Source organism: Solanum dulcamara, chromosome 1 (assembly GCF_947179165.1).
Source record: "Solanum dulcamara chromosome 1, daSolDulc1.2, whole genome shotgun sequence".
NCBI classification, from domain to species: Eukaryota; Viridiplantae; Streptophyta; class Magnoliopsida; order Solanales; family Solanaceae; genus Solanum; species Solanum dulcamara.
In genome coordinates, this window is record NC_077237.1 from 9,472,934 (window position 1) to 9,545,022 (window position 72,089).

The window sequence follows — 72,089 nt, forward strand, 5'->3', positions numbered from 1 at the left end:
ATACCAATAGGACACCATCAATATCTTACTCTAAGTCATTAATTTTATTAGATCACATAGCAACTGCTCTCTGCTTGTTTACCACAGCCTCACACCTACGATACAGATACATATAACAACTATAACATAATCTGAACATGCATATATATAGAAGCACATTGCCAATTTACTATTTTAAGAGCAATATATAGTTTCACTGTGTAAAACTTAATTACAGCTATTAACATGGCAATACTTGGACCTTCGGTCCTTTCATATTAATTATTACACAGAATGGGTATGCTCAATTATGATCAAGTCAGTTTCTCTATCATCACACATGTAGCCAAGATCAATTTACAAATGATAGCCACACAATGGTTCTCTCATGGAACCTATACCCAAACTATTAGTGTGTCGGCGTGATATCCGATCTAATATTTAGTATGTGTCAGAACACAAAACCCGATCTAATATCACAATCACAATGCATAATCATAGTCTACAATAAATAATTCACATACTTGCACAATCAAGTAATCGGGCTCATTGCATGTAATTGTTCACAAATAGTCATTTTATTAGTTTTATTTCATTTTATTGCATGAACGCACATTACTCAAACATTTCACATGGAATTGTCACTATGAACACACACATATAAATATATATTTATATGCATGAATAGTTCCATACTGGACCCCCCCTTCGATTATCACAAGTCTCAGGATCTCACTCTAACCCAACAATTTTCTTACACATTAACTTTACAAGGACCATCAACCATATCAACAAGAAGTATTAAGGTTAACAATAAAAAACTAGACTATCATCACTAGTCAAAGCATAATCATAACACACATAGCACTTTCCTACCATAAACAACAATAGCAACACATTCAGCCATCCAGACTCCATGCCCAAAGGCCTAAACATGAAATCTCCCGTCAATCTACGATACATTATGCAATGGGAATAGATTTATAACTACTCAATTGAGAAACCTAGCCTACCTTTGCGCCAAGCAATTACTGTAGAAGTCTGATCTCGAACCTTGACTCCTTTTAGTGAAACTTTAGCTAGTTCTTGGTCTAAAATAATAGTATAATACAAAATCAATCAAAAATGGCCTAAATATTTCTAGATTATATGCAAATCCCAAATCCCAGGCCAAACTCATGATTCCCCCCCCCCCCCCCAACTAGGGTTATTCTATCATTAACTCACCTAAACTACTAATTTCATGGTAACTAGAGAATTGCGATAAATAAATCTAGAACAACCATTCTTAAGAATAGCCGAGGGTCTTACACCCAAAAATCCACATGAATTCGGATTTTTCTCATCTTAGAATGAATTCAAACCATCCTTTAGGGCCATAATTATATTTTCTAAGGACTAAGGAATCCAACGAGTGTTAGATTGATGGAAGGACTTACCTTGAAGGACAAATCCATGGAAAATTAAAGAAATCTCCCCTTTCTTTCCCTAACCTGACCTTGGACGAGTTTTGGGAGTAAAATAATATTTTAGGTCTGAAAATAACATTTAACTACGCGTATCCCCCTCTGGCGGTCCTGCCACATCGGTCTAATTCCCTCCATAACGGCTTCAGCACAGACAGTGCTTAGTAAAAAAGGCATATCTTTTTACTTCAAACTCCAAATGAGGAAAATTTAGTGGTGTTGGAAAGAAAACTCATAGTCCTTTAATTTGATAGGTCATGAGCCACCTAATTCCTTATAGCTGAGAGATATGGTCATTTGAATTTGACCCTAGTTTGAACTCAAGTCCAAAACTAAATTCGAAAGACATTTTTAACTCAACTTTGAGATATGAGCATAGTACGACCTTAATTCACAAAGAATGCACTCGCATACCAAGGAATTGATCCAAGTCTTATGATGAAAGAGATTCTTATACCTTTACCGCAGATATTTTTAGTAACGGTAAGCTAGGTCGTTACAAACCTGCATCATTTTATGATGTAGAAACAGGTGTTAGGGATCATCAAATAGGCGCACCATTGAGGATCTATCTTCCATAGCTTTTGGTAAGACCTCTTTGAATTCAGAGGAGCTCCTTCATTATCAGCTTTATGATATTTCATTACTGTGTGCTTGTCTCGGCATCTTCCTAGTAGTTAGTAGAGACTTCATAGACTGAGTAGAGTGGAGTCATGTTGAGTTTTTTTCGGAGTTTGTTTTAAAACTACGAGTTTCATTTTTGAGCTATGATATTGACTTATATTTTAAATGAGTACTTCAAGTTATTCTAGAGCTTGATGAGAATGTTATGTGATTGCCCATCACTTGATGATACTCTTTTATTGAGTTTGAGCCTTTCGCTGAGTGATTTAGCCAGATCAAATGGTTCGCTTGGGACCAGCAATGATTTTAGAGTGTCGGTCACGTCTAGGATGTAGGCTCGGAAATTTCAATAACAAAATAGAGATTCTTAGCAGTCTAAGGAACAAAAGAGAGAGATGGGGGACAATGATCTGAAGGTAAAAATCATAATTATTGAAAGGATCTGTCACTCATTTTTTTTTAATCTTTGCCAAGATTATTATATAAGTATTGATAGATTCATGCATGATCCTTAAAAGGTCCAGTCTAGAAAGGTGTTTAGTGTTTGCTAATTAAGTAATAGTACTTAGCTAAGGCTCCATTAATCTAATTAAAACCCTATTATTTTATTTTATTTTTAAAAAGGAAGCATCCCTAAATAGTTTTTGCTTTAGAGACTTTTTATTATTGTTGGTCCCTCATGGTCCAACTGATAAGCAATTCATACATCACTATCAAAGAGTCATATAGTAGTTTGTGTTTTCCAAACTCTTCTTCCTTTCTTTTCCAATCACACCATTATATAAATCCCATCTCTTCCTCTCAATCTTTTGTAGTTTTTGAGTTGATTGAGAGTAGACAACGAAAGTTTACACCTTTTTCCCCTTCTCAACAAAGAAAAAACATCCCAAAAAAGAGAGAGAGAAAAATGGATGGAAAGAAGAAAACATATGTAGCAGTTGTAGTAATACAAGCCATATATACAGGGATGTTCTTGCTTTCAAAAGTTGCCTTTGATGTTGGTATGAACCCGTTTGTTTTTGTCTTCTATAGACAAGCTGCTGCTGCTGTCTTCTTAGCTCCTATAGCCATGTTTCTTGAAAGGTAAATTATTTTTAAAGTTTTGATTATATATATATATATATATATATATAAATATATGCTGCTCGAACGCTCTAAACATGTTGTCGTACTTGTGTGGATCCTCTGAAAGTTTGTTCCTTTTGGAGAATTGAACACACTAAACTGTATTTTTGAAGTATTCGAGCAACCCTATAATCCCACTAACCCATTATTGTTTTATCTTTCTATAAGTGTATATGAGTATTTGCTCAAGTGTGTGAAAGATTAAACGGTTATAGAGGGCAGAGCAGGCGGAGTTAGTTCCTAATGAAATTAGTCTCTATGTCATCCGTTATTGAAAAAATATACGCATTTGGCTCATAAAAAGAATTAGCGCAACATGTTAAAGAATATAATTAAGTAAATAAAAATATGTTTTCTCTAGGAAATTAGTTAATAATTTAATATTTTAGATGAGATGGTTATACAGTTCAATAATACTGATATATTGTTTTTGTGTTTGTAGGAAAACAGCTCCACCAATTTCATTCTTGATTTGCTTGAAGATTTTCATGCTCTCTCTATGTGGGTAAGTTATAAGTTAATTATTCAACAATACAATATGGAGAATTTACATTTTTGGGAATTTAATTAATTTCTATGTGTATAATGAAATTGGTTCTTTTATCAGGGTTACATTGAGTTTGAATATCTATGGAGTGGCACTTAAATACACTTCTGCTACTTTGGCTGCTGCAACTACTAACAGCCTTCCCGTTACTACTTTTATCCTTGCAATTTTACTTAGGTATGTGTCTTTTTAAAAAAAATTATTTGATATATCATTCACTCAGATTTTCAATGAAGGGGACATAAACCTGACTCCTAGGCTTTTACTTTCCATGATGATAAAAAATTTGGCAGACCCCTACCATTTATATTAGATATAAGTAAAAGTTCAATAGAGGAGTCATAAATCTGACCTCGAGACATTCACCTTTTGTGATGACCTAAATAAATGCAAAGGTACAATAAAGGGGGACATAAACATCTCCAAATTCAAGATTAGAATGGTAAACTAAGTTATAAATGTATAGTGCTCTTATTTAGTAGCTTACTATAGTTGGCTCTAATTTAAAATGGTAATTAAAATAATAAATATTCTTTTTCTTCTCATAGTTGTCCTCTTTGTGTGTAAGTAGATGTGTGGGATGTGCATTTATTAATTGAAAATTAGAAAAAAGAAGCCTTAAGTGTTAATGAAGCATCATATCCTTTTCATCAAAGTGAAAAGCTAGGCTTGTGTAATGTGGTTCGTAGTGCTTTCAAGAATATACTTTGCAGAAAGGGGGTGTTGGGATAGGTAAAAGGTGATATTTTATGCTAATCAATATGAAATTATACTTTATCTTTGTGCTTGTTTTACTAATTTATTTCATCTTCAGATGAGACAAAAAATAATTCAGGTGGGCTATGTCTAGTAAAATTAGATGGTGTTAACAAGAATATTCTGACTTAATTATTATAACTTGCCTTTAAGTAGGGGAAGAAAATAACATGGATATTCTTTATATTAAAAAAAATATAAGAATAACATGGTTAATTTTTTTATATAAAAAAAATATAAGAATAACATGGATATGAAGTCATCTTAAAACTGAAATAACAAAAGTAAAAAAGAAAATATATTAGATGAGTTTTTTCATGGTCGATTGCTTAAAATTTTTTGAAAAAATATTACTTTAAGAAAACAAGTTCTTTTAAAATGAGTTACACAGGTGACATTCCATATTGATTGTGTCCTCCCACTCATCTTCACCCATCCTTGTAGCCCTCCATCCCCACTACCTTTAACCTCCACCTCTTATTGTATTTGTCTAGATTGTAAATAAAAAATTTTAGGATAATTTTTTTTTGCTTACGTACTGAATACAAAAATAAGTATGAAACTCATTTATTTTACTGAAAAACATGTTTCTCACGATAACAAATGGCTAAAAATTTCTTTTTAATGACAATATTTAGCGGTAATTGAGTTAATGTCATTGCATGCTAAAGCTTTTAACGACATTTACATACAGTGCCGGTTATAAATACTCACATTTATTATTATTGCTAAATACAATATATATTTGTAGTATCTCTATACCAAACACACCCTAAGTTGGAGCCAACCATTTTCTACTTGACCATCTTTAAGCAGATAGATTTGGAATTTTGTACTAAAAGTTGCGCATAATAAGGTAAAGAGAAAACATTTAAATGTGGGGAATCTATGAACAGATTTTGTACCTTTTAGCTAACTAGCCAAGAGAAAGTAAACTCACTTGCCAAAATAGGAATGAGAGAAGAAGTGGAGGGGGTTCTGTATGGGAAATTTTGACTACTTTTGGCAAACAAAAAGAATCTAATAACAAGAGGTAGCATATAGGGCAAAAAGAGAAACTAGTTCATATTGTACAAGAATTCTGTATTTCATCCATGTTGGAATATATTCATGGTTAAATGATATAAATTTTTTCACTTGAATTTTATGATTGTGATGGTTAACTTGATTGATTTGATGAAAATTTCTTCTTTGTGGGGGTTTTTATACTGTATATTCGTACGCCAAATAATAATCAACAAATATTTTTTTTGTATAACATATATAAGATATACTCTCTCTATTTCAATTTGTTTGTCTTGTTTTGATTTGACACGAAATTTAAATTTTTTTTAAAAATCTTGTGGTATTAAATTAAAATTATGTCAAATGTACCAAAATATCCTTTAATCTTGTGGTGTTAAACATGCATGTCATGTGAAAAATTGAAATTAAAGAGTTGCCAAAAAAGAAGAGAGGAAAAAGACATTATATTCTTTTTAAAACAGACTAAGAACCTGTTCGAAGTGACTTATTTTAAATGTTGTAAGTCAAAATAACGTTTAAGCACTTGATTTTAAGCTAAAATGCTAAAAATAAGTCAAAAGCCTCAAGTTAGAAATTCTAATTTACGACTTTGACTTATAAGTCAAAAACTAAAAATCAATTTAAACATATTCTAAAAAGGAAAGTCAAACAAATAAATTGAGGATGAAATTCATAATAGGGATGTTTTTTATATATATATTTGACTAGAAATGTAGTCATTCAAATGTGTAACTTGCCCTTTCTTTTTGTTGCTTTAACTAGACACTAGCACCCCCTTGTTTTAGTGAAATATGTTATGTATTCCACTCATTTATGTTCCTTATCTAAGGAGTGGCCATCCATAAATATATACATATTACCCACAATTAATGTTTTATCAATTTTATTAATACAAACAGGATGGAGACAGCCAAAATGAGGACATGGGGAGGGATAGCAAAGGTTATGGGCATAGTGTTTTGTGCAGGAGGAGCTTTAACCATAGCATTCTTTAAGGGTCCAACAATGAAACTTTTGATGCATCATCATCTATTTACCTATCATGGCCAAGTACAAGACACTGCTTCTTCTGGCAATACATGGATCAAGGGTGTCTTCCTTATGTTGCTTGCTAATGCATTATGGGCTACTTGGCTTGTCATGCAGGTATATTATATTTTGTATGTCATGTGTACATTACTTTACATTTGCTATAATTTGTAAAGTATTATTATATTTTGTAATTAAATAAAATTATCATAAAGAATGGTAATAAAGTCTTAAAGTAGCTTACCATATAAAAATTTCTCCATAATAGTATTGAAACTTGAAATCTTAAATAGGTACATAGGTAGAATTTAACCTATGGATCCGGCAGAACCCAGTAATTTAAGTCTAAACCTTGCATATATATTAAGAAATCTACTAAATATGTACAAAACAAAAATTCGAATCCAAGTTAATAACACTTGAGGTTCATGTCCTAAAATTCAAAATCTATAACATTCAAATCTTATATCCATCCACTTGTGTTCTTAAATATATCGTAATATTACTTGGTGTCACTATATATAAAAGCTTGTCATTAAGGCTAGAATGAGAAGTTTTCATTAAATTATTTCAAGATTAGAAAAAGAGTCACTTTCATGATACTTATATAAAGTCGAGTGACTTTTCTGTTACAAAAACTAGTATATTAAATAAAAGGTTAGTGATCATCAATAAAATTATCCCTCTTATAGAGTTTTTCGACCTGAAATGTTGCATAATTAATTTAATTAATTGTCTTGTTATCTTTTGTAGAATCGAGTTCTCAAGAGTTACCCATCAAAGTTACTATGTACAACTCTACAATGCTTCATGAGCTGTATTCAATCATTTATTTTTGCTATAGCTTTAGCAAGAGATCCTTCTGAATGGAGACTTGGATGGAATGTTAGACTCCTCTCTGTTGCATATTGTGTAAGTTTATTTGTTGCCCAACTTTATCTTTTAATTCATGTTTTCCATACTTTAAATGACAATTAAAAGTTAGGAATGAAAAGATACAAAGCTAGTACAAATGTGTTTCCATGACTATGCAACCTTTTGAATGTTACTAGATAATCTTGTATTGCCACAAGAAAGAGGTTTCCTTAACTAAAAGTATATCCTTCCGTCTCAATTTGCGTGATATTTTCCATGAGAGTCAGCTTAACTAATTTTTGAAGTTAACTCAATTTTTTAAAAACTATATCATAAATACTATAAAATACAGTTCTTCTCATGTGAATATGATAAAAAAAATATATTTTTTTAAATATTGATCAAAATACATAGTTTAAATCTCGAAAAGCAAAAAGTGTTATGAGATGGAAGTACTATCTTAGGAATATTTTTAAAAAGAATGAATAACCTTAATTTGATAGAAATGCTTTGCTTTTTGGCAAAAAAAAAAGTCATTTTCTTGCAACACTTTCGATATACTTTGTGTCATTCATAACCTCTCTTTTTTCTGGTTGTCTTAATTAGTTAGAATACTTGTAGGTTAAGTTTATTATTTTTAAATTTGCTAATAATTAATTATTTTTTAAAAAAATAAATTGGCAGGGAATAGTGGTGACTGGAGTTACATTTTATTTACAAGCATGGGTTGTTGAGAAGAAAGGTCCAGTTTACATGGCCATGACTACACCTTTGGCCTTAATTTTTACAATTGCTTCTTCTGCTGTGCTTTTTGGAGAGATCATTAGTTTGGGAAGGTAATATGATTTGCTTTTATTTATATAGAGATCGTTAGTTTGACCATTTTTTGTAAGATGATGTTTAGGTAAGCTTATAAGCTAGTCAGATTGATTTAAAAAAAAACGTTTTCAATTATTTATGCGTTTGGTAAATATTCAAAAGTACTTACTTAAGTTGAGTGTTTATAAGGCAAAATTACTCTAAAGCCATAAGACAGTCGTCCTCAACTTATGATTTTTCAGTTTGACCAAAATAAATTTACTATTTTATTCTTAATTTTTTTTCCTAATTCTCAAACACCTCTTCCAAAACAAAATCTTTAACTTTTGTTCATTCTTTTCCTTACAAAGATACTTTTTGATTTTGTAAACAACCTAGTCATTTTACTTTAAAAAACAAACTTATCTCATTTTTTACCAAACACATCAATCATTTATTATCAGTTTTATTACTTTATTCAACACACATAATTATTTATTTATTAAATTTATTTTAACACTTAACATTTAATTATTAACTATTTACCATCAGCTAACTCAAAACTAGTTATTGATGCACTTGTTTTTTTTTTTTTGCATATTTCATTTCTTGCAGCATTGTAGGAGGAATTTTGCTGATTGGTGGTCTATATTGTGTACTATGGGGAAAATCTAAAGAACAAAATATAAAAGTTCCAAATATTGAAGATATTGAAAAAGCAGAGAATGGATCAAAGGAAGAATCAATCTTGGAGAAACAATTCTCAACACCAAATGCTAGAATCCAACATGCTTGTTCTCCAGCTTAATTAGAGGTTTCGGGGAACAAAAAATAATTAATGCATATTTACCAATTAAAATAACTTATTATTTGTTCGTATAAAATAAATTATTGTTCGTATCGCATGTGTAGAAAGAATCCTTTTGGCAAGGAGGGATTAAGGAGCTTCGATCTCATTGTGTACAATTAGCATAGTTTTTAGGATAATTCAGATTTACTAATTGAGTTTTTATGTTGTATGTGGGAACTATCTATTATTAATGTGAACATTACTTTTTTTAAGATCTAATTTTTCAAATTTAGTATTATTTATTTTCTTTCCTTCGATTATCGATTCTATTTGTTTTAACTACTTGATTATTTTATATGCTTTACTTGAGTTGGAGATCTATCGAAAACAATCTATCTAGCTTCATAAATTAGGAATAATAATACTACGTACATACATCCCACCTTCCTCGAATTTCATTTGTGAAATTACATTGAATATATTATTGTTATGATAATAAAGCTTACATTTTAGGCTCAGATGTCTGCACAACTTGATATCTCAATAAATAGTGTAAGGAATTTTTACATTGTAGATAATATAGAAGATAAATTATGTTTAATATATTAAAATAATTATCTTACATAATCAAGTATCAACTTGAAAGTATATATTTCTTGATTTTAAGCTCCAAAGTACACAAATATACCTATTTACATTTGTGTATAGAGCATATATACATAGATATACAAAAAGATATGAAAGAATATTTATGAAAATACTCACCTGTTTGAACGAATATACATGAATATAAATCATGTATATAATTGTATAATATTGCATGAGTAATACGATAAAGTTGTACCATACGAATACAGTAACAAGAGAGGGACTAGGAGCAGTGACCACACTTTTGTCAATAGATACCATTTATAATTTTCTATGCCAATAACATAGTCGTTACAATTTTATTTTACTGCGTAGCTTGAGATGGTCTCTTTGATTATCTCCTGCAATAAGATATGAGGTAAGAAGCAAGAAAATTGTTTATGAATAGCCTTTTCAGTATTCAAGAATATGTGAATTTGAAAGTTCTTCAAAGTAATCTCCCAGCATAAGCTTGATTTTTCAATTACTTCTAGAAAGTATGGCTAAATGGCTAATTAATTATCTAAGAAATTCAAATAAACACTTGGATTGCTCCTCCATCGTGTATGGTACAATAACAACAACAATCCAGTAAAATTCCACAACGTGGGAGGGGAAGGTAAAGTGTACGCAAATCCTTACTCCTACCAAGGTAGGACGGCTGTTTCCGAGAGACCTTCGGCTCAATAGAAGCATAAAAAGAGGTCAGATAAGGCTAAGAAGTTCAAAGCGATATGGGAAAGCAAATAACAAAAGCGACACAGATAAAATAGAGTAATCAAAGTACAAGAAGTAATAGATAATAACAGAAGTCAGGGCACAAGAAATTATAGTGCGCTAATGCGTCTACTAATACGGAAGAATAACGAGACTATAAACTAGCCTTCTACCCTAATAAGGGTCCTCCACACCCTCCTATCTAAGGTCATGTCCTCGATAAACTGTAATTGCACCATGTCCTGTCTAATCACCTCTCCCCAATATTTCTTCGGCCTACCCTTACCTCTTCTAAAACCATTCATGGCCAATCTCTCACACCTCCGCACTAGGGCATCTGAGTCTCTCCTCTTCACATTCCCAAACCATCTCAGTCGTATTTTTCGCATCTTGTCTGCCACCGAGGCCACTCCTACCTTGTCCCAAATAGCCTCATTTATAATCTTGTCGCTCCTAGTATGCCCACACATTTATCTCAACATTCTCATCTCGACAACTTTCATCTTTTGAATATGAGAGACCTTAACTGGCCAACACTCTGCCCCATATAACATAGCCGGTCTAACCACCACTTTGTAGAACGTGCCCTTAAGTTGTGGTGGAACCTTATTGTCACATAGCACACCGGAAGCGAGCCTCCATTTTATCTACTCTGCCCCAATACGATGTGTGACATCATCTTCAATCTCCCCACTGCCTTGCATGATAGACCCAAGGTACTTGAAACAACATTTCTTTTGGATGGCCTGGTCACCAAGCCTAACTTCCGCGCCAACCTCCTGAGGTGTCTCACTGAACTTGCACTCTAAGTACTCTATCTTGGTCCTACTCAGCTTAAACCCTTTAGACTCTAAGGTATGTCTCCAATCTTCTATCTTAGCGTTAACTCCGCTACGAGTCTCATCGATCAGTACTATGTCATCTCAAAAGGCATACACCATGGCACCTCACCTTGAATTTATCGTGTCAATCCATCCATCACCAAGACAAATAAAAATAGACTAAGATTTGATCCTTGATACAACCCCATCACAACTAAAAAGTGTTCTGAGCCCCCTCCTACTATCCTTACCCTGGTTTTGGCACCCTCATACATGTCCCTAATCACCCTAATGTATGCCACAAGTATACCTTTAGACTCCAAACATCTCTATAGTATCTCTTGTGGAACTTTATCGTAAGCCTTTTCTAGGTTGATGAATACCATATGCAAGTCCCTCTTTCTCTCCCTATACTGCTCCACCAGTCTCCTCATCAAATGGATGGCTTCTGTAGTTGAGCGTCTCGGCATAAATCTGAACTGGTTATCTAAAATAGACACGCATCTCCTCACCCTCATCTCCACCACTCTTTCCTACACTTTCATAGTATGGCTTAGAAGCTTGATACTTCTATAGTTGTTGCCGCTCTGGATATTCCTTTTTTTTTGTATAGAGGGATCATTACGTTCGACCTTTATTTTTTGGGCATCGTTGCCGTCTTAAAGATGACATTAAATAACCAAGTCAGTCACTCCAAACCTACCGAGCTCGCATTTTCCAAAATTCCTCAAGAATCTCGTCAGGTCCGTCGCTCTTCCCCAGTGCATCCTATGTACAACACCCTTAACCTCTTCGACCATAATACTCCTGCAACACCCAAAATCGTGACGCTTCCCTGTATGTTCCAAATCTCCCAACACAAACTCTCTGTCCCCTTCTTCATTCAAGAGTTTATGGAAGTATGTCTGTCATCTCTGTTTAATGAGGGTCTCCCCTATCAATACTTTTTCATGCTCGTCATTAATGCACTTCACTTAATCCACATCGCGTGCCCTTCTCTCCCGCGCCCTGATAACCTGAATAATTTACTATCCCTGTCTTTTTCTTCTAGTTCAGCATAAAAGTGTTTAAAAGTTGTCATATTTGCCATCGAAACTACTGACTTCACCTCATTTCTCGCTATCTTATAAAGTTCCCTATTCGTCCACTTCTTCACCTCATCCTTGCTTTCTATCAGCTTCCCATACGCCATCTTGTTTGCTTCCACCTTCTCTTGTACTTCTCTAATCCACCATCAGTTCCTTCGATGCCAACCACGGCTACCTGCCGAGACTCCAACACTTCCCTTGCTACAACCCTAATATAACTAGTCATCCTATCCCACATACTGTTCGCATCCCCACTAATATCCCAGGCCCCCATATCCTTCAATTTCTCTCTCATCTCTAGGGCACTAGCCATGGTCAAACTCCCTCATATGATCCTAGGTCGGTCATCCCCGACCCTCTTCTTCCTCATCATCTTTATCCCTAAATACATCACCAAGAGCTTATGTCGGGTCGTAAGGTTGTCGATCAGAATGACCTTGTAGTTTTTGCAAAGACCTTTATCATCCTTCCTAAGGAGTAAAAAATCTATCTGAGTCTTAGCCACCGAACTACAGAAGGTTACCAAGTGGTCCTCCTTCTTTGAGAAACTCGAATTGGCTATCACCAACCCAAAAGCTCTTGCGAAATCCAAAAGTAAAACTCCTCCTCCATTTCTGTCTCCGAAGCCAAAGCCTCTATGCACATCATGATACCCTTTTAAAATAGACCCGATGTGCCCATTAAAATCCCCTCCCACGAAAATCTTCTCGGTAGGCGGTATGCCTCTCACTAACTCGTCCAAATCCTCCCAAAAGAGCCTCTTATCCTCCTTGCCTAAGCCCGTTTGCGGCGCATAAGCACTAATAATGCTCAACGTGATCCCTTCAACGACCACCTTAATCGACATCATCCTATCAGTGTCTCTCCTAACCTCCACCACCTGATCTCTTAAATTACTTCTACTAAAATGCCTACCCCATTCCTATACTTCAATCCACCAGAGAACCAAAGTTTATACCCGTCTACCTCCTTAGCTTTCGAACCTACCCATTTGGTCTTTTGGACACAAGCTATATTAATCTTCCTCTTTTTTAGAATTTTAACTAGCTCTATGGATTTTCCCGTTAACGTCCCAATGTTCCAAGAACCTACTCTAAGTCTAGACATTCCTTTAACTCACTTACCCCTCCTTACCCTCATCCCCGTCCCCTTCTCAGAGCTAGAACATGACCCTAGTCTACCATTACTATCCAAAGCCACGAAAACGCACATGAACTAATAAATTATTCAAAGGTCTAAAGTCAGCAAAATGTAACTACAACCTGTATGAACAAAGAATAGATATGGAAAGATATGGAAACCGGAGGTACCAACTCCAAATTAAATGAACCTGATTGCCGGCGAAAACTTCAAAGACCTGCTTTTGTGGCTTCACAAAGTAGCTGAAAATTGCTCGCTGCTAGGAGTACTGCTCTGATTTGATACTGGTCGGACGTTGTTAATATAGAGGTCGCAAATCTGGGATGACAGCGTCGATGGTGGTCGGTGGTGTAGGAAGAGACGCACACGTAAAGAAAAATGCAAAGCTTAAAAATATGAAGCTTCCCTTCTGTAGCGGAAGTAACGGTGCTGGAGATTTTTTCGCCGGCGGTAGAGCAGATCTTAACAAAGTTGAAGCGAGGCAGTTGAAGAAGCTTCCAAATCTTGGTGTGCAGAATGTTGTAACCCCTATTTTGAATCCATCGTGTATGATACGAATGTAAATATTTTTAATTCAACTCAATCAAATACGTGTGATGACAACAATTTCTATTATATCGACTTAATATTTTTCAATACTAAGATTTTTACCTAAAATGTCCTTTCAAGCTAATTAGGGTTCAAAGTAATGCAATTAATAAAGACCAACTAAGAACTTTCATATTCATAGATTGATTCTATTAATTGAAGTTAGATTAGTCCCTTAATCCATCTAATACCTAATTGATAATTTCTTTTTACCTAAACTCGATTTCACTTTTCAAGTTAGAACTACGTTTAATAAGCATTAATCTACAATCATTAAATCGTATATAAAGCTGGGAGAAACTAGATAACATAATATTTAATCGAAAGAAAAATCTATAAAGTGCTCGATTGATATGTAAAATATATTTTTTCAAAAAGAATATTTGTTAAAAATGATAAATGGTAGCAAATCAAGTAGTGCTTTGACGGTATGATTAGGTACGAGTATTAAATACTGATAATAAGTTTAATATCGGTTGTGGTTGGAGTTATGTAGGGGTGTGTATTTGGTTTTTGGGTCGATTTTGTGTTTTTCGGTTTTCAATTTTAAAAAAAGTGTATTCCAATTTAAATCAAAAAAAAATTGGATTGGTTCTATTTTTCTCTTTTCGGTTTTGTTCTTTTCGGTTCGGCTATTCGGTATAGCATAATCAAAGTTATATTTCCATGCAAAAAAAATTGCATACAAGGAAAAGTAATAATATTAAATCTCTTAAATATACTTTCTAATATAAGTCACGAGTAAAACTTTAAAACACAATAACTTAAATTATACCAATAGATGTCCAAACATAAAATCTAAACTAAATCATAATGAAATTTTCAATAACACCAACTCTAGTTTTAAAATATTATACCCTAATACCTATAATTTAGGAAAATAAGAATGGCCAATGAACTAAAAGAAAGGGGATGAAAGTGGTTAATTATGACTTTAATTCTTAACCTAAATATTATATATGTAATTGGTATTATATATATATATATATAATAATTTGGTTTATTTGGTTTTTATTTTTCTAAATCCGAAACCAAACCAAAAAATCAAAAACTAATCCAAACGAAAATTTTATTTAATTTGATTTGGTTTTTTGATTTATCCAAATAATTCACACCCCTATATTTGTGATATTGTCACGACCCAACCCACCAGGTCGTGTGGGCACCTACTATAACACCTAGGTAGGAGAACCCTCAACAACCCCTTAGATAAAAGAACATGCGAAAGTTTGACAAAAATCCAGTCTAAAAGTCTAAAAGAAATATGAAATCGCTATAAATTAAATTAAAAACTCTCCAAGGTTTATTACAAGAACACTTTAACACCCCAAAAGATACTAGTCTAAATAGGTTCAAGAGCATCTAAGAGTACAATTTATAAATGAAAACAAGACACAGCTCCCACCATAAAGAAGGAAGAGTAGAAGTTGCAGGAGACTCATCTTTGTCTTCACCTATGAAACATCACTGACCCTGCAACTAGACTATGCCAAGTGGCATAGCAAGAGTTGTATCATTACAAACAACATGTACTGATAGGCATCATCGGTTAACCTGATACCCACCGCATATTATAAAGAAATCAACAAGAAGAAAACATTCTCTTAAAGACATTCACCGTCAAAACTTTATGCAAAACTCTTATCATTCCCATTACCTCATTAAAGTCCTTCAAGTATAACTTTCATTACTTCTAGTTGGTCCGCTGCCAATTGTAATACAAATCAAGGCCTATCCCTTCTAACACATAGAGGATTTTTTGAACTATGGGCCACCATTAACTCTGTCTAACCAATCTATTACCTTTAGCTTTCACACCAACACATGGCCCTAGAATAATTAACATCTCACTTGAAAAGAGAAATATTTAGGGGGACTAAATCTCTTCTTCTAACCACAATGTCCCACTATGTCGGGACCTATCCTGCTCTGGCGGCCTCGCCACAACGGGATTTATCCCGCTAGGGCGGTCTACCTGGAGACAGAATCTGCAAATGCCCTCCTAATCCCTTTTTAACTCATGTGACCACTGGACATCAGCAATACCTGACTTTAACCACATATTAAATGCTCTCCACTTGTTTACCTACAACCTCATACCTACGATTCAGAAGCATCTAGCAACTATAACATAATCTGAACAGGCCTACACAAGAACACATTATCAATATACCATTTTAGGAGCAATATACAGTTTCACAGTATAAATTTCAAATATAACAGTTAACATGGTAACACTTGGACCTTCGGTCCTTCCATATCAATTATCACACAGGATGGGTATGGTCAATTATAATCGGGTCAGTTTCTCTACCATCACCCATATAGTCAAGATCAATTCACAGATGATAGCCACATAATGGTTCTCTCATGTAACCCATACCCAAATCATATATGTGTCGGAACGTGACACTTAATCCTATATATGTGTCAAAAGTGACACCCGATCTAATATATATGTCAAAATGTGACATCCGATCAAATATCACAATCATAACCATAATTATTGTCTAAAATGGATAATTCACATACTAATTAAGTAACAAGTTCATGGCATGCAAATGCTCACATCTAGTCATTTCATTGGTTTTATTCTATCTTTCCCTTCATTAACAATATTTCATCAAGCTTTCTTTATTCAAGGCATCACTTTTGATATAGCCAATTCACGATTATGGATTTCAAGATCTTGAAATTGTAGATCAGTCATAACAATATATCAATCACCCAATCACAATAATTAAATATATAAAAGACGTCATAACATTACTCAATCACTATTGAAAGTCTCTCTATGATATATACTAAACCATAACTTATAGCCAAAGATAATCAAATAGGTTTATGTCATGAGAATTATCAACACTAAGTCTTTCACATTCACCCTTTATTTCATGATTCACATTACTCAGATATTTCACATGGAACCATCAATATGAGTGCGCGCGCGCACGCACACACACACATATATATATATCCTGGATCAACAGCCCCATATTAGATCCCTCTTCCCCCTTGATTATCACAAGTCTCAAGATCTCACTCTAATCCAATAATTTTCTTACATATTAACTTTACACGGACAATCAATCATATTAACAAGCAGTATTAAGGTTAACAATCAAGAACTAGACCATCATCATCAGTCACAGGATAATCATAACCCACATAGTACATTCCTACTCTAAACAACAATAATAACACATTCAGCCATTCAGACGCAGTGCCTGAAGGCCTAGAAATGAAATTTCCCGTCAATCTACGATATATTATGCAATGAGAAACAGGTCTATAACTACTCAATCAAGAAATCTAGCCTACTTGGGCGCCAAGCAGCTATAGAGAGGCCTTGTGGCTTTAATCCTAGCTTCCATATAATGGGATGGTGAAAATAGGTCTGAATTTCGCCAATTGGAACCTTTTCTTTGCTGAAATCTCCTTTTCCCTCCTTCCCCAAGCCTAGAACAACCTTCTGAGCGTTTCTGGGCTAACCCTTGCCTCTTTTTGGCACTTAGAAAAAATAGGGAAAAATAAGAATTTGCGACTTAAGTTTTGCCTCGATCATCCCGCTCTGGCGGCTCACATCCTGCTGGAGCGGCGCCGCCGTAGAGAAACTATGCCCGCTTTGGCGGGATGATGCGAGTCCAAATGGCCTTATTTTTATGGGTTCCCATCTTCCATTAGTAACAACGATTCGAATCGTTACAAATATAAAACTTAGTTGAAACAATTGTGAAGTAAAATAACTTCAATCCCATAAGGAAGGATATCCCCTTTTGGTGAAAATGGTTTTTATTGAAAATATTTTCTACAACCAAATATTAGGAAGTGACTTATTATTCCAAAAATATTTTATGTCCTATTATTATTTTGGGGAAAAATTTTGTTGGGATTGCTATCCCCAAATAGGTTTTGCAGTGCGCTATTCAAATTTAGTCGGTGCTTCAATCTGGACATCGAAGACCGAGGGCACTACAACAAAAATAACTTTTAGCGGCAATAAATATGCATAATAACAAAGAGTGCTAAAATCTTTACCGACATTAATTAATTGTCATTAGATGTAATGTCACTATAGGTTTTAGAGGCATCTACAAAGAGTGCTAAAATATAATTGTCACTAATAATTACATCTAAAAAAAATATAGCGACAAGCCGACAATTAAGTTGTTGGTATAATGTGGAAAACCAAAAAAAATAATAAAAATACCTATAGTATTTAGCTACAAAGTCTTATTAGCTCATAAGGGTTCGATTCTCACTCTTGAAAAGCGAAATGTGGCAAGTTAAAAGAAAATGGAAAAAGTAATTATTTTTATCTTAATTTTGTAATAATAATTATTAAATTGGTGTAAATATTTTTTAATAACTTTGACAATTAATACCGGACAAAGAGAGTATAAAATGAAGTTATATATAATTCATGAGTAGCTGGCTAGCAGAAAACACTTTATGATGGACCAACTTTCACCTTAATTTTTAAGGAAGAAGATTTAATTAAAAAATAAAAAAAGCAACAAGAATAAAATACAATATTTTTAGTTATTTAGGAGGTTAGGCCTTGATATAAAATGATCCTTAAAACTTTTGGCTGGCATTAGATGGACAATTTCTACGCTACGATTCTAATAATTTTTTTAATTCACACTTTTTATAAAATCATTGTAACTTTTTCAATATTTATCTATTGATGCAGATGTATTTAAGGTCCACATCAATAATCAATTGCTTTTCACCAAATTAGTAACTTTGGTGAACTTTATCATGTATAAATTAATTTCCTAATGATAAAAAATACAATCTGAAGAAACCCTACAAAGTGATGAATTTTTTTAAAAAAAAAATGGAGGAGGGGGGAATAAACGAGGGAGAAAAAAGAAATAAAACTAATAATATATATGATCGTAAGCGGAGCTATTCTTGTCCCAGGGGTGTCAAGCGATATCTTAATTATATATATGTTGCAAATTTTTCCTAAGGTTGCCTGTTTTATCCTAGCTAGTGACATAATTATAATTTGTGATATTCCTACCTGAAAATTCTGGCTCCACCATCGATTGTCTATATGAGTAATTTCAATTTTCATGGATAATATCCAATTTTTAGTTTATTGCATTAAAGTTATAAGACTATTTTTTTAAAGCGTAAAAATAATTCAATTATGCTTACATATCAAAGAAATTAAAGAAAATGTCAAAAAGTTGTTCAATTCAGTCAAAATAAATTGTCTAGAAGCTAGAATAAGTTATTTGAAAATATTTTCTTAAGCAGTATTACGTGGATATTATATAAAGTGAGTTACTTTGTTAAACTGGTAGTTTACTTGTATTTTGGGACCAAACTCAGCATTTTCCAGTCCCTCTTTTATATCGGCATAGTTGAGTCAATTTTTTGACTTTGATGTAAAAATTTACAAGTTGCACATTATTAACTCAATATGTAACAAACTAAAGGTAATAAAATAACTTTTCTCTAGATATGTTCTTTGAGTTGGCACATCAAATGCAGATGTAAAGTTTCACTCACATTATTATTTGAAACCAATTAATATGTGCATATATAACATTTCGATCAAAAAAAAGAAAAGAAAAATCTACTAAATCATGCATGATGATTTAATTAAAGAGAGCATATTATAAAGACGCGGTCCCAATAAATATAAACGTGGCCAGCACACAACTACATGATCTTTGCTCATTTGATTTAATGGAAAACCATAAAATCTCATTGCAAATTCAACCAATAAACAAAAAAATTGAAAGAAGAAGATGGTGATGAATTGTTGTCTATGAAGAATCTTGATTATTTTTTTTTTAAAAAAAGATGATGAATAGTGGTCGAGCACTTACGTTCTCCAATTTTTTTTACGTAAGAAACATAGAAATGAATGATAACATCCTTTAACTTTTTTGTTTTCCCTAAGTTTCTCTATTGGTTCTTTTGATTTCTTTGTTAATAATAATCATAATAACATGTTCATATGCAACATTTTATAAATAACAGAGAAAATGTGAATCGTACATCAAGCCTTGCACGACAAACTCGATTGAGAAAAGTTCAGATATGAGAGAATTCAAACTGCATCAACTCAACCGACTGAGAAAGAATCAGGTGGAATTCGATCCCTGATTTTTCTTATGTAATACCTCTAATGGGGTACGCACAATTTTTTGAGAAGTAATATCACATATAAATAAATGAACACATAAATGAATCAATATCAATATAACAAGATTAGCACTCGTGTGATAAATAATAAAGAAATAAAGAATATTTTAGTTTAGATGTAAATCAAGAATTAAATAATTGGTGTTGCTTGGGAAGAAAATTGGTCCTTTATACTGACAGCCAAAGTTGGAATCTCCGCAATTTCCGGGAGATATTCCGTTGCAATAATTGGTCTCTTTATTTTTATTTTCTTTTTTACTCTCATATTTATATATCTACATAAAATTAAATAATTATAGGAGAAATACAATAATATCTTGCCTTGTACTTTTCAAAAGTCTTGTCTAACGAATTAATCACCACGTCTTGTTCCGAAGTTGGCCTAACCTAACTTGATGACAGATTTATAGAGTTTTTCGATCTAAAATACTGTGTAAAGTGTCTTTCTTGCTCGGTGATCAGTCAATGAAGACTGGTCAAGAAGGGTTGCGAGCTCAAATGAATAGAATTCAAACCGAAAGTCTTTCAAAATAGAAAGATTTTCCGCACTTGGTAAGTTGAACAGTCTCCTTTTGTAGCTTATTTGACCACCATGTTTTGAAAAATATACCATTTGTGCTTGATCAAAGTTCTAAAATTACTTCTAGGGAAAGAAATTTCTTTAATTTTTTTTTAAAATATTATGCTACATAGTCTAATATATAATATTATACAATATTATATTGGAGGAGGGAGGGAAGCGGGGGGGAGGGGGGGGGGGGGCATTACACATAATACTGTTATGGAAAAAGAAGAAGAAGAAAGACAGAAATGGAAATAAAGAAATTGAGGTTAACTATAGGTTTTATTTTTGCTATGAAAATAATGTGGTAAACCTGAAAAGGTAAATTAATCCAGAGGATTTTGATAATCAATTACAGTTCCCTAAATATATGTGGTGTAAAAATAAAATCATGTTAAGAAAATTAGGAATTTTGCCATCATTATTTGGACTAATATTTGGCACAGAATACCTATATTTTATTTTATTTTATATCTAATAGCTCAAATATAATTTTTAATTTTTTTTGTGATGCAATATAACGTGATAAATAAAATAAATAAATAAAAAATAAAAGAACTAAAATATATATTAAAAAAAAGCTCACGTTTTTTTATAAGACTTTTAAATCTTTATATATGGAATTCTTATCATTTAGATAAATATAATATTTATTTTAACATTAATTTATTATATTTTAATTAATTTTATTCTTCTTAACAACAATTTTATTGATGGACTTAAAACATACGTACATTTTTGGTGTAAAATTATACACACACTCTTTCTGTTCATTTGTACCCATCATATTTCATTTCGCGAAAATAAATTTTTGAAATTAAATTAAATTAATTTAATTTTTTAAATTTAAAAATTTAAATATTCAATAATTATTAAAAAAATACTATAAATTGCAATTCAATTTTAAAAGTGATCAGAGATTGTGTTAATATTTATTTCCTTTTCAAATAAAATCGTAATCACATTTTAAAAAAGTAAATATAACTTTTTAAATAGTAAATGAAACCCACTTTCCTTCCCGCCACCTATATATAAAGTCTCTCTCTAGTCTCTTCCTCTCCAAAAATCCAAAACCCTTCCCAAAAGGAAAAAACTTCAATAAAAAAGGTAAAAAAATTAATTATGGGAGCCTGTGCAACGAAGCCAAAGGACTCGAAGGGAGAGGCGCCGGAAGCCGCACCGGAAAATGTTCCGGAGGCGGAAATCGCTGTCAAGGATGCGGCGGAAGTAGCCGTAGCCGCCAAGGATGTGGCGGAAGAAGAAGTGAAGAAGGAAATAGAAGGCGATGACGACGATGCTGCTAGACGCCGATCTCTCTCTAACTTGTTCAAGGAGGTAATTTTCATTTTTCAAATAATTTAAATTTTGTATTTTATATTTATTTTTTCTGGATCAATATTTGTATTTATTTGTAGAAAAAATTGAAATACTCCCTATTTATTCTGTTTTTATTTTATCTACTACTTGTTTTTTTAAAAAAAATAATAAAGAGTTTACATTTTTTTTAATATTGGTTTGTCTAATTTAATTGGAAAAAGGTAAAAATAATAATAATATTTTTCTCTGAATCTATTTTATATTTTTACGATAGCTTCATTTAAAAATAAATAAATAATAATTAAGGATATAAAATGGAGAAATGAGGAAGGAGATTACAAAGCAGGAAATATTATCGCCCAGTGGAGCCACCTTGTGGTCAGCGGTTCATTGAACCTCTCGATAGAAAATTATACCATTTATATATGGTTAAAATATTTTTTACTCCTCCGACTAATTCGTATTTCTACTTTTGCAGATTTTAAACCCCTTAGCTAACCTTAACTAAAATCCTTATTCTGCCACTGATATCGCCTACAAAGTGGGTTCACCCATTTCATTTATGTAGTCAACCAATTGAACTATTTAGATTCACCTAATATTGAAGTCTAGAGAACAAAAAATTCTCTCTTTATTTTCAAGAAATTATATAGATCATTTTCTTCCCATTTATGATTTAGGAAATGATCAATTTAAACATTTACAAAATAAATCTTTATAATAGTTTACGAATTATGTTAAGGAAAAAGAATTTATCCATATTTTTTCTGAAAAAAGTATTTTGGCTGCTAAATTGTTCTTCTTTATATGTGTACTACTGGATGATATTATTGGAATATTGATGATGATCCACCTTATTGACTATCCAAAAGCAAGAAAAGTGTGATTAATATTTTGTATTAATAGAACATCAAAACCTACTAGTGTTTTTTTCTGCTACACTTTTTTATTCTTGATTGTTTATGTTATTGGAATATTGATGATGCACATTAATACCTATCAGAAAACAAGAAGGTAAAGGTAATTAATCAAGTTATAAACATTACTCTAGACCTAATGAATGTTAATAAAATTATACCAACACGTAATTATTTTTGGGACATGAATGTGTACTGTCATCATAATTATATGGTCCATCCCTTTATTTTAAACTATTTATTTTTGTTGGCATTCTTTTTATCTTTTTTGGTGTTAAAATTGTTTATTCTTTAATTTGCCTGGCTGGAACAGAGATAATGTAGTGGAAGTACATGTTAATTGCTATATTTGTGGTTAAAAGAATCTTGGTTAGTATGTTTGTTTGGATTCTTAGCTGTTGACAACCAAACAGGGTCTTGCTTTCTTGGTAATGGACCACTAACTTGTTTTTTCCTCCTTTGTTTTATGTACTCTTGTTATTATAGATCTTGTCTGCCTTTTTGTTTCATTGGTTTTCATGTAACTATGTTAACTTTTGTTTGCTCTTTTCTTTTTTCGCAATTTTTTTGATTTTGACATTTTCAAGTGACATGTTTAATATCGTAATATTAAAGTATATTTTAGTATATTCTACGTATATTTAGTTTAAGACTATAAAATTTAATAATTTTTTTTACATTTAAAAATTGAGTGTCAAGTCAAAATTAAATAAATAAATAAATTAAAACGAAGTGAGTATTATATAGCTTCAAGAACTACAAAAAGAAAGAGAAAGGAAGAAAAAAGTTATTATAGATTCCCCTGTTCCTGTTAGTTTTTTTCCTATAGAAGAGGAAAAAATAAGAGAAGTGGGAAATCTCCTTGATAGAGGAGAGAAATATTTCCTTTTCCCTCTACTTTTTTCTCAAGTCAAACAAAACAGAAAAGAAAAACATATCCTCCATCTAGTTTTCCCTCTACTTCTCCTCAGTGTTGTTGAAAAGCGCTAAAGCACTCGCTTAAAGCGAGAAGCGAAGCGAGGGCGACAAGCCGGTGCTCTAATGCCGTGAAGCGAGGCGATATTGAAAAAGTGTGCTTTTTTTGGGTAGAAGCGAGAAGCGTGCTTATAAAAAGCGAGAAAAATTCTCGCTTAATTGAAATAAAGCGCTACTAAGTTTTTTTTTATAATTTCTGTAAAAATACTTACAGTTAATTATTCCAATTATTTTCCCTTCTATCGACTACTGCTGTGACTGCTACTGAAGGTTAGTTCTTCTCTTCTTCTCTTCTTCTCTTCTTCTTTTTCTGTTTATCTTCTGCGCGACTGTTGCTGAAGGTAACTAGGTTTTTTTTTTTCAATTTTCTATTTGTAATGCTACTTTCCAAGGAAGAGACTGTATCCCTTTCCTTCAGTGTAGCTCTTTTGGTTTTCCAAGGATTGCGGTAGCTGGGGTAAAGCCCACTTAAGTAGCGTTATTTTGTTCTTGTTTTCCTGATTTGAGGTTCTTAGTATGCTCTGTTTGTAATGTTGTGTATGCTGTGCTTTTTTTTGTTTTGCCGCCAGCTGCACTGTTCTGTTTCTATTTCTTTTTTCCTTTGTTTTTTTTGTTGTTCTGACTTCTGCTTCTCGCTTCTTAAAACACTGCTCCTCCTTTTCCAAATATGTTAACAACACACCTTTAGCTAGCTTTTGGGAGTAGATTTTGTAAATTTATTTTTAAATATCTGTTTGTTCATAAAATTTGATTCAAAATCTGATCTTCAAATATTTTAAAGTTCCAAAAACTGGCTAACTCAGACCAGTTTTTGGGACTCCCCCTCACAAAACTTCAATGTTTTTCCAAATAAAATACATGTCGAAACACAACTTAAAAACTCAGATTTCTAAGTTTCAAGTTTCAACTTCAAAATCTATGGGCAGACGGGAGATAAGTTAGCTGATAAATATGGTACCATGGCACATGGAAAGAATGAAATTGTCAAAATTGTCATGTTCTTAGTTCATAGGATGGCTTTATATTTAGGACAAAATTGCAGAAAGAACTGATAGACTAGTTGAGTTTTTGATTTAACCATTCAATTTGCCAGCTTATTTGACTTTGGCTAGTCGTTAACTCTATACAGAACATGAAATTCTATGTTGGTTCAACAATAGTTAAAAGATGGTTATTTTGCTACAAAGAACAAGAAGGGGTGCTTTGAATTGATATAATTTGTTAGCGTTTGACTAGCTTCTGATATGTTCCATTTCTTGTCACAGAATGAAGAAGGTAAGGGGTCGGAGCAAGTAAAAGAGGAGGCATCTCAGATCACGCCATCTGAAGCGAAGCCAGAAGAAGTTGAGAAGGTTGTTGATGCTCCTGTAACGTCGGAGATAGAAAAAGCACTAGAAGTGGCCTCAATTACAGTTGAGGTCCCTAAGGTGGAGGCTTCCGAGGAGAAGAAGATAGAGGAAGTAAAATCAGAAACTAAGACTCCTGCCGAGAAAAAAGTAGAGGAAGTAAAACCAGCAGCAGAGACTCCTGCCGAGAAGAAAGTAGAGGAAGTAAAACCGGCAGTAGAGACTCCTGCCGAGAAGAAAGTAGAGGAAGTAAAACCGGCAGTAGAGACTCCTGCAGAGAAGAAAATAGAAGAGGCACCAGATGTTCCAACTCCTGTGGGGACGAAAGCAGAAGATGCTCCAAAGGTAACTGTAATAGAAGAAAACAAGTTGAGCTAGTCTTGGTAGTTATAATTGAACCATAATGCGAAAGATTTTGAAGAACGAAACTATGCTTCCTTAGTTGCTTGAAGATTGCATGGTGAAATATGCTTGGAAATGATTTTTTTGTTGATTGAGAAAGTTGTGATGAGCAAGATTTAATCTTTTATTTGTTTATTGTCATATACTCGTCGTTGTTTTGAGTTTTATTACACATTATATTTTCATCTTGTTCATTTTTTGGCATGTTTAAAAATACTCTATCATTAGCTTCTTGCAATACGAGTCAATATGTTTTCCACAACTTGTCTAGTTCTTTATTCACTGATATGTGATACTGCGATTTACAAATTCTTGAGTTCTATTTGAATTAAATCAGTAAAAGTGGCACTAAAACAATTAACTGCTGAACATTTATCGATATATGAATTGGTTTCTTCCGGTTATGGTTCCTGATGAGCAGTGGCTGATGTTGGAATAATTTGATCATCAGTTTTGAATTCTGGGACTACTGCAGCAGTAGCCTGATTTATACCAGCATATGAGATGATCTCAATGACTCCATTGTTGTTACGTTTTAAGGCTTCAGCTTCAGCTACTGTCTTCTCTTTGGCTGTCCCCCATAACATCACGTATAAACCAATAACGATGAATATTGATCCTATTATGCTATCATCATAAAGTAGATGATGTTAGTTCTTGAACGAAATTTAATTGTAATTGAACAGTCATGAGGTAGATTCTAACCTTCCAAGGTGCAGCTCCTCAGGAAGGACAATCGTACCAACTATGGCTACAAAGATAAGTGCTAATGGGTAGAACGATGATACATAGAGAGGCCCTTTTTGTTTTGTGCACCATGCTACTATGGTTACTCCTAATCCTGAAGAAACAATGCCCTGAAACAACTTTAAACCAATTAGAACATACAATACCCTGAGTAACATACTAGTGCCTAGGGGTTTGGTCTAGTGGTAAGGGTGCAACATATGATGCACGGATTTTGCATCCACTAGCCATTGGGGATTTCTCGGTTATAAAGAAGAAGAAAAGAGAATCGAGGGACGTACAGAATAAGCAGGAGTGAAAAGTCTCATGTTCCAGCCAAGTTTCCAGGCAGATGAATCCCTTTCCCTTATAAAAGCATAGATTCCTGCTTGAATTGCCCCACAAAAACACATTAAGGCAGTGTTTGAGTACATGGGGTACCTCTGCCTCATCTTACCCTGTTGTCAAGAATATAGTACATTGTATCAAGAAAATGACTGTAGTCCCAAACTGATTTAGAGTATATTTGGTATGACGAGATTCATTTTCGATGAAAAATGACTTCTATCCATAAGTGAGGGAAGTCATTTTCCCATTTTAATCTAAAATGCTTTTCTTGGGAAACAATTTTCCTCGTACCAAACACTAGAAAATGACTTCTCCGTCTTTTTGTGCGCACACACACACACACACCAAATAATGGCAAGAATATTTGACCTGAAAGATCAACCAAGATGCATAAGAAGCACAACTCAAAAATGCAAGCATTGAGCCCCAAATATCACTATGTGCTGTTTGTTGTGCTGTTGTTGCTGTGGCATTAGCATTGTGAAGCAAATGGATATTCATAGATGGTAATGTGATCTTCATTCCTTTATAAAGATTCAGTACCAGTGCTCCTCCAATGCCTAATAAAGTTCCTAACAACTTTGCTTGTCCTGCTAATCTATGGATGTCCAATCTTTCCATCCTGTCAATATCATGCCCAAAACAATTGTTTGATTACACCATCAAATCATATTGAAAAAAGAGAAGGAGCGCCTTGGAGCAACAGAAATGTTTGTAAGTTACCTTAGTAACTCAAACTCACAATCTTAGGATTAAAAATGGAGGGTGTTTATCACTGCGGAATGAATTACTGACCTTATAAGTACAGCCAAAATCAATGTAACTGCAGGAGTGAGGTTAGACATAGCTGATGAAAATGTTGCTGTTGTGAAAATTAAACTCTCTGCATATAAGTTGCTTCCAAGTGCTGCCCTGTAAAATAAAATATACCCTAATTATTCCCAAAATTTTGTGTGTTTTAAAGTACTTGGAATTTATTTATTTATTTATATATCTTTGAATAATTTTTTTTATCATACAGTAACATAATTGAAAATGATTTCATTTTTTAGCTATGATTCTCACCCCAACAATCCATTGATGACACCTTGTAAGAGTATTGTCCATGTTAATCTTGGTCTTCTTTTTCTGCATGCAAAATAAAAAAAATTAAAAAAAAGGTGGTATAAACAAACTGATCTTCATTCAATTAATAAATAAATTGCTACTTTTATATAGGATTAATGTGAATTGTGACATTATATGTATCGAATTCAAGAATGGTTGCATTCAGGGGGAGCTAGAAGCCGGGTACGTGTATTTAGAAGATAATTAAATATATACAATTATTAAGTTTAGAATTCAGTTATTGATACTTGAAATCGTTATTATAAATTTCAGAACCCATAATATAAAATCTTGGCTTTGGCTATGGTTGCACCACAACATTGTTTACGTGTCAAATGACACTCTAATTTAAAACAAAATGTCACAATTAACAATTCTAAAATTTTATAACATAAAAAAATTACAAAATCAAACAAAAATTAGTTGAAGATTAACCTTTCCATAATGAAAGCAATAGGAACCATGAAAGCAGTAGCAAAAACCAATCTGTAAAAGACCATAGTTTGTACTTTCATTCCATCTGCAACAGCAACTTTGTAGAAAATGTTAACACTTCCAGATGCTATTTGACTTAGCACCATTAATATCACTGTTTTCATAATTGCCATAATATAAACTTCAATAAGAGAGAATGAAAGTATAATTAATATAGCACAAACTTTTTTGTGCTTATAATTCTTCCTTTCACTCTCTCTTTATTGGTTTAATTAAAATCAATTAACATGCTCATGTATATATATAAAATAAAAATATATTCATCACACTTCATGTTGGTAGAAAAAAGGTTATCACATGTCCCACCTATATATAGTTCACTTCTCTTAATTATTAAAATATCAAATGAACTAGGGGTCACTTTCATAAAGTTTGGCCTTAACCTTAATTTAGGTAACTCAACAATGGTTAAATATTATAATATGTCTAGACGTGTAGTTTTGGACCAAACAATTGCATGTGTTAAGTTACATATTTGTACGTGCATTTTTTTTTTGTCTTTATGCATTGTCTTAGAAAAAGTGAGCCACCGGTTCAGGTATAAGATAGGCTTCTCGAGTACGAAATGAGCCACTTCAAATAGATTCATTGTTGTCCCAAGGTCGAGTGTAAAGTCCATTAAAAGAAAAGTATTTGTTGTTATGGGTCGAATTCGAGATTTTTATTGATTAAAGATGATTTAGTCTAATAATAATAGTAGTTTATTATCAGGTCAATCAGTCAGGTTATTTAGAATGAGATCACTGTTTGAACAAATTTTAAAGTGATAGATAATAAATTACAATCACAAATAGATCATATTGTTTACAACAAATTTTAAAGTGATAGATAATAAATTACAATCACAAATAAAATATGAAGAAACATAGTAATGGGGATGCGACCAGCATGTGGGATAGGACGGCTAGTTGTATTAGAACTGTGGCAAGGGAAGTGTTGGGAGTCTCGACTGGTAGTCGTAGTCGGCATCGAGGAGACTGGTGGTGGAATGGAGAAGTGCAAGAAAAGGTGGAAGCAAAGAAGATGGCGTACGCAAAGTTGATAGAAAGCACAGATGAGGTGGAGAAGTGGACGAATAGGGAACTTTATAAAATAGCGAGAAAGGAGGCGAAGTCGGCGGTTTCGACGGCAAAAACAACGGCTTTTGAACGCCTTTATGCTGAACTAGAAGAGAAATGTGGGGATAGAAAATTGTTCAGGCTAGCCAGGGCGCGGGAGAGAAGGGCACGCGATGTGGACCAAGTGAAGTGCATTAAGGACGAGCATGGAAAAGTATTGATAGACGAGACCCTCATTAAACAGATATGGCAGTCCTATTTCCATAAACTCTTGAATGAGGAAGGGGACAGAGACTTTGTGTTGGGAGATTTAGAACATACAGGGAGGCGTTGCGATTTTGGGTATTGCAGGAGTATTAAGGTCGAGGAGGTTAAGAGTGTCGTTCGTAGGATGCGCTGGGGAAGAGCAACCGGACCTGACGAGATTCCTGGGGAATTTTGGAAGAGCACGAGCTCGGTAGGTTTGGAGTGGTTGACTAGGTTATTTAATGTCATCTTTAAAATGGCAACGATGCCCGAAGAATGGAGGTCGAGCATAATGATCCCTCTATACAAAAACAAAGGGGATATCCAGAGTTGCAACAACTATAGAGGTATTAAGCTACTAAGCCATACTATGAAACTGTGGGAAAGAGTGGTAGAGATGAGGGTGAGGAGAGACGTGTCTATTTCAGAGAATCAGTTTGGATTTATGCCGGGACGCTCAACTACAGAAGCCATCCATCTTATGAGGAGACTGGTGGAGCAGCATAGGGAGAGGAAGAGGGACTTGCATATGGTATTCATCGACCTAGAAAAGGCTTATGATAAAGTCCCAAGAGAAATACTATGGACATATTTGGAGGCTAAAGGTGTACCTATGGCATACATTAGGGTGATCAAGGACATGTACGAGGGAGCCAAAACCAGGGTAAGGACAGTAGGAGGGGACTCAGAGCACTTTCCAGTGGTGATGGGGTTGCATCAAGGATCAGCTCTTAGTCCTTTTTTATTTGTCTTGGTGATAGATGGATTGACGCGATAAATTCAAGGTGCGGTGCCATGGTGTATGTTTTTTGCGGATGACATAGTCCTGATCGATGAGACTCGCCGCGGAGTTAACGCTAAGCTGGAGGATTGAAGACATACCTTGGAGTCTAAAGGGTTTAAGTTGAGTAGGACAAAGACAGAGTACTTAGAGTGCAAGTTCAGTGAGACACCTCAGGAGGTTGGCGTTGAAGTTAGGCTTGGTGCTCAGGCCATCCAAAAGAGAAGTAGTTGCAAGTATCTTGGGTCTATCATGCAAGGCAGCGGGGAGATTGACGATGATGTCACATATCGTATTGGGGTAGGGTGGATGAAATGGAGGCTCGCTTCCAGAGTGTTATGTGACAAGAATGTGCCACCAAAACTTAAGGGCAAGTTCTACAAAGTGGTGGTTAGACTGGCTATGCTGTATGGGGCGGAGTGTTGGCCAGTTAAGACTTCTCACATTCAAAAGATGAAAATTACTGAGATGAGAATGCTGAGATGGATGTGTGGGCACACCAGGAGCGACAGGATTAGAAATGAGGCTATTCGGGACAAGGTAGGAGTGGCCTCGGTGGAAGACAAGATGCGGGAAATGCGACTGAGATGGTATGGACATGTGAAGAGGAGAGACACAGATGCCCCAGTGCGGAGGTGTGAGAGGCTGGCCATGGATGGTTACAGAAGAGGTAGGGGTAGGCCGAAGAAGAATTGGGGAGAGGTGATTAGACAGGACATGGCGCAGTTACAGCTTACGGAGGACATGACCTTAGATAGGAGGGTGTGGAGGACCCACATTAGGGTAGAAGGCTAGTTCATAGTCTCGTTATTCTTTTCTATTCATAGGTGTAGTAGTGCATTACGATCTCTTGCGCTTTGACTTCTGATTTCTGTTATTTCTGTTATTATTTATTACTTTCTATGCTTTGATTACTCAATTTTACCTGTGACGCTTTCATTATTTATTTAATCGTTATTTGTTATTAGTATTTAGTTATTTGTATTTATTTGTTACCTATTCGTTATTTGTTTGTTGTTTTTCTCATAAAGCTTTTAATTTTCTATTCTTATCTAACATTTTTTTTATGCATTTATGCTTTTACTGAGCCGAGGGTCTCCAGGAAACAGTCGTCCTACCTTGGTAGGAGTAAGGTCTGCGTACATTCTACCCTCCCAGACCCCATGTTGTGGGATTTCACTGGGTTGTTATTGTTGTTGTTGTTGTTGTATGTGGGTACAAATTTGTTTGTCCCCTTAATTCTTCTCTTTGAACTTTTTCCATGATTCAAGGATCGTTAGTAGCGTATTTCTCAAACGTAGGATGATTTGGACTTGATCTCCATGAAAGAATTTGTGGATCTTCTTGAAGTATTGGATTATCAAGAAGAATCTGACATATCTTGATCTCTTTATGAATATCCAAGAGTTTATGGGACATTCAAAATTCTGATGTTTATGAATACCCAAGAGTTTATGGGATATTCGAGATCACTTCTTTGAGAAATACAATATTTGATGTCTTCATGATCTCTTGTGAATACCCAAGATTTTATGAGATTTTTTTAAGAAAGACAATATTTGATGTCTTCATGATCTCTTTGTGAATACTCGAGAGTTATGGGATATTCAACAAGCCATGAAGTAGGGGGTATTTGTAGACATAGAAATTTTGTGAGACTCTACAAGACGTGTCATATTTCATTTAGAATTTCTTGGAGGCTACTCTACCATAAATCATAATCCATGCATATTTAAAGGGTATTATATTCACTTGAAAAGGCATCTCAAATATTCCGCAAATTCATGGAATATTCACAAAGATCTATGGAGATCAAATAAATTCTAATGAGATTCATATCTTCCTAGTTCGAGAAATACGCCACTATGGCCCTCGAATCACTGAGAAATTTTAAGAGAGAGAAGAATCGAGGGAGAAACAGAACTGTACTTGCATAATATGGATACAATTCTGTTCCTCCCTTGAGTCTTCTCTCTTAAGATTTCTCCGTTACTCAAGGGCCATAGTGACGTATTTCTCGAATTAGGATGATATGGACCTCACTGAGATTTATTTGATCTCCATTGATCTTTGTGAATATTTCATGAATTTGTGATATATTCGAGATGTCTTTTCAAGGGAATATAATACCCTTTATATAGGCATGAATTAGAATTTATAGTAAAGTAGCCTTCAAAAAATCCTAGCTGAAATAAGACTTTTCTTGTAGAGTTCTACAAAATTAATTTCTATATCTACACAGACAACATAATTAATTTAAATTGTATCAACTCTTTGACAATGTAAATGTGACGAAAGTGATAAGAATAACAAGAGATTCTTATTGATTCTCCTGGTTCAGATGATGAAGATCTCTGAGAAAAGTGATGAACAATTAGATTCGTAGAGAATAATAGTATTTAATGTCCATAATTGAGGAAATAAACGAACGGAACTTTTAACGACTATAGTTAATATTATGTCAATGTGCCATGATATAAGGGCACAAAAAGTTAAATAACTTTAGTGTTGCAAGCTTGAGACAATAAACTCACTAGTTATAGAAAAAAAGATAGCTAGATATGAAGACAAGAACAAACTATGGTTATGATGAAATTGTAAATGTTCCTTCCTTCTTAAATAGAGATCTCAGATTTGAGCTCTGTTGAATATAATGAATAAGAACCAACTAGGGTTACGATAAAATCATAAATATTTCTTTATTCTTAATTGGAGATCTCAAATTTAAGCTCTGTTATATATAAATTTATTAGAAAATGCTTTACCCCTAATATATATAAAAATTTCCAATATAAATTTGAATCTAATCAAGCCTCAATATAAATATCAGGAATCCCCTCCAAAAATGAAGTAGACAACAAAGAGTTTGCGTGACATCTATCTCTAAACATGTATGATGGTAGGTGTATATGGAGTCCATTAATTGTTGGAAGAAATGACCTTTATTTAGGGTTGTTAAGTTGTAAAAATTTGCAATTTTGTTTCCTTTGTAGATTACTTTACGGTTATGTGTGTCTTGTTGGGTCAACATCAATTTATTGTTATGATAATAATACATAAAATACAAGTAAGTTCTACTCATAGAACAAGTTCATGTGATCACTCAATTTGGTTTTAATTAGTACGCATACCTTCTTCTTTCTTTTTTTAACTAATCGTTAAAGTTTAAAATATGATTTTATATATATATATATATATATATATATATATATATATATATATATATATATGAGATAAGTTGTTTAAATTTGCTGACGTTAAAATGTCGAGTTATTTTTTGATGATGGAATTTTTTACTATTCTAAGGAATTGTATTTTCTGAGAAATTAACATATAGGAGTAGTTCAATGATATAAAATATAATTCTGTAACTTTCTTGATATGGGCAAAGTTTGCAAAAAATAAACATAAAAAAATTCATGTTCGAGCTTAAGAGATTGTTCTTATCATATGAAATGATTATATTAAAAAATAACTAGTTACTGTTATTGTTGACAAATGAATTTTTATAAAATATTGTGTATTTGAAAATTTGCAATCACAAATATTTACTTATAAAAGGTATTGGAGATATGCAATCACAAATATCATTTTGATGAACTATGATTTGCTTATATAGTAAGATTGTATCAGCATTAGGAAAATTTTGATAGCTTTCACAATTTATAAAATTTTCATGTTTATGAAGAAAAAAAATACAACTTAAAAAATTCAAATTGTATATCTAAATAAAACTTTTGCTTCATATCAATCTAATTTCATATCCAAACTGCCCCTAATTATTGGTCTTTGATTAGTTCAATTTGACTTAGTGGGACGAAGTGGGACTAAGTGGAACAATCAAGGATATTTTGGTCATTTCATAACTAGCTGATATAGTTGGTTCTTATTATAATTTTAATATAGTTGTACCATATGGAGTTGTTAGCATACTTTTTCTTTGTTTAAAAAAAAAAGTTATATTTATTTTATTCCACATTTGTCCTATATAGAAATATATGCTTTTACTGAACTTGTGGATCCATCTTTTCATTATTATTGCCTCTGAACCTTTACTTGGATGTTTTTATTTTACTCAAATAAAAATTGTTGAAAACTAAAAAAGCATATTTTTAAAATTGGTAGTGATATATTAGTTTTAAATTCTTCCGGCTTCACTTTTTAGATTAGTCTCGATTCCTCAAAGTTGTATCAATTGTAATAATAATTGAAAAATATTTCGTTCTGAGAGGGTAGTCATGCTTTTACTAAAGAATTCTCGCTTTGATTGGCTCCTTAAAATTATTTTCTTGAATATTAACTAAAAAGTGATTGATACTTATACACATTAATAAAATCAATTACAGTTTAGAAGAGAAATGACAACACGAATGAGGAAAACAATTTATCTTTATTTTTATTTTTCATCAGATGTTCGATATGCGCATTAGAGTCTGACTAAATTTGAATTTGCATTGAAAAGTTTCATATTGACAGGTAAAACTCTCCCTAACAAAGACGACTCCATATCCAGAGAGACTCGAGTACTTACCAATCTACCACAACTCTTATTGATAATTTATCTTTATTTAATATTGCATAGAAGAACAATTAGACAATAAAAAAATCTGTACAGATTATTGTTCTATTAAATTATATGAATTTATCATGATCGAGTACTACTACAACAATAACGGTTAGATTTCGTAATGTTTTTCTATCATAATTAGAATTATTTTTCTTGGTAAAAAAAAAGAGGTTTTCTTGTTAGAAAAGATCTCCTTTATATTTGGTTAACCTTTTCCTTGGAAGAAAAATTTTGGGCTTTTATAAATTGAAGATCCTTTATTTTCCACGATAACACAATAGTATTCACGATTTAATTATTTCAAGAATTTTGCTTAGGGAGATATTTATCCTCTTAATAGTTTTAGAATATATTTTTTATATTAGTATTATCATTTGTAGAGTAACTGACTGAACCCACATCATCTCATAAAGTCTTTTTTGTAAATTTTCCTCTGATTTATAATTGTCATCATACTTTGCAACTATTAGCTTTCGTATGACACTCTATTATTTTTTATCCTGACAATAACATATTTAGTATAATTTCACAAGTGAATTTGAGGAAGATAGACCATATGCAGATCTTAATAAAAAGATTGTTTTCAATAAATTCTTGATTAAAAAATAAATGAAATAGTAATAACAACAAAACAAATTATGTTATAGACACATGCAGGCATCTATTAGTCTTACCAAAACATCCATCTTGCATAAATAAATACCATGCCCAAATATATTTTTATGGGAATTGTATTATACACTCACATAAAACTACAAATTCAATTAGTAAAAAGGTATTTTCTTCCAATTGTGTGTGTTATTGTAGTCTGTTCTTTCTTTGATCTATTCATATTATCCTTAATGTGCATTAGCATTTTCACACATTTAAGCTTTGAACTCTAAAAGTGTTGGCTCACATTTAATTTAGAGAGCGGAAGTTTACGTTAATTGTGGCAATTTATCAGGAATAGAAAAGATAATTAATCGTAAAGTATATTATTTTTTTCCTATCGTTTTTAGCTGAAAATATTGATGATTGTTTTATTTTTCGAAAACAACAATTGAATAGCTACAAACATAATTTAAAATTCCGATATTGAGCCCATAAATGGGTGTTTTCATATCTAATATGAAAATAAAACTGGCTTAGATCACAACGTTCTGCTTTATCAATATACTAGTGAATTTATATGTGCTTCGCGTGATCATAAAAACACGAATAATTTATTAAATACTATATAAATAGAAGAGGTATTTTATATATAATAATATTGTTTGTATATAATATATATTTTATATATGTGAATTGTCACGCTCAGGGAGGGTACCCTATGCGTGACCGACACTTAGAAACTATTGTTAATCCCCAAACGAACCACTTGGCTTGTTCACACCATCATTCAATCAATTCTCTATCAGCGGAAGACTTAACTCATCAAGATAATCAAATAAATATTTATGGAATAAGGCCAAAGGCCAACAATCTGTGTAATCCAAACAACAAGACTAGTACAAATGAAACAAGCCAAAAGACAATCTCAAATCAACAAGTCAACAATCTAGTCTATGAAGCCTCTATCAACTGTCTAAGTGGTACGAATGACAGGTTAATGGCTACCTCAAATCAAATAAAGGTAAAAGTCTAAACTCTAAAGCTAGATGATAAAAAGTGGCATCCTCCGAAAGAAAGGAGGACTCACCAATCAGCTGGATAGGACTAGATCCTCAACGACGCGCCTGTTGATGATCTCTAGTACCTCTCTTTGCATTATAAAACGATGCAGGCCCAAATTAACGTCAATACGTAGAATGTACGAGTATGTAATATGACAGAATGAAACATGTATAAGATAGAATAATATCAGTTCAGATATCGCAATCAGAAAGATAAAGAATTCAATCAGGATGTCATAAGTCTAAAGCAAGAGCAAGATTTAGACAGAGACCAATTATATCCAATCCGATCAAATCCAATTAAATCAAAGAACTATCAAGACTTATATGAGAGTTTCTCTTATCCGACAACAATCACTTATGAGTAGTGATCGTACAACAAGCCCGTGGTTGTTGCTAAAACCTGTCTTTTCAGGACATTAAAATAAAAGGAAACATCTGAATTTAATAATTCAATCCTCTCATACGCTAGCTATGTAGTTATTGGGTTCGAGTTATTACTTACTCTTACCCAATTCGATGCTCGATACTCCTCTCGAGACTCAATTCTCATAAGACAATCAATTCCAATCAACCAATAAACAAGTCTCATATGGACTTTTACCAGTTCATCAGTTTTATTCAATCAGTCCTTTCGGACAATCAATCTTCCAATCAACAAATCTCATATGAACTTTTATTAGTTCATCAGTTTTATCCAATCAATCCTTTCGGACAATCAATCTTTCAATCATTCCCAAACCATTTATTTATGAATAGTTGGGACAATCATTTATGACAACATTTAGTTTAGACCATTCAATTGAGTTCAATAATGAAGATGCAAAGGCTATCAAATTTCATCAAGACCATCATCATTCTCACATCCCAATCACAATCTTATATTCACAAGTTCAAGGCTCTAGATTCAATTCTTAATCATATTCATCCAATATTAATCAAAGTATCATAAGAGTTTATAAAGTAAATAGTCAAAAATCATTTGTCCAAGAACAAGTTCATAAAAAACATCAATTACACCATATTATGTAAAAATATGTTAAGTTTAAGAAAGATTCTCAAGAAACACAATCTTGTGAACTCAATTCATTCACAAATCAACCTATCAAAATCATGGGGCATATGGAAGAACAAGGTTCATGCTTTAGTTTAGACTTACATACCTGGGATGAGTACAGAAAAATCAATCTGGCAAGAAACTACCTCAATCTCTTGAACCCTAGCTTTTTCTTCACTCTTTAGCCCTAGGTCTCAAGTTAGAATGCGTAGAATGGACTTAGGAATGTTTAGAAAGTATTTTAAGGTCGAAAATGACCTATATCAGTCGTGGGTTAAGTATAGGAGGGGTGCAGAAAAGATCGGAATACCCATCCTTAAAAATAAAAATGGGCAGAAAAATTTAGCCTATGAGGAAACAAGTGCGCGACGCGGACTTGTTCCCTTATAGTTCTTTTTTTTTTCAAAAATTTTAAACGGTAATTTTTGAACCAAGAGTGGTCAAGTCCGCAATGCGTACTTCGTGCACACTTCTCTGAAATTTCTTTTTTGTCCTGAAAAATTATCTTTTGATTCGATTGGTCTAAAATTTAATTGAGAGTACTTTCCCACATGATTTTCCCCCCTGATCAATATTCCAGCCATTGATTGATCAAAAAGGTTAAGGATGATGTGTTGTACGATCGTTCTTTAGTTTAGGGGTATTTTGTTAATTTTATCACGTGTAACATTGTCACGACCCAATCCCGTAGGCCATGATTGGGGTCTGACCTAGACCCCCATATACATGTCTATCAGCTCTAGTCAAGTCGGACTATGAATAATGTGATACTATACACAAAAAACCCCAATGGGTTATAATATTTTCATATATATATAGCCTCTTTTATTTATCTCCTGAGGAGTTACCACTAATCATATCATGAAAGGGCACGCAAGCCGCCAAGGCTGCCATAACATAAATATTTGCTACACATTGTATAGAGACAGCTGAAACAAACTTATATACAACCTACACACATATGTCTACAGACCTCTAAGAGTATCAACGGTATCATATGGCGAGATAGGGCCCCTATTGTACCCCTGAATAAACGAACATATACATCAAAAAAATAGTACAAAAAATCTAGGCTCTGACACAATGGAGCTTTCTCAATATCGCTGATTGAAAATCCTAAGCTGGCGGATCCCCAAAATGCGTATTTGTACCTGCGGGCATGAAATGCAGCCCTTTTCTCCCGAAAAGAGGGGATCAATACGATATATCTACTGAGTATGTAAAGCATAAAACATTATAAGGAGATTACAGCTGAAATAGGGATGCAGGAGACAAGTATGACAGTTAACAAATCAATGTACCTGCATCTTATGAAATGAAGTCATGTATTTATCACATACTATACCCGGCCCGTTGTAGGACTTTGTGTTACAAATGTATCACTATATTTTCATATGTATGTCTATATACTGTATCCGGCCCTTTAGTGAGGGACTCGATAAAGAGAGTAGTGTATATTTATATCATACCCAGTCCATCATGGGACTCGGTGCCATCATCATATCATAATGTCATCATATCATATCATTATATATATCATACCGTACCCGGCCCTCTAGTGAGGGACTCAGTGCCATAACCATGTCAGTATCTCATCATATAATTATATGCATATATCATTCCCATCCCGAGACTTGATGAATAATCATATCATTGTATACATATATTGTTCCCATTCTGGGACTCGGTGAAGAGGTAGTAAGGTTACGCCCGCTAATATTCCTGGCCCATTATGGGACTCGGTGAAAGATATGTTACAATATACACGAGCAGAGTAGTGAGAAACCATATGCAAATTAAATTATCATCTGAAACTCAATAAAACAGTCAAGTGAACCGTCACTTGAAGACCAGGATAGTAAATGTCTCAAGTACCCTCTGAATATCATTAGGGAACATATTAACTGGAGCATTAGGAATCATAAACATGTATCAAGAAGCTAAACCGCTTATGGAATCAGATACATTTATCATCATAGAGTCCTTAGGATTAGGAGCTTATACCTCCAACTACCATTTAACATATAGAAGGCTCGAGGGTAGTGATTCAATTACTTTAAAAACTTTAACATTCAGAAGTGAACAATAGTCACGAGTTATGCTCAGAGCTTATGAATTGAATCACCCTCAAAGCGCATATTACATTTCACATATATTTAAGACATGCCGAAAGAAAAGATGAGATAGGCTTTACATACTTACTACTTTCTATCATACAGAAGACTTGAAAGGTAATAACTCAATTATTGTAGGAGTTCTAACATCAAGAAGTGGATAAGAGTCATGAATAATACTCGGATATTTATGAATGGAATTACCCCCAAAGCTCGTATCATATATTACTTATGTCTAAGACATGCCAAGAGAAAAGAGAGATAGTTTTACATACCTTTTATGGATCAACCGTAACCAAGCTCGCCTCGTTACCTCTTTAACCTATTTAATACAAGAGTAAAATGAATAGGCTTCGACTTTCCAGCTTGTAAATATCTAAGTAATTATATATAGGAGTCATTTCCTCATTCCTACTTCTCGACTAGTATATTGACTAGTTAAGAAGCTAAGAGAAATCGGACAGCATCTCCCCTATAATTTGTCCTATCCAAACTTTCAATTTAACCTCCGATTGGTACGGCCACACAACAACAATAACCAGCAGCTATATATAATTAAATCACTTCAATATTATTCAATACAAGTTCCAAACATCCCACTCAAAATTATGATATCAAAATGCGATTTTCAATCTTTATTTCATAAAATCTTAACCACACGGAAAGAAGCATCATGTGGCTGCAACCAGCAGCACTTATACTCATCCATGACCATATTTTCATCCCTTTAACACACACCAATTATTTTTAAATACAACACCACAATAATAACAACACTAACCAAACTTTAATTCACTAGAATAACTTCAAAACCACCCTACACGGCTTTCGACACTCTTCAACAGTAACGAGTATAATTTTCATATTTCCAGTCTATATTTACACTCCCACGACATGTATAAACCCTTACTAAAATATGTGACAATAGAATCAAACCTTACCTTAACAAATGGCTTTCCAATCTTGCTGAAAATTGTAGGCACACGGTAGACCTTCTTGCTACCTTAACAATTAATTTACATTGTTAAACACCTTCACGTGATCGAAGAATACCTTAGATATTTAATTTACAGAGAAAAATTAGAGGGATTACCTTGCTGCCATGCTTGGCCGTAGCTCTTTTTGTCTTCCTCTCTAATTTTTCTCTCCAAATTTCTAAGTATAAAAGAAGACCAAAATAAGTCCTTAGTCATAACTTAGGGTTATATACTCTTTCTTTAAGAGTGACATGTGTCAGCCCCTAAGGGTGACATGTGTCCAACTTCTAGGCAGCCACCTCACGCCATGCACCCTCTAAGGTGCTGCCACGTAGCATGGTGGGGTCTACCTTAGTAGGTACATCATGTGTTTCTATGTGTCTTCATCACCTGCTGCCATGTGTTTTGGCGGGGCCCACTTTCTAAGTAGGTACATCACCTATTTACTCTTTTTTGTAGGTTCGTAATCTCATCTTATTTTAAGAACCTATGTAATTTTTGCTACGTAAGCTCGTCATGTACTCAAGTAACTTAATTATGTAAGATATCCACGTTGGTAGCTTATGCAGGTAAATGAAGTTCTAGGACTCATTACTTGGCCTCCAACTCCTTTCAAATCCTTATAACCCTAATTCCAACCTTCACTATTATGGGGCATCACATCCTCCCTTCTTTAGAGTTATTTGATAACGTTATAGATAATATGGATCACATGACAACTTTTAAGAAGCTTAAGAAAATATTTCAAGTACAAAAGTATGGGGTATAACAAACATTATCTCCCTCCTAGAATCATTCATCCTCAAATGAAGAGCCATTAAAAATAGACTCGAGGCATGAATAATAATAGAGACTCAATCAAATCGACTAATCAATCAAATCAAACAATTTAGACATCAACTATTCAGGCTCAAGAATAAACAAATCAGTTCAAGTCAAGAGTTGAGACATTACCTTTAATATTCTCATCATTAGGCACAAATAGATGCAGGTATTTAACTTTCATATCATCCTCAGCTTCCCACGTGACTTCCTTAATAAATTAATTTCTCCACAGGACTTTGACTGAGGCAATATCTTTGGTTCTCAATTTGTGAACCTAATGATCAAGAATTTAAACCAAAATTTCTTTATATGATAGGCTATCTTTAACTCCAATACTATCAATAGAGACTACCAATAACGGGTCTCCCAAAAAAAATTTCAACATTATGATATGAAATACCGGATGAATAGCGGCTAATTCAGAAGCTAACTTCAACTCATAAGCAATATTTTCAATCATCTTCACAATCTCGTAAGGATCAATATATCGGGGACTAAGCTTTCCCTTCTTCCCAAACCTTATGACACCCTTCATGGGTGACACTTTCAGGCCCATCCAATCATTCACTTCAAACTCTAAGTCGCTCCTTCTCACATCAGTATATGATTTTTGGTGGCTTTGGGCTATTTTCAGCCTCTTTCGAATAACCTTCACCTCCTCCATAGCTTGGTGAACAAGATCAGGGCCAATCAACTCACTTTCACCAATTTCAAATCATCCAATTGGTGATCTACATCTTCTATAAAGCTTCATACGGAGTCATCTGAATACTTACATGATAGCTGTTATTGTATGCAAACTCAATAAGAGGTAAGTGGTTATCCTAATTACCTTTGAAGTCAAGTACACATGTCCTCAACATATCCTCTAATGTCTGAATGGTGTACTCTGCCTGGCCATTTGTCTGGGCATGAAAGGTTGTGCTAGAGATGATAGGTTATACTAAGATTCACTTTTAAATCTAGTCATTTTTTAAAAGACCTCCAAAATTAAGAGGTGAATTGGGCTTCTCTATATGAGATAATAGACAAGGGAACCCCATGCAATCTGACAATCTCCCAAATGTATAATCTTGTGTAGTCCTCTGTGGTGTTATTAGTCTTAATTGCCAAAAAGTGGATTGATTTAGTCATCCTATCCATAATTACCCAAATTGAATCATGCTGCTTACGGAACCTCGACAAACTTATAATGAAGTTTATATTGATTATCTCACACTTCCACTCATGAATCTTTATATTCTGAGCCAACCCACATGGTCTTTGATGCTCAAATTTAACCTATTGATAATTCGGGCACTTAGAAACAAATTCAATAATATCTTTCTTCATTCCACTCTACCAATATACTTCTCTCAAGTCATGGTACACCTTTGTAGAACCAGGATGAATAGAGTATCTAGAACTATGAGCTTCAGCCATAATCCTTTCTCGGACATCATCAATATTCGAGACACACAATCTATTCTTATACCTCAACACACCATCTCCCTATTTGGAGAAAATAACCACCTTCTATTTATGAACAACTTCCTTCAACTGTAGGAGGATAGGATCTTGGTCTTGCTTCTCCTTCACCTCTACCATAAGGAATGATGCAGGCACATTCTGAACATTAACTCCACCTTTATTATTCTACTCAAGATGAACTCTCAACCGAGCCAATCTATGCACCTCTTTAGCCAATGCTTTCTTTCCCTCCTCTATATGGGTAGTGCTACCCATAGACAACCTACTAAGAGCATCCGTAATAATATTATCTTTACCTTGATGGTAGAGAATGCTCATGTCATAATCCTTGAGCAATTATAGTCATCTCCTCTGCTCAAGTTGAGCTTTCTCTGACTGAAGACATATTGCAAGCTCTTTGATCGGTGAACACATCAACATGCACTCCATACAAATAATTATGTCAAATTTTAAGAGCAAATACCACAGCTTCCAATTCAAGGTCATGATTTGGATAATTTCTCTTATATTTCTTGAGCTGTCAAGAAGCATAAGCTATCACTTTTACCCTCTGCATCAACACATAGTACAAACCGACTCTAGACGTATCACAATATATTACAAAATTCTCTGTTCCATTCGGTAAAGTCAAAATAGGAGCAGTGATCAATTTGGTCTTCAATTTTTGGAAACTCTCCTTACAAGCATCGAACCATTAGAACTTAGCCTTATTTTGGGTCAGCTTAGTCAATAGAGATGATATGGATGAGAATCCCTTTATAAACCTTCGGTAATAGCTAGTCAAATCCAAGAAGCTTTTTCTATAAGTTGGGAATATGGTCTGGGCCAATTCTTCACTACCTCAATCTTTTGGGTATCAATCCGAATACTATCTCCAAATATAATGTGGCCTAGAAAAGCCATTGATGCAAGCCAGAATTCACATTTGGAGAACTTTGCATATAATTCATTGTCTTTCAAAGTATGGAGGACAACTCTAAGGTGATAGACATGCTCTTCCTCATTCTTGGAGTAGACCAGAATATCATCAATAAAAACAACCACGAACATTTTAAGATACGGCTTGAACACTTAATTCACGAGATCCATAAAGGATGCAGCAGGTGCATTAGTCAACCCACATGACCAAGAAATCAAAATGGTCATAACGGGTCTAGAAGGCTGTTTTTGGGATATCACATTCCCTCACTTTCAGCTGATGGTAACCTGATCTGAGGTTTACCTTTGAAAAACAAGAGACACCCTGAAGTTGGTCAAATAATTCATCTATCCTGGGGAAAGGATATTTGTTCTTTACTGTGACCTTGTTTAGTTGTCGGTAATCAATGCACATTCTAAGGGATCTATCTTTCTTTCACACGAATAGAACAGAAAGGTCCCAAGGTAAGACACTCGATTTAATGAAACCCTTATCTAGCAAATCTTTCAATTGCTCTTTCAATTCTTTCAACTCAGCAGGAGCCATTCTATAAGGCAGAATAGAGATAGACTGGAAGAACACCGATCCCAAAGTCAATCTCTTTTTTAGGAGTGACTCCAAGCAGATCCTCAGAAAATACTTCAGGAAACTCATTCATAATCAGAACTGACTCAAGAGTAGGAAACTCAATACTATCATCCTTGACTCTAACAATATGATAAATACACCCTTTAGAGATCAACTTTCTAGCCCTAAACTAGGACATAAATTTACCTTTAGGCACAACAGGACTACCCTTCCATTTTAAGACAAGATCATTCAAAAATTTAAACTTAACAATCTAAGTCCTACAATCAACGGAGGCATAACAGGCGTAAAGCCAATCCATGCCAAGAATCACATCAAAATCATCCATGTCCAACTCAACTAAGTTAGCCATGGTATTCCTATGATAAATTGACAAGTACAACCTCTATAGACCCTCTTAGCTAAGATAGACTCACTAACAGAAGTAGACACACTGAAAGGTTCAAGACGACACTCAGGGGTTCTATCAAATCTACTAGCCATATAGGGAGTTACAAATGACAAAGTGGTACTCGGATCCATCAAAATATAACAATTAAGAGTAAAGACTCAAATCATACCAGTGACAACATCTGGCAAGGTCTCTTAATCTTGGTGACTATCCATGGCATACAAAAAGTTTGAACCCCCGCCTGTACCAGAAGTAGCACCCCTCTTGTTCCCTCGAACTCATGGTACTAGTGCAGAATATTGGGCCTTGCTGGCCTACCTCAAACAGTCTCTCTGAAATTGACCCACTTGGCCACACTTATAGCACCCATCCCCTCCCACACGGCATTTTCTCATGTGAAATTTGACACACTTGCCATATGGTGGCTTACCTCTAGATCTTTGAGCGACACTAGCTTGTAACTAGGAACCTTGGGCTCTAAAATTTTAAGTCCTCTATTCATTTCTGGCCTAGATGTCCTTGTCTAAAAATGGCTCCATTCATGTTCCCTCTCTTACCACCCTCATGAATGGATGTCTTAGTCCTTCTGCTCCTAAACTCCTTTCTATTTTGCAGCTTCTCCTCCTCTGTCTGTTGCACATAAGTCATTAACCTACCAATTTTCATGTCTTCAACCAGCATTATCCCCTTTCCTCTTTCTTTGTCGAATGACTCAATCCAGCCACATACATACTCATCCTACTCCTCATATCAGCAACCATCTCCGGAGCATGGCGGGACAGTTGTGTGAACATGAGACTGTACTCCTGCATATTCATAGGGCCATGTTTCAAATTCAAGAACTCTTTTATCTTAGCCTCTCTCATCTTTCTCAAGAAGAAATGGCCCAATAAAGCTTCCTCAAATATTTTCCAAGTCAGCACTGGTGCACCCGCTGCTCTATTCTTTCTCCACTGATCAAATCATAGTCTGGCCACACCCTTGAGTTGGTAGGCAGCCAACTTAATTCTATCAACATCGGTTATATACATTACTTAAAAAACTTTCTACAACTCAGGTGGGTTCATTCTCAGAAATTCACGTACCTCATTGGGTATAGACCCTGTGAACTCAGGTGGGTTCATTCTCAAAAATTCACGGACCTTAGATGTGTCCAAAACATCCTATCTACCTGCTCCATGTCTAGCAATTAGTGCTGTCACTACTTAATCCAAGTTTTGAATAGCCTGGCGAAGTTCAGCATTTGTGATGTTAGTCTGTGATCGCTACTCTACAGGCACAGCTATGTTTCCTTACACATAAGGAACTTGTTATCCAAGTTGGTTAATATTTTGCCTGGCTAGGTATCCTTTGCCCCTATCTCGTCCTGCATCTCTTTTTGGAGGCATGATCTAAGTCAAAAAGTGAATCTACGAATTAGAAGTGAACTTTCATAGAGTTAAATTCTATCGCATGAACTCAAAATATGAAGAAGTGAAACAATTTCTAATGTCCTATAGCCTCCTAAATATAAGTGTAGTGCGCGACACACCCATAAGCAAGACTCTACTAGACACAGCTTCATAAACTCGCTAGAACTCTTAAACTCTGTGCTCTGATACTAAATTTGTCACGTCCTAGGAGGGTACCCTGGGCGTGGTTGGTACTTAGAGATTATTGCTAATCCTCAAGCAAACCACTTTGCCTGTTCACACAATTATTCAATCAACTCTCTATCAACGAAAGACTTAACTCATCAAGATGATCAAATAAATACTTATGGAAAAGGACAAAGGCCAATAATCTGTCTAAACCAATCAACAAGACTACTATGAATGAAACAAGCCAAAAGACAATCTCAAATCAACAAGTCAACAATCTAGTCTATGAAGTATCTATCAATTGTAAGTGGTGTCAATGACAGGTTCATAGCTACCTCAAATCAAATAAAGGTAAGAGTCCAAACTCTGAAGCTAAATGATAAAAAATTGGCATCCTCTAAAAGAAGGGAGGACTCACCAATCAGCTGGATACGACTACATTCTCAATAATACGCCCGTTGATGATCTCTCGTACCTGTCTCTGCATCATAAAATGGTGCAGGCCCAAATAGACGCTAGTACGTAGATGTTCGAGTATGTAATATGGAAAAATGAAACATGTATAAGGTAGAATAATACCAGTTCAGATATCACAATTAGAAAGATAAAGAATTCAATCAGTATGTCATAACTCTAAAACAAGAGCAAGGTTTAGACAGAGACCAATCATATTCAATCCAATCAAATCCGATCCAATCTAATCTAATCAAATCAGAGAATTATCAAGACCTATATGAAAGTTTTTCTTATCCGACAACAATCACTTATGTTCTAGTGATCGTACAATAAGCTCATTGTTGTTGCCACAACCATCCAGTACTTTGCTAGAGTAAAGGACGAATCATCCAATCAAGGATCCAATCAAACAATCAAGTCCTATCTTTTTAGTACATCAAAATAAAAGAAAACATCCGATTTTGACGATTCAATCCTCTCCTACACTAGCTACGTAGCTATTGGGTTCGAGTTATTACTTACTCTTACCCAATTTGGTGCTCGATACTCCTCCCAAGACTCAATGCTCATAAGACAATCAATCCCAATCAACCAATGAAAAAGTCTTATATGGACTTTTACTAGCTCATCGATTCTATTCAATCAGTCTTTTCAGACAATCAATCTTCCAATCAACAAGTCTCATATAGACTTTTATCATTTCATCAGTTTTATCCAATCAATCCTTTTGAACAATCAATCTTTCAATCATTTCTAAATCATTCATTTATGAATAGTTGGGATAATCATTTATGACAACATTTAGTTGAGACCATTCAATTAAGTTCAATAATGAAGATGCAAAGGCTATCAAGTTTCATCAAGACTATCATCATGCTCACATCCCAATCACTATCATACATTCACAAGTTCAAGGCTTTAAACTCAATCCTTACTCATGTTCATCCAATATTAGTCAAAGTATCATGAGGGTTTATAAAGTAAATAGTTAAAAATCATTTTTTCAAGAACAAGTTCATATAAAATATCAATTACACAATATTATGTAAAAATATGTTAAGTTTAAGGAAAATTCTCAAGAAACACAATCATGGGGACTTAATTCATACACAAATCAACCTATCAAAATCATAGGGCACATGGAAGAACAAGGTTCATGCTTTAGTTTACCCTTACATACCTGAGATGAGTACAGGACAATCAATCTGACAAGAAATCGCTTCAATCTCTTGAACCCTAGCCTTTTCTTCACTCCTTAGCCCTAAGTCTCTAGTTAGAATGCGTAGAATGAACTTAGTAATGTTTAGAAAGTCTTTTAAGGTCAAAAATGACATATATCAATCGTGGATTTAGTATAGGAGGGGTGGAGAAAAGATCGGAATACCCATCCTTAAAAATAAAAAATGGGCAAAAAAATTTAGCCTGTGAGGGAATAAGTGCGCAACCTTATAGTTCATTTTTTATTCAAAAATTTTCAAAGGTGATTTTTAAACCAAGAGTGGTCAAGTCCGCAATGCGGACTTGGCGCACACCTCTCTGAAATTGTTTGTTTGCCCTGAAAAATTATCTTTTGATTCGGTTGGCCTAAAATTCAACTGAGACCACTTCCCCACATGATTTTCTCCCCTGATCAATATTCCGGCCACGGATTGACCGAAAAAGTTAAGAATGATGCGTTGTGCAAGCGTTCTTTAGTCTAGAGGTATTTTGGTAAATTTATCGGGTATAACTTGAATCGAAGTCGGAACTTTAAAATATTTTTCAAAAGTTTCTCCTTACATAAAAAGAATATAAAATAAAATAATTACACTTTTTTATAAATGTGCAGACATACCATTTAAATTCATAGAGAAAAAAACATGAGAAAATTACATGTGATTTAAAAGTGAAAGAACATAGTATATATAGTCAATTTATAATAATTTAAAAATAAATAACAGAAATACACTATCTTTTAAACTAATAAAAAACAGAAGAAATAAATAAATATACTTTAAAAAAATAGATGAGGTGTTCTGGGTTTGTTAATTATAATTAATATACTTTTAACGTGAGTGAGTAATGATTATAATTATAGCCAGTTAATGTTTTGAGTATGAAAATTCCTATGCACCAATTGACTTTTAACATAGAATAATGATCTTCATAATGTGAAAAAAAATGTAAGTAACGTTCCTTCTCCTGGAAAATCAGTCAATTAATTGCCACTAATTTCAAAACATTATGATCATATGTACCAGTATATATAATTTATAATCTCCCGAGTACAAAACAAATTATTATTAGTGAGTACTTTTTACTATTTATTTGTGTTGTTGAATTTGACTTTGTTCATTTGATCTTTTTTTGTAGTTAAGGAGTCAGGAAAAATTAATATAACTCAACTTTATGATGAAAAAGTGAGCTATATTCTTTTCTTATAGTATTAATAACAACGATTGTATTTCAATTCCAAATAAATATAAATCTTTGTGTATATAAAAAAATTCAGAATTACCTAATATTTCCTCCCTCCATGTTACTTGGAAAAATTACGTGAATAAGCAAACATATGATAGTTAATTAGTTAGTATAGCTATAATTTAGCTAATTTATAATTTGGCGTTAATTACGGTTCGAGTTTGTATAATTCGCATGTTTGTGTAATTCAAAATTTATATAATATAATTTGTATAACTTTTGTATAATATAATTTTGTGTAACTGTTTAAAGTTTAGGTGTTTGTGTTTGTATAAATTCGTTATTTCGAGTTTATACAAAAATAACTCAATTATGCAAACTCACCCGCGAACTATACAAGTCCGCAAATTATAACAAACTCACAAATTATATAAATAAGACAACTTAAACTATAGCTATGACACGTAAATATGCAAACTGTAACTGAGGAGTATAATTAAGATACTTATACTAGCTATTTATGAAATTTTCAATTTTTATGCCCCGCTTATTTCTTGATAGTTGAAAGCCCAATGTATAAAGCCCAAAGAAATGTATAAGGTCAAGCGTCAAACATGGTCCGATGGTGTGTATACTACGTTGCTTTCCCCAAAAGGCGCTCCTGTTTTCCTTCCTCAGCTGCAAGCAATTAAAAAGCACCATTGATGATTCATTCTTTCTACAAAAGAATAGAAAAAATTTACCTTTTATAGTTCACTTTTGGGTCGTTTTCAAAATTTCAAGAAAATGCAAGTAATACCCAAATGGCGTAACATTTTGATCCTGAAGAATTCATTTATTCAATCCACAAGAATTGTATCTTCTACACAATCACCAAACACCCATTTTGATTCTTTCCATTCTACCTCAATTTGCTCTGAGAAATGGAAAAATAAGTGGAATTCTGTGAGTTTTCTTGTCTTTTCCTTTTCTTGTTTTTTGCAAAGAACGAGAATTTGAGGGTTTTTTTGCTTAGTTTGTAGGCTAGATCGTGGGTTATAGGCTCTGTCAGTTGTTGTTATATATATATATATGTGTGTGTGTGTGTGTGTGTGTGTGACAATAATGGATAAAGATTTGATCTTTGATTGTTGTAGACTAGGAGTTGCAAAATAACTTTTTGTTTTTTCAATAACCGTCGTATCCGAGCCAGCTTTCGTGCTCCCACATTATATCTGATACCTCCCACTAGGTAACTTTGTCCATAAGGTTGGGACAAATGGAACAAAATAAACTTTGTTATTGTAATAGCTGCCCGAGTATTTGGTTATTTGAAATGATGTTGCCTCATAAATATATTTAAACTAGCCTATTGATTGAAGTTTCTATAAGTGGAGTATAATGTGAGGGAAGAAGTAGGTTTGATCTTTTCCGCTATTGATCAAAGTATTTACTAATTGAGGAATGAATCCTGAATTGAGGAAAGAAAGAAGATATACACGTTTCAAATAGTGAAAAGGGATTAACTTGTTGGTTTCTTAATTGTTTTGTCAGAAGCTCTTTTCTTTTTATTAACTCTATGATTCATGAATTACTAAATCGAAGACGATTAATTTGCAGTCACTTCGGTCGTTTCTATCTTGTCCTTGTCCCTTGATTGAAAGAAGGAATAACTGGTCGTTCAAATTTGTGCAATGTTCTATGCGGTTCTATATTATGTGCATTTTGCAATTATTTCATCTGGGAAGTGTAATGATCAAGATGTGCTTGAGGTCATTTAGTTTAGCTGCTCCGCATTTTATGCTGATCCTAAAATTATGTGGCAAAGTGAGATTTCAACGAGAGTAATTTCCTCCTTTCAACACTTTCGAAGATAGTGTCATTCATGCTTATAAATTTCCATTTGTAAAAGATAGTAACTATTTCAGTCTGTGTGTCCTGCACGTGTACGATACTTTTTCCCATTTTAATTTAGATAACCTATATTCAGAAGTATTGGAGAGCGGATAAGCGTTTAACTCTTAACAGGTTTGGAGCTAGGAAATGAGCAATTAAACAGTCTTATTTCATGTGAAAGTATCTTAAGATGACTTGAGAGTTAAAGAGCATGTGGTGGAAGCAATTAACTAAGTTTTTCTTGTCTTCAAAGGTTCATTTGGAATGACTTCTGTGGGATCTGAAACCTTTGGCTGTAAATAAATTTGAAATAGTTCCAGTATTTGACGTGCTATATATGCCTTTCTTTCTCCACTCATCTTTAGTGGCTTTACCTGCACCTCTTAGCTACAAGAGAATCCAAGATTTGAATTTTATGGGCACTTGATTGTAGGATAACGAACTCAAGTGCTAAGTAGTTCTGAATTTAATTCTTGTACATATTTAATGGATTTCTTAACACATATATAGTGTTTACGCCAAAGTTACTGGCTCAGTCGAACCCATGTCTTAAAGCCTACATCCACCCCTGCACTTAGCCATTAAATCTCTACCTAGTTGTCTCTAGTTGATTCTCTTATAGATAATAATTGTTTGATTCTATTCCTTGCACCAACAGTCATATGTGCGAGCAATGATATGGAGTTCTAAGCTAAGTTGCCCGGACTTTTCACTTTCGATGCCACACCCGTGTCAGATTCTCCAAAAATGCACTACTTTTGAAGAATCCAAAACGCACCCGATGACATTTTTAATAGTCCGAGCAACTTAGGGTATAAGCATCTGCATAAAATGCATCTCCTCCACAGCTATAAATAAGTAAGAGGCTTTGGGGATGGTCTCTGAATCTGCGTATTTGTCTTCTCTTAAGTCAACAAGGCTTATGCTGTTGGTTATCAAAAACAAGGCTTATGCTGTCAATTTATCATGGTGTAGACAATCTGGTCCTTTTGGTTAATAGCAACTCTTCACGCCCTGAATTGGTGAAAAAAGAGGGTCCTTTAAAAGCACATAGAGGCTTGCTCTTGATGTTCTTTCGATTTCTTCTAGTATTGATGAATTCCAGAGGACACTGAATGATGTCACCTCGCCTTAGTCACTAGAATTACTCAGGCAATAATGAATAGCAGAAATGTACTCAGCACCTCTTATTGTTTTCACTTTCCAATAAGACAATTTGAAATGGAGAATGTTTGGTTGCCACTTAAGTTGACTAATCTGTTTTAGACTGTTTACCCGTCTCTAGGGGCCAGTTCATTATTTGATAGAAGGAATTGGTGAATAAATTGAAGGTTTAAGTCATATTCTTTTCCCAGTTTCAGGCTGGCGGCACGTAGTTTGAGTATTAGAAAATAGAGACATTCTTAAGGCCAATCGCTCTTTAAGCTGGTTAATTTCTGCCAAAACCTCACAATGTCTCTAGTTTGAAAATGGTTAAATCTTGGTGCCAGTTCACCATGCTCTTATTGAAATAAGTGTGGTAAATGAATTTTATTTGGAAATAAGATAAGGATTGGAGTTCTTATGACCAATTTTAAAATGTTACCTTGGTAGGGGTAGCGGTTCTAGGAAAAAAAAACTGCTTAAATTACACCAAGAATGGAGTATACTTCTAGTATGCTCCCTTATCCCCCACCCACCCAAAAAAAAAAAGAGTTCTGATACTCCCGTTAAATGTAAGGAATTTATTGTGTTTCTGCACTCAGTTTTAGCATTCTCTTCTCATTCACAATGTATTTACATGCTTGTTACTTGAAAGTTCAAGCAATATCTTTCTACAGTTTGCATATGTGACTTTCATAAATTGTTCCTGCAGGATTTTAGAGGAAGTCAGCAACCAACTAAGGTAAATATCTTTACCAGCTTCCAGTATTATAGTGTGTGAAATTAGCTAGGATTAGAGGTATCTTCACGAGTTTTTCAGCTTGCTTTTCCTAAAATTTCTTTTTTTTCCATGTAATACATCAATTAACGTCTCTGACCTCCTCGTTTTCTTATTTATCATCCAACATTTCCTTTATTTTTTTCAGAATTATATCAGATATGAAACACGTCAAAAGCGTGCTGACTCAAAAAAAGCTTTGAAAAATCTTCTCTTTTATGGGGCATCTGGAAACTCTTTTGAGGTAATTTTTTTGATTTTTTTTTCCTTTCATAGATGTGGAAAATCTTTATCTTAGTTATAATAGATCAACTATTACTGTCTTTGATAAGGGTTTTCTTTCTTATTCTGGAGTGACATAAAATGTTTTCATTTAAAATAATTTTTTTGGATTAGTTTGTTTCCTGAATTATTTTCGGGTATTTGGTTGGACATAAGGTAGGTGACCTGAGGCAACAATACAATTGGTACAGGGTGTCATTCCGGCAATCATTTTGAGTATTGAAGGTTGATAGTAATATACTAATATTTCTTGGTAGTTGAAGACTTGAAGTGATATGAAGTAAAAGTTGAAATACCTGCAAATGGGACAACATACAGACTCATTTTCCCGTTTTAGTTTATGTTATTTTTTTTATAAATATTTTTAGCATGTGAGAATAACCAAACGCTACATTTATCAAGGAGAACATCTTCCAAAATAACATGAATATATCCTAGATTGCTAGTGCCAACCTCAGTCATTGGATGCAAGGTCATTTTTGTATCTTGGAAAACTGAAAATGAGTTCTACTATTTTTTCCTTTTCCTGTCCTTTCCCCAACTGGAGTTTCTATGTTTTTCATCTTTTACCAAAAGCAGGCTAAAATATTGTATTTTGTTGATAGATAAAATTTGTGATATCATTCGCTTATCAGCAAGGTTGCATACACGTATGTGCTGGTGTCCAAAAGAAATAATTACTATTTACTACTTACAGTGGAATGCGAGGAACCAGTTCCTCCAAAAAGTGGACCAAAGCAAAAAGTCAACTGAGATAATCAACTAAAGAAAGAAAGTTCTTCCAAGAAGACAATGTCATCATCATATAAAGAAGATATATCTTTGCACCAGACAAGTGTTGTCGGATCAACTATATGAATCCTGATTATCCATCTCTTATCATTTGGATCAATTTCTGTCGAAAACTCAATAACTTAGAGGTTCTCCAACACTAAAGGTCTAAACTAACTGAAAAGACTCCTAGCCAACATTGAGCCTAATATAGGCGCACCATCATGACTAAGCCTTAATCCCTTCAGTTGTTCTACTTCTTTCCAGCAATATACTCCAAACATGAGCTAAATCAATTTATAGAAAATGTTTCCTCCTCCTTTGCGACATCAGCTCCAGCTAGCAAACAGCCGATCGCTAGTACAAGTTGTCAGCAGTGCAATCCTGCAACTGTCAGAAGAAAGCTCCAGCAAGAAGCAGCCCAACCCCGACATTCTCATTCCAATAATCTCCATGAAAATACTAACGTAATTTGCAAATGAACTGAGGGAAAAGTTCAAGACCTATTATTATGTGTCGTTTTTATTTCTTCTCTTTTCTTCTTCTAGAACGTATCCGCTTCCCAACCCACGGAAAAACTGTTTTATATCTGCTTCCGAATGTTACGTTTGATCTGTTCATGTAACCTAAGAACCCGTCCTAATCAACCACAGAAACTTCAGTCTTTTCAAGGAACCTCACTTGTCCTCTGTCTGCTTTTGAAGTGAATGAGTAATCTCTTAGGAGTATAAAAGGAATATCTATGCGGGAACTCTTCATTTTTGCAATTGTAGCGTCTACTTATATTATGATCAAAGGATAAAGCCATCAAGGTCTAATGAGGATAGACCAAGTTCAGTGTAGTAAGACAAATCACCTAATATATAGAAGGAAAAAATGAAGTAACATAAGCAGTGATGAAATTTTCACTTTTACTTCATCCCATGTATACTTTATCTTAGTTCTTTACTGCTTTGCCTTTCTCCCCCGTTGCATTTTATCTCTGTTCCTGGGTTTCTGCATACATGGGAAGTTATGGTCTACTGTAGTGTACTGGTTTAACTTCCTCTGTGGTCCAAGCCTCCAAGGCATGAATACCACCTTTTCTGGCTTAAAGTCCACATAGTATAGTGAGTTCAGCTTCTGAACTTTAGCACCTGAGTAATTGCATGCAAGTACTCTTTTTATACTAAAGTCAATTTTCATTTCACCATTTTTTACCTCAAATTTATTCTACTCATGGACAATATGCTATTTTCTTGTTGAATAATTTTTACTAGAATGAATCTTCAACAATAAATGATAGATGGGATGTGGATCAGGATGATCGTTCAGAGAAGAAAAGTGAATATAAGTCCGCTGCTCGTCGTAGAGATCGCTCAAGGAGAAGGATGCGTAAGTTTGTACTCTCATTTCTCTATTGGGTTCTCTGCTTTTACTAGTACTGTAATGAAAATTCTTATCATCTTATGTCACGCTGAAAAATATCAGTGTGTTTCAACCTTTGGGCCGCTTCTAGAGATTCTGAAATTCCAGATGTAACTGAAACATACATTGCTACTGAAATTTGGTGCATTGACCCAATTGGTTAGGTCCTTTTTTTGGATCTGGCATAGTATTCTCAAAAGCTCCTTTACTGCTCACCAGCTAGCTGGACTATTGGGGTACCTATCAGGAAACATACTGAAAACGATGCCTTTCAAGATTGAACGCAATGCTTGTCTTCCAAATAAAAAAAGGTTTATTGGCCGTGAGTTGGCTGCTATCATTCTAAAGTAAAATGGGATGAACTTGCCTTGCTTTGCATTTTTCCCATGTAGGCGTTGTATTGCAAGGCTTTGAGCTGCTCAAAGTAACACATGAATTAAGGCTTCTTTAAAGAATGGAAATTGGACTTGTTATGTCTGTCACAAAGTCATGTATGTCATAACTTTAGATAACCTTCTGTTATGCTTTCTGATTGTTAATAGATACCATCTTTACATGGATGATGGTGACACAATACTGCGATTATTGAACGATGCAGGTAGCCATCATTGACCCGTTAATTATTCGTTTTTAGGTAAAATGAAGAAACGGAGATTATGTGAAGAATTTGATGAATATCCTGAAACAGTATTTGAAGCAACTTTTGGTAATAAGTGGTACACTTGGTCTTTTAGGCCTGGTAAATCATCTACTTTTGAAGATCTATTCTCCCGAAGACAAGAAACAGACTGGTCAGAACAAAGGCATTGCAGATGGGATAATGAAACTGAAAACGAGACTTATACAGAATCCAACTATGATTCGTGTAATGTAGGGTCTTACTCTGAAAGAACAATTCTCGGTTTGCCCCCAAGAGGTCCTCTGAAGATTGAGGATGTCAAGAATGCGTAAGTTCTAGAAGTTTTGTGCCCTCCATACTCGATTATATTGAAGACTAATGTAGACACTATGATTGTCCTTGCAGTTTCCGTTTATCAGCTTTGAAGTGGCATCCTGATAAGCATCAAGGCCCTTCACAGGTTAGCTTGTAATTATACGATTCCTTTGTTTGTAGTCATATGTGATAAACTTATTCTTGTAAGCACCAGTTAAAGGCTTTTAGCATTTGTCAAGTGAGAAGCATTTCTTAGGAGGTCAAAAGGAAGTATTTTTTGAAAATGTATAAAATGGTCATTAAAATCATCTTGCTGTTCATGGTTCTGGCTTGTAAAATAGATGAAGATAGGCATGATGAGGGTGAGCAATAGAGTGCATTCTTGCTGTCTTTTAGTTTCAAGCAACCCATCCTATGTTAGTCAGGTTCATTGATAGAGAAACATGTTATGAGGTTATAGCAACATATATGACAGCTACTTGACACAAAAAGGCTGTTGGATTTGACTTGTACAAGGCAATCCGGAAGGATTGTTTGCTTCTTGTTCTTTGGTCTTAATTGTGGTGCGAGTGAGCTATGGATCTTATTCCAATTTCTCTTTAGTTTCAAGGAAGAACCAGGTTTGATATGTGAACAGAGACATTAGCATGGTTGGTATTTCTAATAAATTCATTCTTGTAAATACTAAAATAAGTATTGGCCTGTTCAATATATTTGCGAGTGGAAGCCAGAGGTAGGGAGGCAGTAGGACACCGTAGATTTAGGATGTAATTTGATATGTATGAAAAATTATCTTCTATTGTTTCTTGCACATCGACTACTATTATTTTTGTTGTACTTATTGTTTTGTTACTATCTGCTCTTTTTTTCCTTGTACTTTTGCTACTTCTTTTTCTGAACTACTTTGGAGTTTGGACTATTTCTCCCTTGAGCCGATGGTCTATCGGAAACAACAGGGTAACGTCTGTCTACACTCTATCCTCCTCAGACCCCACTTTGTAGGACTACACTGGGTATGGTGTTGTTGTTACAGTGTGTTACAATAGCCTATCCCTCTTTATGGTGTCAATGCCTTACCTGAAACTGTGTTCTGGAATTTAGCTACTCATATTCGTATTCTAGGAGTCCTCCTCACGAGATGAGTCATTGAATTTGTGCAGGCAGCAGCAGAAGAGAAATTCAAATCTTGCGTCACTGCATACAAGTCATTGTGCAACGTGTTCGCCCCAGCTTAACCGTATCTATGGCTTCTTTTCCTCGAGTTTCAGAAGCCAAAAATCACCATTCATAGTAATAATAAATAGCTCACTCTTACGTATCCTAATTTAATTCTGTATGATAACTTCCTTCATCCTGACAATAGGGGAACTCTGTCTTTCCCAGCAGTGTCCTGAAAATGTACTTAATAAAATTTTGTAGTCTTGTATACAATCATCAAAGATACATGCAAGTAAAGCAATTGCCTTCTGAAAATACCATGTGATCATACCAGTACTATTGCATCGGATCTCATCAGAATTTCAAAGTTAAGCGTGATGGGTCGGTTGCTTTGCATACTTTATATTATTTTAATTTTTTGTGATCTCAATAATTTTAGTCACTCGGCTAAAAAAAAATTTACCTGCCTAGTTGAAACTATTTTTGATGTATATTCAATGTAAAATATATGCAGTGATTATACATTGACTATACCATGTGTACCTGCCAAAGTTCTAAAAACTAAAATATTTTTCTTCAGTTTTAAAATTCTTGGATTCTCTCGAGAGGTGGAAAAAAGTTTCTTCAATAATTGTGAAGGTCATAGATTAGCAGTGGCAGTAATGATGATTTGGGTCCTTTTTATGACAGCAATTTCAAAACTATTATGACTGTGTAAAAGTAAGAATTTAAATTTAATCATCTGTGTAAAAATAAGAATTTAAATTTAATCATGCTCCATTTTGAGATCTTTAGATTCGCAAGATCATAATAGAGTAACTCTTAAAATTAGTATTATTATTCATATATTACATTTATTTAACTTTTTCCTTTTTATTTTAATTTATATTTTGTATGTTGATACTTAAATGGTAAAATATAATCAGTGAGGAAGATAGTTGGCATTAATCCATACTAGTAGTTGTTGTAGTTTCTTGTTCTTCAATTTTTGCTACTATTTAGAATTCACTCTATAAACATATCCCTGGAACAACTGTAAAATAAACTCCATCTTATTGTCTCTTGTACTATGATTATCGCATTAGTTTGTTGTAGTTACTATTCTTTTTTTATCATGTTTTCTATATCATATTTTCTTAATTTCTTCACTTTTATTTTTTTCAATATGCTTTTCTTTGAATACAGTCTATTGAAAACAAACTCTACCTTTAAAATAGAGATAAAATTTATGTACACTCTACTCTTTCAAAATTCCACTTATAAAATCAGAAGTGTGGTGTGTTTTCTCTTTCTCATTTGCATCTCTTGTACCAAATAGTGAAACTATTACCTTCTTTTGTGCACATAAATTGGTAAATAATTACTTCCTCTTTAACCATCGTTTTAATTTTACATATATATTTCTTTTTATAAAAAAAATTTAAGAATCGAATAGTATTAAGGAAAAAGTGTTCAGTTTTGCAATTTAGAGCGAGTATATCCCTCGTTAAAAAGTAGCGCATATATATTTTCGTTATCTACAAATAATGCATATTTATATCCCTTTAGCGCACATATATTTTCGTTTTCTACAAATGATGCATATTTTTTTAATAGGCATTCAATTAAGATATTGTATAAAAATAAAATTATTTTTTTTGGTTCTCCTTTGAGAAAAGGAGGATTTTTTTATTGGATGGGTTACCTACTTAATTAAGTTAAAAAATAGCACAATTATTTTTTAAATCTCAAAACTATCATTTGGCTTTTAAAAATTACCTCATCCAACTGAAAAAGTTTAATTTCTCTTTATTTCAGACCTGACCAAAATCGATTTTATTGATTTGTTTTTTATTTATTTATTTGGGTCTAATCTAGAGGGATAAAAAAATGAATGAGAAATTTTTTTTAATACCACGTGATATTTTTGAAACTAAAAATTTATTTTTTTTAGTTCAGTAAATATAAATCTATTAACGAAAATAAATATGCACCTTGAAAATATATATGCACCATAAATTCTTATGTTTATTTATATTTGGATTTCTCATAAATTCTTTTTTACTTTAACAAACTTAAAATGAAAATTCTATTTTTAAATTAAATAAGAAGAAAGTGTTATTTTTAAATCGGAAAAGGGTCAAAATTACCCCTGAACTTTGAAAAATAGTTTACTTATGCCCTTCGTTATACTTTAGGGTCAATTATACCCTTATCGTTATACTTTGGGCCAAATATGCCCTTGAGTATAACGGAGTGACACGTGTCGGTTTTTCAGTGACCAACTTATTTTCCCTCTTATTTACATAGATTTTAAAAAACAGATTTAAAAAAAATAGATTTAAAAACAGATAAAAAAAAATAGATTTAAAAAACATATAAAAAAATAGATTTTAAAAAACAGATAAAAAAACAGATTTAAAAAAATAGATTTTAAAAAAAGATTTAAAAACAGATAAAAAAAAAGGGAACAGATTTAAAAAGCAGATTTAAAAACAGATAAAAAAAATAGATTTAAAAAACAGATAAAAAAATAATAATTTTAAAAAAGATTTAAAAAAAAATATAAAAACAGTTTTTTAAAAAACAGATAAAAAAACAGATTTAAAAAAATAGATTTTAAAAAAATATTTAAAAACAGATTAAAAACGGAACAGATTTTAAAAAAAAAAACAGATAAAAAAAATAGATTTTAAAAACAGATAAAAGAATAGATTTTAAAAACAGATTTAAAAAAAAACAAAAAAAAACAGATTTAAAAGGGAAAATAAGTTGGCCACTGAGAAACCGACACGTGGCACTCCGTTATACTCAAGGGCATATTTGGCCCAAAGTATAACGGTAAGGGTATAATTGGCCCTAAAGTATAACGAAGGGCATAAATAAACTATTTTTCAAAATTCAGGGGTAATTTTGGCCCTTTTCCATTTTTAAATACATACGGACACCATGAAAATGCACACATAAATATATTTAAGATAAAAAAAAAGATGAAAATTTTATTTTAAGAATGAATATTGAATAACTAAAGCTTGTAAAGAAAATATAAAAAATTAAATAAAATGAAAGATATTTTTATAAACAAACAACTTATTCTTACAAAATTTATGCAATACATATTATTTTGAATAAACAAACCAAACACTCAATAAAAATTATCCTAACATAAAATATCCCATCACATTTAATCTCAATATAACTTATCTCATTATAACTAATTTCATCATAACTAATCACATTATAACTTGTATTCAAATCAAACGATCCCTAATAATATAATTTAAAATAATTATTTTAAATTAAAACAACAGTTCAAATAGGACAAATAGTTAAATCTGTCATCTCACAGCTTTCTTATTATTGGTGAGCACTACTTTTTTTGGGGTTGTTTGAAATATGATGAAATTCAATTAAATTTAGATCACATACTTCAAAATTTATTCAAAAATAATGTCTTCAATAAAATTTTCTTCATATTCAAAATTTGAATAAAAAATCTTTAACTACACCACAACTCTCGGAGAGCACTACTTCTTACAAGTGTCAAAATTCATTTCGTTTTGCGTGAACCGTAGTTTTCGCATTTAACTCTATTCAACAAAGATACCTAAAAAGAATATCCACATTTATTACACATTCAAAACTATTAAAACGAGAATAAGACACTTCCACCTTTTCATTTCAATGGATATTTATATAAAAAATTTAGATAAAGTTAGTGAGCGTTTTGACCAGGAAAATCAAAAAAATATTTAATTTTATTTATAAAATGTAAAGATGAAATTGGAATTTTCTTTAATCATATTTTTTTTGCAAAAGATATTTATAATTTAAATGTATTTTAAAAAAATATGTAATTTATACCTTAAATTTTTAAAAATTAGTAAAATCAGTCAACTTCATTAATTTAGCTCAATTATAGAATCAAATTTACTCCAAAAGAGTAAATATAAAAATAAATAGTTATATAACATTATAGATTAGATTATATATATGAACATAAAATCAAATCTTTTAGTGGTACACATCCACAATTTTAAATGAACATACTACCAAAAAAAATAAATCAAAACCCATTACTTCATCCAATTTGTTAAATTACAATAAATATTTTCCATCAAAATTCCCAAAACTGCCCCCATCCCCACTCCAAATCCTAACCAGAGTTCATTCTTTTGAAGATCTCAAGAAAAAAAAGCAAAAAAAAACAAAAACTTTCAGAAACAAAGTACTACAACAGATGAAGAAATCATAAATCCATAAATAAAAATCAAGAACCCAAAATGCAAAGCCCAATTCCTCTTAAACTTACCAAAATAACTCTCTGGTGGTTCTTGATAATGTATCTCAAATTCATCTCCAATTTCTTCAACACCACCATTGTTAATTCTCATCTTCAGCTGTCTTAGTCTCTCAGTAGCTAACCCTAATGTCAATTTATGACATCTCCTCTGATACTTGAACCCATTTATGCATCTCAATGTTTGAGCTACAGATACATAAAAAATCAGATGGGATAATGAGAGAAGCCCAATGGGTATCCAACAATGGCGGCATTGGAGCTTTGGGGAAAGAGCTTGACCCAAAAAGATTAAAGACAAGAAGATGAAGAAATGTTGAAACATCTTCCATAGTTCCTTTTTTTGTAAATCGATGGATCTTTTTTTCTCGAGGGTTTTCTCGAAATGGAGCTGGATTATGGTATTGATAGCTTGTAGAGCGGTTTCTTTCTGGATTAGACTTGGGTGGTGGTGAGTCGGGCCGGCATCGTAATCCGCCATTGAAGAAAGCTTGGAAGAGTTTTAAAAAAAAAAATGAGAGAAATGGGGGGTTTTGGAGTTTTACGGTGACAGTGGTCACATGTAGAGGATAGTAGATTTTTTTTTAAATGATATTTTAATTTACATGTGAAAATTTATTAAACTAATTTTTTCTTTATTTATTATTTTCTTCATTTTATATTAGTTGTATATATATTAAAAATAGTATCGAGGACATGACCTTAGATAGGAGGGTGTAGAGGACCCACATTAGGATAGAAGGTTAGTTCATAGTTTTGTTATTCTTCCTTATTAGTAGGCACATTAGCGTACGAGACTTTTTTGTGCTCTGATTTCTGTTATTATCTATTACTTTTATTACCTTCTGTACTTTAATTACTCTATTTTATTCATGTTGTTCTCGTTTTTTGTTTTTCCATATATGTCGTATTTAACCTCTTTTTATGATTTTTTGCTTTTATTGAGCCGATGGTCTTTTGGAAACAGTCATCCTACCTTGGTAGGAGTCAGGTCTGCGTACACTTTACCCTCCCCTGATCCCACGTTGTGGGATTTCACTAGGTTGTTGTTGTTGTTGTTGTAGTTATCTCAAAATAGTTGTCAATTTAAATAATTACGGGAAAATTAATTATATTTTTTAAATTCTACCTTTAATATTAATTATTCTAGAATTAGAAGGCACGTAAATAAATAAAGATTAAAGAATTAAGAAGAGATCTATTGGTCAAATAACGTTCCTAATTAATATTTTTTTTATATTTATGATTAAGTATAAAAGTGAAAATAAACAACTAATTATACTTTAATTTTTAAAATATAATTACTTTCTCTGTTTTAAAAATGTCTGGCCAATTTTAAATTGACACTTAATTTAAGAAAATAAAATTGAATTTTGTGATGGGTGTTAAATTAAAGATATGTTAAATGTATCAAAATATTCTTTAATTTTACAATCTTAAATATGTCATGTAAAAAATTAAAATTAAAAATTGCTAAGATAAAAAAGAGTTATTTTTTAAAATGAATTAAAAAAATAAATCAAACAAATTAAAATGAGAAAACTATTTATTTTTAATTAGGAAGATAAGTAAAATGAATCAGATTACTGATATTTCTACTTATTAAACACAACGGCATGGAAACGTGATGGGGTGGGGTCCATGCTACATTGTATTCCGAATAGATAATAAGGGATAATTTCAAATATTTATCAAAAAGTTATTAGTTTATAAAAAATATAGTCTATAAAATAATAAGATGAAATATAGTCAAATTCGTTATTTAGCTACTATTTATCTCTATTTAACTATGGTCAAGCCGTGGCGAAATAATGTTATTTTTACTTTTTATTAGTTATGGTTCACTGTTATTTTTTTTAGCTAGGATTTGATCGTGGTTAAATAACTAACTTTTTTTTAATAATTAACAGTTAAATAGTGTATACGTAATGTATTAATATTATATAGTTAATGCATAAGCATAAATGGATATTATAGAAATAATATATAGCATGTATATATGATGTATAAATAAATATTAACTAAAGTTTTATTTAAAGATGACAAGTTTACCTGCATTTTGTTTATTTTATTGATTATTTTCATTAATTGAAGTAGGAAAAATGGATTTTGAAAAGATTGCCTAAAGACAACTTTAAAGAAACGAAAAATATTATACTATTTCGTGAGAATGGAACATTAGAGGGTAACTCATAAAAATTCCACTAGTTTAGGAGTTAATTACTTAGATTTACGTTAGTTTGCAATATAATGAATCTTATCTGATTTTGGACTTCAGATACATATATCTGGGGCGTCCAAATATATATATCTCGGATACATGAGGTCAAAATTAAGTGTAATTTATTCTAGATACACTTTATTCAAGTGAGTTCATATGTACCTGATTATCTCGCTCGCCTCTCTCCCTGTATTTAGTATCTCAAATACATGTATTTAGTGTGATTTGCATATATCTGAGATACACGGACCATCTTGCTCGTCTTCCTCTTATCTCGCTTGTCTCTCTCCTTCTCTCACTCGCCTCTCTCCCTATTTTAGTTTATCTGATAGAAAAAATACGTGTATCTAGGTGTATCTGACTTTAAATCTGGTATGAAATTATCAATTAGTGAGACAATATATAATTTTTTCAAATCATTAGGAAGAATTAGTAAATATGGTAGGAACGTTTGTCTAATTAGGTATTTTTTTTCCAACATTATATTACAATTATAAACGTTTGGTCATAGTGTATAGTCTGGTGTGCAAAACATTAACAAATCAGTTTTGATATCCACACTTAATATTGATATAAAACTCACCTTTCTCTGTCCTGTGTCTCCAATTAAAATCCAATTATTAAATATTGTCCCATCTCATAAGATGTAAGTAAACTCTTTTTATTCAAGGAGAATCTGATATTTTTTCCCAGAGGTAAAAATTTGCACATTCTCCCTTTTATGTTGTTAAGTTATAAGCTATATATCAATGACGTTTTCATTTTCTAATAAAAGCAGATTGCTAACAAATTCCGTAACAAAAAATAATCCTAATCTTTATTTTTTAGATTCTAGCCCGTATGCAATGTGTAACAATTGTATAATCTGTATACAATCCGTGTTTACACTAATTATATATTAGTTATACACTGAATATACACCGATAAAGGCCACAAACACTGATTATATATAGGATTTGATGTAACAATAGGTCGTTTGTTGCTAGTTGAACTTTGGACCATCCATAAAGTGTTTGTTGGGTTTGTCTTTGAGTGTTGGGTCTCACTTTAATATGGTTGAGCCCAATGTAGCCCAAGTAATCACTTTCCTTGATTGTATATGTAGTGTATAGTATGTATAGTATATGTATGTATAAAAGGGCAGTCCGGTGCACTAAAACTCTCGCTATGCGCAGGGTCCGGGAAGGGCCAACCATATTATAGTGCTATCCCGCTATAGTATATGTATGTATAATGAATGTCTATTTCTACAAAATATACATTATCTGCAGGAATGGTATTTAGCTGTAATTTTTCCATTATTATTGTTGTTCCCAACTAGGTCACTAACTCTATTTAGCGTTGATGTTTCATTTGATAGATTTTCAATTTTAGTAGAAATTAAATGGACATGTGAAAATGAGGGATAGCGCTAGATTAGCCTATGTATATAATGTACTCCTATGGCTTGAAAAAAAGAAAAAAGAATTAGTGTAGTGAGAGATACCAAAATCTAATCGAAAAGGGAGAAGATAATATGCAACAAATTCGATTATCAGGGACAAATAATTTCGTCATTTATAAATCATTTTTCATCATAAAAGATTTTGTGTGACGAAATAATTTCGTCAATCAGTCGTTCCTAAACGTGGGTCACTAAAAGTCTACTGAGACGATTTAGTGCTTCGTCACTAAAAAGGTTATATTAACTATAAAAAAATAAAATTATCCCCAAATATATAAATATTTATGACGAATTTATTTGTTATAAAAAGTATACTTTTCTTTTTCTGTTTACAGGGAAGCAAGCTAAAATGACTAAAATACCCTTAGTTTTCAATTGAATGACAAATAACCAGACATATTGAAACTGTCTTTTTTATTACTCCCTCCGTTTAAAAAAAAAAGATTTAATTTGGCTTAGCATAGAGTTTAGAAAATAGAGGAAAAAATTCAATCTTGTGGTCCTAAATAAACACATGTAAAATGTACCAAAATGCCCTTGAATTTTATACTCTTAAACACGTCACGTGAAAAACTGAAATTAAATTATTGTCAAAAAAATATTATTTTTTTTATAACAAATTAAAAAGAAAAGCAGGTCATTTTTTTTTAAATGGAGGGAGTATATAGAAGTGTGATTTGTCTTCTGCTGCTAAAGAACATACATAATTGTCAAGTACTAAGATTATGCAGTTGATATTACTATATAAGCTGTCCAAAAATGCGTAATTACTTTCTTATATTTGATTTACTCGTATATATGCAAATCTATATCTTAATGAAATCATCAATTCTACTATGGTGAATGACGACGGTGGTCGTCGAGATATAATAGTAATTAATGATGATGATCGTCGATAGTAATTAGTGATTGTTGTGATAATAATTATTAATGGTGATGATTATGGTTGTGGACACTATTTTGATATAGAATAAATACATCAAATTACCTCAGAACTTGACAATAAAATTTATTTTAGCATTTTTACTTTACAGATATTTAAATACTCTTCCTAACAACTTTCAAATGAATTTATTCACACACTAACTCTACAATACTAATTTCACAATAGCAAGTATATTCCACACACGCTGTCATCGACACGTCAGCACCATATCATTGCCTTGTTAGTGGCACATTGAAAATTATTTAAATTTTGAGTTTTTTTTTTGATTTCTTTTTATTTATCCACAATTTTAAAAAGGTTAAAAAAAAAAAAAAAAAAAAAGAGGATTAATCCAAGATTATTAAAAAACCTTCTCACTAAAAATAAATAATTTTTAAGATACATTATAAAAATAAATAATATTAATAGAAAAATTAATTTGAGATGAAAAAATTATAAATCTGTTATTAAAAAAAGCTTCAAATTCTTTACCATCAACAAACACCGCCATAAGTAGCGATCTTGGAGCAAGAATAAATTGTTGGCTTTTTCATATTTTCCTTGTTCATCACATCTATAAATAAGCAAGAATAATTTGAGATGAAGAAATTCTCATTTACTGATTGAAAAGGGAATGAGGGTGGAGGCGTTTCGTTGAACAAGAAAGAAGATGAAGGGACGGGGAGTTCGAAGAAGAAGAAAGGGGTGAGGCAGGTGTTTGTTGAGGACAACGGAGTTCAGAAAAAGAGAAAGAGGGGTGCGGGTGGGGTGGGGGGTATCGAAGAAGAAGGGAGTGATGTAGGTGATGGCTGAGGGCGGCTGCGAGGGGTGATGGAATGTGAGGAACAAGAAGAGGTGGGGATGGCGGTGGATAAAGGCCGGTGGGGGTGTGAGAACGAAGAAATTTTATTGGTCAAAAATGAAAAAAAAAAGGGTCCAATTGTTTTTTCTCTTTATTTTTTTTTACTTTTTACATGTTTTTATTTTTTTTTGTCACGTCAGCTGTTTGGGTGGATTTAAATTCACTTGAAATGAGATTAGGAGGTAAATAATTATCTATAAAATTAAAATGCTAAAATAAATTTAGCAGACAAGTTTAAGAGGAATTTTATGTATTTTCTCTTCTATATGGGCAAACTCAGACTACTTTTAAAATAAGAAAAAATGATACGAATTAACAAACATATATTAGTTAACTAATATACATAGCTATAGTTTGAGTTAATTTCTATTCGCCACTAATCTTTTTCAATAATTAACATACATAGCTATAGTTGCAAGAGGCACATCCAGAATTTGTATAATTAAACTCTTAATTGTATAAATTCAGAATTTATTTGTATAAATTCAGTATTTTCTAATTGAATAAATTCAAAATTTATATATGCTTACCCTAGTATGTATATAATTATACAAACGAATTTATATATTGACAACAAATTATACAAACGTATATGTGAATTATACAAACAACTGCTATGACTACAATTATAAAATATAATTACCTAAACGATAACTATTTTAACCTATTAAATTTTAAGACTAAGTTATTTATGAAAATTTCACTAAAAATAAAGCATAGAGAAAAAATGAGACGGTTTTTAAATAAAGGGCAAAAATTTTCCACTTTGGATAATCTGAGAACAAATGTCCTTTGACTCGTAGGCAGACTTAGGGTACCAGCAAGGAAATTCATCTTCACTGAGAAATTATTTTACATATATAATTTCAAAATTATTTATATATATGATATTGATTTTTCTATATATTATTTTAAAAAAATATTCAAATCCCCGTTAAAATCCATCTATTAATTCTATAAACCATAAGAGACGTCAACAAATTAAAGTATTCTTGGGTAATTTATAGAAATTTCATTAGTTTATGAGTCAATTACTTAAATACACGTTAAAATGTATTATTATGAATTTTATAAGATTTTGGATTTCAGATACATGTACATGGCATGCCCAAATACATGAGGTCAAAATTATATGAAATTTGTTTTAGATACAATGTGTCCAAGTAGATTCGCATGTATTTGGGATATATAGATAAATCTCGCTCGCTTTCCTCCTATCTCGCTCGCTTTCCTCCTATTTCGCTCGCATATCTGGTATCTCAGATACATGTATCGAGTGTCAGATACATGTATCTAGTGTGATTCGCATGTATCTAAAATACATAGACAAATGTCACTCGCCTTCCTCCCATTCTCGCTCCCCTCTCTTCTTATTTCAGCGTATATGGTAGCAAAAAACATATATCTATGTGTATCTAACTTGAAATCTGATATAAAATTATTAATTAGTGAAACAATATGTAATTATTTCAAGCTATATGGAGAATTAATAAATAGGGGAATTTACATAAATCCTACTAGTTTAGGAGTTAATTACTTAGATACACCTTAGTTTGCAATATTACGTATCATATGTTTGTGCACCCAAATACATTCAGATATATTCTAGATATATTGTATCCAAGTGGATTCGTATGTATCTGGGATGTATAACAAATCTCGCTCGCTTCCCTCGTCTTTCTCTCATCTCGCTCGCTATTTTCTCATGTATCTGGTATTGAGATACATGTGAATCACGTGAGATATATGTATCTAGTGTGATTCGCATGTATCTGGGATACATGCGAATCTCACTTGTCTCTCTTCCTATTTTAATGTATCTAATAGCAAAAATACATATATCTGATAAAAAAATTCTTAATTAGTGATAAAATACGTAATATTTTAAATATATAAATAATATTAATAAATATAATAATAAAATATGTGTTATTATATAATTTTTCTTAATAATTAGATAGTTTTTGATATTCTTTCACAGATTCAGGTCCAATCCCAAAGAAAGGAAAAACGAGAAACTCATGGGATGGACGGTGGGAGTGCGGCGGGCACGCCAGCAAAGGGCCAAAAGTCCCTAAAATATTTTTCTCCTCTTTCCCCTTAGAAATCTTCTTCTTTGGGATTAAGTAAGCATTAAACGTGAGATATTAGCGTTTGAATATGTGATTGGTATTATGATTTCAATTTTTTCAAAAAAATAGATAATTTGGGATTCTAAATTGCGATTTTAATATTTTTTTTAATGTAAAAAATGATTTATATGATTATATTTTGAAAAAAATAAATCATACTTGATGTGAAGAGATTATTAGTATCATGTGAAAGAATTATATTAAAAAATTGTTAGTTATTAGTTATTACTATTGTTGATTATTTTTTTTTAATATTTGTTTATTGTTGACTAGTAAATTATAAAGCTATGTGAATTGAAAATTTGTAATCACAAATATTTATTTATAAGAAAATATGGAGATACATGATTTATCAATGCGGTATCATAAAATATTCTGATATCTTATTTATGAACTACTATTTATTCATTTAGTAATATTTTATAAGAATTAAAAAAATTGATGGTTTTTTCAAAATATAAACTATAGCTTGTGGGTTTTATATGTTTATGAAGAAAATAACAACTTAAGAAATTTAAATTGCACATCCAAAATATAGACAATCTTACCAAATGAGCAAATCATAATTGAAAAATATAGGATATTCTAAAGCGCCGTATTTGATAAATCTCATAACTCCATGTTTCAAATAAATATTTGTGATTATAAATTTCAAACAACATAATTTTATAAAAATTCACTAGTAATAACTAAATATAATCTTTTCACATAATACCAACAATCTTTCATAAGTCTTTTTATTCAAATTTAAAATGATGGGACATTTTTTAACAAAACATAAATTTATTTGGCCGAAAGAAAAATGACAACCCTAAATCATTCTACTCAAAGTAGACTTCTACAACTTTTTCACGCTTTCCCATAAATCCCTTCCAACCAAAAAAAAAAAAGTAGAAAATCCTTGTATGACAAACTTGTAAAAGTATATTTCTCAATTCATACAAACACAATCAACTATTTTGAATTATTACAAAGATGGGAGGATGGTTGGGAAAGCAAAACCTCAAAAGGAGAAGAAACTGTATACTATATAGTCTAAAAACTCAAAAATCACACCAAAGCTAAAACTATTCCCTCTGACACTATTTAAATTACTAACAACAAATGATTAAATATACATTACTAGAAAGAAAATATGCCACTTTCTTTGTGTGTGCATTTTTAGTAAAAAATAACTTTGCTAATGAAAAGGTCCTCCCCTCACACTTAATGGAATTTTGACTCACATTTTCCAAGGCACATTAACTCCAATGATTTTGCCCCACTTCTCAAAAATGGTACACAATTATTATATTGTTACTAAAGAAGGGTTGTTTGTTGGTAACAATCTCCATTATTCTGTTTCTGACTGTTGCTGCTCATGTTGTTGTTGCTGCTGCTGTTGATGTTGTTGGTTTATTATTTGCATTAGTATCTCTCCAGCCTTCATATTGGAACCTGGATTTTCTGAAATGGGCAATTGTTTCTTGGACTTGTTTTGATAAATAGAATCCAATTGATGAAAATAGGGACATGTTTTTGAATCTTCTGGCCTTTTCTTTTGGCTTTCTTTAACTCTTCTATAATACTTGTTTATGTTTTCCCATTTCTCTTTACATCTCTTGGCATTTCTATCATATCCAAGCTTCTTCATACAACATGAGATGTCTTCCCATAGAGGCCCTTTTGATGATCCATTGTCTTGATATTGCAAATCAACGTTCGTTCTTAGCTTGATTAATGCTTCCACTTCTGCTTTAGGCCATCGAGAAGAAGAATTCGTTTGAAACGAATTCGAATTCTCACCAGCACTGTCAATGTTCTCCTTATCATTGTCTTGTTGAATAACATTTTCTTGAATATTTCCTATAGTTTTCATTGATTCACTCTCCCGTTCCTCGGTATGTCTCTGAGATACTTGGGGTAAGTCCATTGGCAACTGTAGTTGAACGGTTTGCTCTGAAATTTTTTGCAAGAAAGCAATCACTGCTGCATCTTTCGCAGCAGAAATCGCTCTTTCATGAGCTAGTTCTTCTTGTTCTTTCTTTAATCTCGCGATTTCCTGCATTTTCCATGCCTCATCCCTCGCTATCCGATCCTTCTCACATTTTTCCATTGCTTCTAGAAACTTGTTTTGCAAGTTCTCTTGCTTGTCCAACACTTCCTTCATCAACCTCTCGAAATAACTAGCCAATTTCCTTTTCTTCTTCACACTACCATCAGATTCTTTACCTGAGGAGGAGGTTGTGGATGTGGATGTGGACATGAACTCTGGATTAAAACCTCGGGTGGTTCGATGAACATCAATTCTGTAATCTTGACATCCACTAGCAGCAGGTTTTATCATTGTCATAGGCATAGGCATTGGCACTGGCATTGCTATCGATGTTATTGTTTCCATCCTATTGATTTGGTTATGATTTGACGGAGGAGATGTAAACAAAGATTGGCTATCCAAAAGCTCTAATTGCTCGAA

General features: G+C 32.9%; 6 protein-coding genes across 7 annotated transcripts in view; 3 read left to right on the plus strand and 3 right to left on the minus strand.

Moving 5' to 3' along the window:
- The first annotated feature begins 2,804 nt into the window (after positions 1-2,804).
- Positions 2,805-9,295, plus strand: LOC129886892 (WAT1-related protein At5g64700). Its single transcript, XM_055961786.1, has 7 exons — positions 2,805-3,152; positions 3,637-3,699; positions 3,802-3,918; positions 6,423-6,669; positions 7,306-7,464; positions 8,092-8,243; positions 8,821-9,295. Exons 1-7 carry the CDS (start codon positions 2,977-2,979, stop codon positions 9,011-9,013), a joined length of 1,107 nt encoding a protein of 368 aa, XP_055817761.1. The 5' UTR covers positions 2,805-2,976; the 3' UTR covers positions 9,014-9,295.
- A 12,444-nt stretch (positions 9,296-21,739) lies between these two features.
- LOC129901286 (plasma membrane-associated cation-binding protein 2-like) lies at positions 21,740-25,925 on the plus strand. Its single transcript, XM_055976425.1, has 2 exons — positions 21,740-22,041; positions 25,181-25,925. Exons 1-2 carry the CDS (start codon positions 21,829-21,831, stop codon positions 25,637-25,639), a joined length of 672 nt encoding a protein of 223 aa, XP_055832400.1. The 5' UTR covers positions 21,740-21,828; the 3' UTR covers positions 25,640-25,925.
- A 37-nt stretch (positions 25,926-25,962) lies between these two features.
- LOC129901278 (WAT1-related protein At1g68170-like) lies at positions 25,963-28,452 on the minus strand. The gene is made up of 7 exons (XM_055976415.1): positions 28,280-28,452; positions 27,803-27,865; positions 27,533-27,649; positions 27,107-27,359; positions 26,692-26,847; positions 26,369-26,520; positions 25,963-26,290 (listed from the first exon to the last, which is right to left on the minus strand). Exons 1-7 carry the CDS (start codon positions 28,450-28,452, stop codon positions 26,065-26,067), a joined length of 1,140 nt encoding a protein of 379 aa, XP_055832390.1. The 3' UTR covers positions 25,963-26,064.
- Positions 28,453-50,040: 21,588 nt separating this feature from the next.
- On the plus strand, positions 50,041-58,171 carry LOC129901294 (uncharacterized). 2 transcript variants are annotated; one of them, XM_055976446.1, is made up of 7 exons: positions 50,041-50,368; positions 53,154-53,183; positions 53,368-53,463; positions 55,574-55,646; positions 56,314-56,626; positions 56,704-56,758; positions 57,774-58,171. In XM_055976446.1, the coding sequence occupies exons 1-7, from the start codon at positions 50,210-50,212 to the stop codon at positions 57,846-57,848; spliced, it is 801 nt and encodes a 266-aa protein (XP_055832421.1). In that variant the 5' UTR covers positions 50,041-50,209; the 3' UTR covers positions 57,849-58,171. The 2 variants fall into 2 exon arrangements, with proteins under 2 accessions (XP_055832421.1, XP_055832413.1); XM_055976438.1 differs by having other exon boundaries at positions 50,042-50,368; positions 55,532-55,646.
- A 3,619-nt stretch (positions 58,172-61,790) lies between these two features.
- On the minus strand, positions 61,791-62,531 carry LOC129886901 (uncharacterized). Its single transcript, XM_055961797.1, has one exon. The coding sequence runs from the start codon at positions 62,529-62,531 to the stop codon at positions 61,968-61,970; it is 564 nt and encodes a 187-aa protein (XP_055817772.1). The 3' UTR covers positions 61,791-61,967.
- Positions 62,532-70,535: 8,004 nt separating this feature from the next.
- The window catches only part of LOC129901308 (trihelix transcription factor DF1-like), a 2,418-nt gene continuing 864 nt past the window's right edge, over positions 70,536-72,089 (minus strand). The window contains exon 2 of the mRNA XM_055976455.1: positions 70,536-72,089. This exon is cut by the window's right edge and continues 130 nt beyond it. Coding sequence (XP_055832430.1) covers positions 70,968-72,089 — 1,122 coding nt within the window. The 3' untranslated portion in view covers positions 70,536-70,967.

Excerpts from the sequence above, each read along its gene's own strand:
- LOC129886892 (XM_055961786.1), top strand. The coding sequence starts at position 2,977 with ATGGATGGAAAGAAGAAAACATATGTAGCAGTTGTAGTAATACAAGCC. Across the intron at positions 3,153-3,636 it reads ATAGCCATGTTTCTTGAAAG|GAAAACAGCTCCACCAATTT; the intron begins GTAAATTATTTT and ends TTGTGTTTGTAG. Across the intron at positions 3,700-3,801 it reads TTCATGCTCTCTCTATGTGG|GGTTACATTGAGTTTGAATA; the intron begins GTAAGTTATAAG and ends TTCTTTTATCAG.
- LOC129901286 (XM_055976425.1), top strand. The coding sequence starts at position 21,829 with ATGGGAGCCTGTGCAACGAAGCCAAAGGACTCGAAGGGAGAGGCGCCG. Across the intron at positions 22,042-25,180 it reads TCTCTAACTTGTTCAAGGAG|AATGAAGAAGGTAAGGGGTC; the intron begins GTAATTTTCATT and ends TTCTTGTCACAG.
- LOC129901278 (XM_055976415.1), bottom strand. The coding sequence starts at position 28,452 with ATGGCAATTATGAAAACAGTGATATTAATGGTGCTAAGTCAAATAGCA. Across the intron at positions 27,866-28,279 it reads ATTGCTTTCATTATGGAAAG|AAAAAGAAGACCAAGATTAA; the intron begins GTTAATCTTCAA and ends TTTTGCATGCAG. Across the intron at positions 26,848-27,106 it reads CATCTTGGTTGATCTTTCAG|GGTAAGATGAGGCAGAGGTA; the intron begins GTCAAATATTCT and ends TCTTGACAACAG.
- LOC129901294 (XM_055976438.1), top strand. The coding sequence starts at position 50,210 with ATGCAAGTAATACCCAAATGGCGTAACATTTTGATCCTGAAGAATTCA. Across the intron at positions 50,369-53,153 it reads GGAAAAATAAGTGGAATTCT|GATTTTAGAGGAAGTCAGCA; the intron begins GTGAGTTTTCTT and ends TTGTTCCTGCAG. Across the intron at positions 53,464-55,531 it reads CATCTGGAAACTCTTTTGAG|AATGAATCTTCAACAATAAA; the intron begins GTAATTTTTTTG and ends AATTTTTACTAG.
- LOC129886901 (XM_055961797.1), bottom strand. The coding sequence starts at position 62,531 with ATGGCGGATTACGATGCCGGCCCGACTCACCACCACCCAAGTCTAATC.